The sequence below is a fragment of the Tauraco erythrolophus genome, chromosome 8 (assembly GCF_009769465.1).
Source record: "Tauraco erythrolophus isolate bTauEry1 chromosome 8, bTauEry1.pri, whole genome shotgun sequence".
NCBI lineage: Eukaryota > Metazoa > Chordata > Aves > Musophagiformes > Musophagidae > Tauraco > Tauraco erythrolophus.
Window position 1 is genome coordinate 28,549,492 of NC_141472.1, and position 71,435 is coordinate 28,620,926.

At 40.7% G+C, this 71,435-nt stretch overlaps 2 protein-coding genes across 5 annotated transcripts; both read left to right on the top strand.

The window, feature by feature from the left end:
• The first annotated feature begins 4,164 nt into the window (after nt 1–4,164).
• ERCC3 (ERCC excision repair 3, TFIIH core complex helicase subunit) lies at nt 4,165–28,040 on the top strand. 4 transcript variants are annotated; one of them, XM_086615338.1, is made up of 15 exons: nt 4,165–4,195; nt 4,341–4,546; nt 5,859–6,095; nt 6,758–6,807; nt 8,216–8,351; nt 8,572–8,736; nt 9,786–9,990; nt 11,022–11,336; nt 12,519–12,703; nt 15,837–16,039; nt 19,198–19,294; nt 19,484–19,601; nt 20,759–20,877; nt 26,884–27,036; nt 27,863–28,040. In XM_086615338.1, exons 1-15 carry the CDS (start codon nt 4,177–4,179, stop codon nt 27,995–27,997), a joined length of 2,343 nt encoding a protein of 780 aa, XP_086471464.1. In that variant the 5' UTR covers nt 4,165–4,176; the 3' UTR covers nt 27,998–28,040. The 4 variants fall into 4 exon arrangements, with proteins under 4 accessions (XP_086471464.1, XP_086471466.1, XP_086471467.1 ...); XM_086615339.1 differs by having other exon boundaries at nt 4,177–4,206; nt 4,343–4,546; XM_086615340.1 differs by lacking the exons at nt 26,884–27,036; nt 27,863–28,040 and adding an exon at nt 22,143–22,941.
• A 9,443-nt stretch (nt 28,041–37,483) lies between these two features.
• CYP27C1 (cytochrome P450 family 27 subfamily C member 1) lies at nt 37,484–57,586 on the top strand. The gene is made up of 9 exons (XM_086615898.1): nt 37,484–37,822; nt 42,516–42,706; nt 44,337–44,536; nt 47,126–47,335; nt 49,080–49,243; nt 52,555–52,721; nt 53,503–53,581; nt 54,562–54,765; nt 57,470–57,586. The coding sequence occupies exons 1-9, from the start codon at nt 37,484–37,486 to the stop codon at nt 57,584–57,586; spliced, it is 1,671 nt and encodes a 556-aa protein (XP_086472024.1).
• The last annotated feature ends 13,849 nt before the right edge of the window (nt 57,587–71,435 follow it).

Sequence of the window (71,435 nt, forward strand, 5' to 3'; positions counted from 1 at the left end):
AAGATCCCTGCTCACAACTTCTCGTGTCTTACTAACAAAGGTAGTGTTGTGGAATCGTGAATTATTCTTAATGTTTGAATCCAATGGCTGGGAAATGCCAATGAAAACAATATCATTGCAGGGTTGGTTTGCTTTTCTGTAAATGCTACGATGAAGCTATGCTCTCAAAATACAGAGATCGAGGTTCACAGTGAGAATGTCTATTTTTAAAGGACTGACTTACCTGTTAATGAATTTTATTATTCTGTCTGTTGCACGTGTTAAGTAACAAAAGTTAAGCTACTTCTGGAGTGTGGCTTTAATGGTGTAACAAGCGGGTCTGTTAGAGAGTGACTGGAAGTTTCAGTTGTATTAAAGCAAGTTGTTTGTTTTTAATTCAGGTGATAGAAATATCCATGCAAGGATTTAAAAACGTGTGGATCTAATAGCCGCAAAGCTAAATCTACATAGACTTTTTTTCCTTGACAGTTCAAATATAGTCCTAAAGTTTTAACTTGATTTGCAATTCGATTTGTAACTAAAACAGTCTTTTCAGTACAACAAAATGAAAAGTTATTTGTTTTTTTTTAGCTAGTGCCTTTTTATCTATATGCCTTAATTTTGTTTGTATTTGAACACCATATTGAAATATGTCATACAATTCCATGTCACCAAAGCAGTCTTCGAGTGTTACTCTGCAGCAGACATTTAAATTCAGAATTTTTAAGAAGTCATTTTTGAAGCACTTCCAGAGGGTTTCCTGTGCTCATACAGATTTTGCATTTGCTTTTTGGTGATGGTACACTGATGCGCATACCAGAAAAAGGACTTTTCTGCACTCAGAAATACCGTTAGAGCCAAGATTTAGCTTCCTGGCTCTGGGTGCTGGACTCCGGGTGTGCTGTAGAGACCACAGCAGAGTTCTTAGTGGACTCGAAGTGACAGTCGGTACAGTTGCAAACACAGTACTGCATCGAAAGCTGTTTGCTTTCAGCACCCAGGAATACGATGTGTCTAAGCAAATGAACAGATTCCTCAGTGAAGCTGGCATCACGCCCATGAAATTCTTTCCTGTGCCTTTCAGATAGTCCTAGTCTTGCCCTTGTCTTGACTGAAAGCCTCATAGCACCTGTAGGTACAGCGTAGTACAGTACAGCAAGCCATTCTTTGGGACAGCGTAGAGCAAGCCATTCTTTGGGACAGCGTAGAGCGATGTCTAACTGCAGCTTCAGAGACCTGAGTAAATTGGTCAGATCTACAGTTATAACTGATTTCTTACTTTTTAAATCTTGAAAGTCTTTGTTGCGCATATAGAAAAGCATAATGTGTGTGCTTGAATGTAAGTCCCTGTGGTGTTTCTGGAAAAGCAGAAGTATTACCACCAGTATCATTTCCTCTTGCTGGTAACTTGCTGTCTTGTGTTAATGGCAAGTCTGCAGTGTAAAATCATGTACAATTACCAAAGCTTTTCTGTCCCCATATGCATATAGCCAAAAGTGATGTTTCATGGATTAGTACTGTTACTTATAGATACACATATATCCATCAGTAGGCTATTGCTCACCAAGTAAAGCAGGTACTAGTAAAAAGCGATAAACACTGCCCATATTTGAGAGATTTGGGTGTGTATAGTTGCTGTTTGATGTGCAAAATTCATGCCAGCATTAAAATGAAGAGTTTGCTTTTTCAAAAACTCTTTTTAACTTAATCTTCTTGTTGTCATTCTAAAATTAGTGCATAAGCTTGGTGACTAAACCTGGTGACTTTTGTAGCCAGGTTTGGGCTTCGGGACGTTTAAGGAATGCCATGAAGATGAGTAGATTTGTGACCTGAGTTGCGCTGTGCGCCAGAGTAAGAACATTTCAAAGCTGCTGGGAAGCAGTCCGCTGGACACGAGAGCCACGTGTCACCCGCGGTTACAGGGGTGTCGATGCTGCCTTCAGGAGCCACAAATGCACACTAAAGGGGACAGGCAGGGCAGCTGCCACCCTGGGGCTTCTGAATCAAAATCCTTGATCAGAACCAAAGCAGCTCCTTTCGCGTTTTATTTCCCCTACTTGGCCCACACGGTTTATTTTTCTTTCTGATTAGCGTAACTTAAATACTGCATGGGTGGTGGCCACTGGTGGCTCCTGAATTAGGTGTGAGTTAACGTACAGCTTTGTACCAGGGCCCCATCGCTTGAACTGCTTGATGCTGCAGCTGCCGTGGCTGGGGCGGTGAGCGAGCAGGGCTGCACCAGGGACGCTGCCGGATATCCTGGGCAGAGCCAGTCACCCTGCCCGGCTCCAGCCTCCTGCGGCAGCCAGCCCAGTGGGCCGGGGTCCTGCCTGCTGGCACAGAGCCCCTCGGGCCCCCTCCTGCAGCTCTGGGCTGTGCTAAGCAACCCTTGTGTCTTCTCTAGCAATATATACATGTGCATGTTTGGGTGGCAGATGGGATGAGGGAAATGACATTTCTCATGTGTCAAAGCCCCCATGCTACTGGTCACGCTTCAACTAGCTCTTCGTTTTCATAGACTTTGTTTAAAGGGAGAGGAACTGGATTAAAACACATTAGAATTGTATCTCGTGGTTCAGACCTTACATTGAGTCCACCAATGAGGGTTGGAGGTCAGGGTCTTCTGTCAAGAGATAAGGAAAAGGATGCTCTGACTCCAGAATGGATATTCATGGGAAATATTTCAGAGGTTTTTCATGTCTTTTACCCCAAAACTAGACGATCTCTTTCCCCAGAGGTTACATAATGTGTATTTAAAAACAAGGATTGCATTTTCTTTCCTGAGCAGGCATTAGATTGTTGGTTCCCTAGTGTTGGTTTCTTGTTGATACCAGTAAAAAAGGTGGTGTCATCCTAAAATCAGAACGGTTTATTAAAGCATAGTGTCTGTCATCTCAGACCTCGCAGGAGTCGTATCATGGAATAGCACTGTAAATACGTGGAGGAGACTTAGATGAATCGGAACGTAGGCTTTTAGTTTTCATGAAGCTATGAATAAAAATTTGTAAATTTACTCTTGATCTAATGTACATTTTTATGTAGCCATTAAATTCTCTATTTAATCTATCAGTTTCTCACTGTAAATGTTTTTACTCTCAGTTGAATGCTGGGCACAGTTTGTAATGTATGTACACAAAGGTGTTTTTTTCTATCAACGTTGACTTTTTTGCACATTTTTGGAAATATTTAATTTGTACACTGATTTAATACTCTGACCAATTGTTGATGGGTGTATGAGAATCACGTGTGTGTGCAATGTACTACTGTCTGGATGTATGGGATTTTTTATTACTTTTGAGATGTTGCTACCAGTAACTGCACTGCTGTTGCTGCTTTACATGGAATATCTTGTGTATTAAAAAAAAAAAAAAGATAAAAACAATTTAAAAATTAGCCTATGGTTATCTTGGTTGAGGAACTCAGGAGTTGAGCATTGCTTACTTAGTTCCGTTGGTCTAACAACCTTCCAAAACTTCAAAAACAAAACAAAAAGCAAACGAAACCCCCTTGTAATTGTGTATGCATTGAATGTGTGTGTGTATATATATATCTATCTCCCAATAATCTTATTCCACAATTTCATTTCTACATTTTTATGAACTTGTTTTTTAAGGGTACTATGTTTAGTTAGAATAATTAAATATATAAAAGCTTTGAGAGATGATTTACTAGATAAATATATTTTCAGCTGGCTGATGTTCAAAATATTTTTTTAATTTTTGTTTTTAACCATTCGAAATGTATTTGTATTTCCAAAATCAGACACGAATTGTACTTAGAAATATATTAAAACACTCTGTAGGGACAACAGTGTCATTTCTCTTTTAAGAATTTTGTACTTTACAGCAAGACGGAATGTTGGTCCTGTACCTGAATTTCCACTTGGCTTTTTTTTTTTTTTTTTTAATTTAAAATGTGCTTTGCGGGAGCCTGTATTTGTAATTTACTTTTTTTTAAACCCCAATTTCGATGCCTTCGCCCGCTGGTACGTGGCGCTCTCGGCGCGCGTTGCCCGCGGTACCCGAGGCCGTGCGCTCTCGCCCGCCCGCGCTTCTCCCCTCGGCGGGGGCGGCCCCGGGAACAGAAAATCGATGGCGGCCGGCGTGGCTGCCGCTCGGTGCCTCGTCCCCTCCCGCGCGGCGGAAGTGACGCGCCGGCCGGGCGCAGCCGTGCGGCGAGCGGGCGGGCGCGGCGGCCATGGGCAGGAAGGAGCGGGGTGAGCTGCCGGCGGCGGGGTGCGCGGCGCCGGGCGCCCCGACGGCGCGGGGTCGGGGGGAGCGGGGCGGGCGGGGCCTCTGTGGGGGGCCGCGGGCCCGCGCGGCGGCCGTACCGCCTCCTCACAGCTCCGGCTTTGCTCCCAGAGAAGAAGAAGTCCAAGAAGCGCCATTACGATGACGACGAAGATGATGAAGACGAAGCTCCCGGCAAGGAGTCGCAGGAGGCGGTGCCGTCGGCGGCGGGGAAGCAGGTGGAGGACAGCGGCACCAAAGTGGACGAGTACGGGGCGAAGGACTACCGGCTGCAGATGCCGCTGAAGGCCGACCACTCCTCGCGGCCCCTCTGGGTGGTAGGTGCGGCCGCGCCGCGCCCCGGGGGTCGCTCCCGCGGCGGGGCGGGACGGGGGAGGCGCCCACGCCTCCCGTAGCGTTACAGGTTCCCGGTAACGGCGGTTGGTCACGGAGTGAGGCGCGCCGGGGGGTCGGCCTGGCTGCCGCCTGGCCGCCCCGTGTGGGTGAGGAGCTGTGCGGGGGAAACCGACAGGGACGCGTTTGCTCGTGGGGTTTTCCCGCCGTAAAGAAGCGGAGACTGTGCCGCAGCCCGTCCCGCAGAGGCAGCGCCGCTCCCCGGAGCCAGATGGGGACGCCGAGGGAAAAGGGGTTCGTGCGCGGGCGGAGGGAGCCCGCTCCTGCGGGTGGGCCGGTCCTGGCGGGGCGGGCGAGCGCGGTGCCCGCAGCGCCCGGGGCGGACGGTCGGCTGCGAGCGGCGTGAGGCCGCCCGGGATGGCGCCGGAGTGCGGGAGCCCCTCGGGAGGCCCGGGTGCAGTGCCCCCATCCCGGCGATCTGCTCGCAGGGCCCCTCTCCCCGGGCACCCGTCGCTGTGGGTGCGCGTTGACGGGCCGGGGCAGGGGAGCGCCGGTGCCCTGACCCGGCGCCCTGACCCGGTGCTTGCAGGAGGGACGTAAAACGGCTGTGGGAGTGACCGCGTTGACTGCGGACACAAGCGGGATCTGTTGTGGCAGCGACGCAGCAACAGGGTTTGTATGTTGGAATGAAACAGCCTTGAGACAGGCTGGTCTCGTCGTCTGTAGCTGGTGCTGTTTGTTTTCTTTGCCCTGAAAGGGTGGCCAGGGCACCTCTCCAAGACACAGCCGGAGCTCAAGTGTATGGAGAAGCAGTGGTCGCCCTGCGAGCGTCTGCAGAGCGGCTGTTACCAAATGCTGTGACACACGAGTGCTATCTCTCTCTCTGCTTATTCTGTCTAAAATGAGTGAGGAGTTTTGTTTCAGGGGAACAGGGCTGGAAGCTTGCCTCTGCTCAAGCAACTTGTTTAGCATTAGAAAAGAAGAAAATACCCCAAGATGTCAGTCTGGAAAAGCTTAATCAATCCAGGTGTGGTTTTTTCTTAGTGCCATGGAAGGGACTTGGACAAATGAATGTCTGGACCTTTTCAGACGTCAAAAGTTGTTATGTTTCTGTGTCTCCTTTCTTCCTTTTCTTATAGCTTTGTCGTTAGGGCAGATGCTTTTTTTGAAACCCTGTGATGCATTACTACCTGAAGAGTGGACTGTCTCTATATCATGATGTCTGCTTTATAGGAAATTCCTTCTTGTTATCAGCTAACACTGTTGTGCCTTCAGCATTTCTTTTTGCCTCTATAGGCTCCTGATGGCCATATTTTTCTGGAAGCCTTTTCTCCAGTTTACAAATACGCACAGGATTTCTTGGTTGCCATTGCTGAGCCTGTCTGCAGACCGACCCACATTCATGAGTACAAGCTGACTGCGTACTCGCTGTACGCTGCTGTGAGCGTTGGCTTACAAACCAGCGACATCACAGAGTATTTGCAAAAACTGAGCAAGACTGGTGTCCCAGATGGAATAATTCAGTTTATCAAGGTAAGATTGTTTTATTGGCATTGGAAATATATCTGCTGCTACTAGTGAAAGCTTTTCCTGCTGCCGCTGCTTAATTTATTTGTTTAATCATTCATTCGTTTTACCATCTTATTCTGTTCTGTCCTGTTTCAAGAGAACAGAGGCTTTATCTTATTTTTTGTCTTTTTCTATCGTACATTGCTGCACGCATGCTATTTTCACAATATATCCGGGCTGGTTTATGGTCTTTTTAAAAAAAAAAAAAAAATAATAATAATAATAAAAGAAAAGTGTACCGAAGCATCTGCGTGCACGCTTTTAGCCGGTAGGAGTTGTACATGAGAAAGTTTCCTCAGATGTGCTCTGGAAGGTGACTGAGTGTGGGAAGCAGTCTGGAGTAGCTGGGTGCTGTAAAACACAGCCTACTTTATCCTGCAAGTATGTTCTTGCAGTCTTGGTAGCAGGCAGAAATTGAATATAAAAACTGAACATCTGTGAGTGATCTCTGGCGTGAGATGATGCGTGCATTCTCTGAAAATACCTTTTCAGGTTTGTTCCAGAAGCATAACAACGTTGCAAGTACCATGCTTCCTCACAAAGACCCGCATTGCAGCATTGAGTCCCAAACGTAGAATCAATCGCTCTTTCGCGTGTTCCTAACAACTGCTCTTGTTCCTTTGTAGCTGTGTACTGTCAGCTACGGGAAGGTGAAGCTGGTGCTGAAACATAACAGGTAAGTGGCTTCTTCCTTAACTAGTGTGGCAGAGGAAGTCCTCCAAATGCACAGCTGGGCATGAACGAGTGGTCTCAGTAGCTGTTGAGTCTTACAGCTCCCAGCCGAGTGTAGCATCTCTCGATGCAAGATCGCTTTTTCAGTTGTTGTAAATAAAATACTTTTATTTAATACATTAGTTGGTGAATTCAGTGAGTCTGTTCTGAGCTGGTACTCGTTATTATTACATTTTTAACAGTAGGTTGCGAATTTGATATTCTAGCTTGTTTATTGCTTGAACTTGCAATATATCCTCAAGGTTTTCAGATAACTGTTTCATTTATTCCTTTCTGATTTACGTGAGCCTGGTTAGACAGGTTTTCTACAGCTGTCCTTCAGCCTCCTGTGTTCTGATTTGTAATCTGTTATTCAGGATGGCTGAGCAAATCCACTGGCAGGGAATGTGTGCTTGTGTGAGATCTGCTTGTACCTGGGTTGCTTCTGATATGTCTTAAACACAGAATGTGATGTCAAGAGGGACCTTGAGAAATCAGCTAGTTTAGAGCTGACCCATTTTATCTAAACCTGTCATTCTGCAGTAAGGAGAGGGATGGGAAGGAGACAGCAGAAGTCTGAAGCCTGTGTCTGCACCTTGCCTGTGTTTTCTCGTTCTCTTTTTATTTATTTTTGCAAAGTTCTCTGTTGTCTGGCAGCCATAAATAAGCCCTGGAGCTATAATCTAATGCTTTCTGTGTGCTGCTGCTTTTTTGAACCTGCTGCTTTGGGTAAAATTCTTGCTAGTATCACCAGTAGGTTTTTGTCCTCTTCCTAGATGTTTCTGAAGAAAAAGATTTCTTCCATGCCAGTTCAGACTTAAGTCTTTCGTGGCTCACATTTTAAGTGTGGTCTTCAACCAGCGTCGTTATTGATGAATCTCCAGGGACACAAACGATTTCAGGATCCACTAATTTAAATTTTTAGGTGATTTGTGTTTTGGAGGTTTTGAGTTTTTGTCTTTTGGGCTGTTTTAGTCCTGTGGGCAGGACTTCAGAACACTATATCCAGTGTGTTCACAGACTCATCTCAATTCAGTCTCAAAAAAGATTTACCTGTGTCACGCGTCACAAATAAGACATGTATGTGAGTGTTCTCTCTAGGCAGTTCTGCTGGAATTTTCCCACCCATGTCATTTGAGAGAAAGATCATTTGAGCAACAGATAACTGCAACGTAGATGATGCTTTTGATATGAGGCATCTTTTAAAATTTTTTATTGCCGTAATTTTTTTTTTTTTAAATTACCACCCCCAGGATGGGATACTTGTGAGTGCGTCTGGGATAGCTACAGATTTAAGCATCCATGCTATTTCTCCCGTAAGTTATTCAGTTGATTAGTTCATAAAAATGTTTTTCTTTGTTCTTTAATTTTAGGTATTTTGTGGAAAGTACCCACCCTGATGTTATTCAGCAGCTTCTGCAAGACCACGTTATTAAAGACTGTCGCCTGAGAAATGCTGAGGGTGAAGAAACGGAGCTCATTACGGAGACATTCACGAGTAAATCAGCAGTAGGTTTGGGCATGTTTTAATATGGTGAATTAACTTTAGAGAAACTGTTGTAGTTTGGAGTGGTTATTGTTTGTTTGTCATATCAGCAGTTGCCTTCAGTTCTGTCAGCAATGATCCGTGCCTCCATAACGAGCCCAGACTTGGGGGGCGGCATGAGGCAGGCGGGTGTGTGTGTCTCTAACGAAACCCCTGGTGAAAATTCCTGTCCATCTGTTTCAGATTTCCAAATCCAGTGAGGGTGGCCTTGGTCCGTCAACATCACAGGGAACAGATTCTCAGAATAAGCCAGATGTCCCAGCTGACTTGTTTGAGTTTTATGAACAGATGGACAAAGATGAAGAGGAGGAGGAAGAAACACAAACAGTATCTTTTGAAGTCAAGCAGGTATGAGTATTTTAGTCTCTGCGTTTGTAACTTTGGGAAATGTGTCCAGGACTTTACAATAAGCTTGCATGTTCATTGGAAAGTACTGTGGCTTTGTTTGATGGGGAAGATCACTGGAAGTCATTGACTTTGCCTTCTGAAATCTTGGGATCTTCCTCTTCCATAGAATGGGAGGCAGACTGGGTATTGTTGCTTCCCTGCCCACAAGGCAGAGTGCTCACAGGTTAGAGAAGGGCTCCAGAGTCTAAGGGAGGTTCCCCGTCATGTGCAGCTTAGTGTTGCTTTGTGCAAGACAGGCAAGAATTCAGTGGAGGGCAAATCTGCTGTTGGTTTCAGAGCTTTTTTTTTTCTCCCTGCTTTTTTTTAATGTGTGGGGTTTTTTTCTGTTTTTGATTTGTGATTCATATTTGCGGAAGGAACTCTTGATGGTTCTGATTTTGTAGCTTGAGAAGGGTAGCTGGAAGTTGGAGCACAGTCCTGTCTTGACCATCAGAGAGCTTTTGTAAAATTTCTCAAGTTGTTTTTGGACTTGATGATTCTAATGATGCCTCACTGGGGAAACAGAATTTTTTAAAAAAGATAACTTAGTAGCTGTTTTGTTTATTTTAAAAAACCCAAACCAAGCCAACAACCTCTTGGTGATTGAATCAACCTGTCATTGTGGTGGAATAACTGCAGCAGGGTGTGGAGATTTTCCAGATAACAACTGTGCAGTTTTGGTAGGTCCTTCTGTGTAATACACAGAACCTTTTCTGGCTGTTACAGACTTCTTTGTTGAAGGACTTCAGGGTGTAGTTTAGTCACCGGCAGATAAACAATGCATCGTGTTCTTCAATCTGTCTGAAGAGCCATCTCTAATATCGACTTACTTAAAATGGTTGGCGGGGGTGGGAGTGGTTTTTGGAATAAAGTTTAACTCTTGCAGGCTTCATAAGTATAAAAGATAAATGTAACTTCACATAGTACTATATAATCTGGTTGTTGAGGGGAAAAAAAAGAATAATTCAGATGTGCAGAATTTACCATCTCAGGCTTTGTTTCCTCCTCAGGAGATGATTGAAGAACTTCAGAAGCGTTGTATCCATTTGGAGTACCCCTTGCTGGCAGAATATGATTTCAGAAATGATTCCGTGAATCCCGATATTAATATAGATCTGAAACCTACAGCTGTCCTCAGGCCCTATCAAGAGAAAAGCCTAAGGAAGATGTTTGGAAATGGACGAGCCAGATCTGGTGTTATTGTCTTGCCATGTGGTAAGTTGCTGGGTTGATTTTTAGGGGTTTTGTCCTTTGGGAGTTTTGTTCTTTATTTGCCTGTAGTAAAGCAACTTCCAAATTTGACAGCTGCTTAGATTTCAGACAGTAGTAGGGACTGTTCTGGGTACCAGTAGGCAGAGCCCTGTTGGTTCTTGGTGAGTGGGTGGCACGGCTGTGGTGAGGGGGCCCCGGCTGATAGAGCTGTTGGTGTCTGCTTAACAGTGCGGTCAGTATCCCTGTAGTGACTGAAGAACCGATTTGTGGTCGTGGTAGCTTCAGGTTAACATTTATGCTTTCACTCTTCCCTCTAAGTCAGCTCTGATGATCTTCGAGTGAGACGTAAAGCTGTTGGCGTTGGAATCATTTATCCTTTGGCTGGGAACAGAGAAACTAGGGGGAACTGGGAATAGAAATACGGCATGAAGGGAGGTGCAAGGAAGAAAAGAGCTTGCGCAGACAAGTTCTGGGCAGGGGAGTTTGAGAAAGAAGTGAGGAATGTGCAGACTCAGACAGCCTATGAGAAGCAATGGAAAAGGGAGAGAACAGGAGACTGCACACCAGTGCCCTTGGTATTGGGGGTGGAGGGGACATATGAGAGGTACGATGAGGGCCTGAGAGAGTTTGTAAGGGGTGCTGGAACAAGTGTGAAGGAGGAATGGAAAGATTTAAGGACTTGCTATGTGGGGGAATGAATGTAGCTGACGGGACAGTGGAATAGATCACCTGTAGGGGAAGCTTTCTGTAGCCACTGGGAATTTAACCTGCTTTTGAAATTAAGAAAGCGTTAAAATGATTGCTTGTAACTGGCAAAACCATTGTTTACGATCATTTTCTTGAGAAAATAGATGTCTGGAAAACAAACCAGCTGTTTTTTAGACGTGAATACTGCATTTCTTAAAGACTGTTACAGCAAAGAAACAGTGAAGAATTTGCCCTTACATTGTTTCATTTTCTCTTTTTTGTTTTTCCCTCCTACTCCAGTGATATCTGCGAAGTGACTAATGAACATCACTCTCCTTCCACCGCAGGTGCTGGCAAGTCTCTAGTTGGAGTGACAGCCGCGTGTACTGTCCGCAAGCGGTGTCTGGTCCTTGGTAACTCTGCAGTGTCTGTGGAGCAGTGGAAAGCCCAGTTCAAGATGTGGTCCACCATCGACGACAGTCAGATATGTCGGTTCACTTCCGATGCCAAAGACAAGCCCATCGGCTGTTCTGTTGCTATCAGCACATACTCCATGTTGGGACACACGACAAAAAGGTCCTGGGAAGCAGAAAGAGTAATGGAGTGGCTTAAAAGTCAAGAGTGGGGCCTGATGATACTTGATGAAGTACATACTATCCCTGGTAAGGAAATGGTGTGAAAACCTTTCACGTTACATACACTGTTAATGTTACTCTTCTCTTTAGATGTGATGGGTTTTTGCTGTCTTTCTCATGATTAATACAGTGAGTAAACCCATGGCTTAGGGTTTTGAGACAAGTAAGCTGCCTTGTTCTGCTTGATTTTTCCTTTTTTTTTTTTTGCTGATACTACAGAGTTTAGCTGACCATTAGTTTTCTGAAACCCTTCAAATTAGGCACTGAGTTTTCTGTAACGGCAGTATAAAATACAAGTGCCACCGCCTTCTGCGTAGGTTGATAGAGTGCTCTTAAGATAACCTGAATTACATTTGTATAATTTTGCTGTAGACAAATTTGAACAGGAGAGGAACTCATCTGCCTTCTTTTCTTTTGAGATGTAGTGGCACTGTAGGCCAGCTTTTAATATCTATTTCTACCCAATAAAATATGAGTAACCGTGGTGATTGCTGTCCAGAAATGTTGTATTTGAAATTACTATGTAATTGAGATCTGTACTGTTGGAAAGCAATAATGTAGTATTAAAGCATCTGTGGAATAATCCTGGCTAAAAATACCACCCAGGATTCTGTTAGCTGCTCTGCTTTGTTCTCATGAGTTCATTTGAATATAATTTGGTGTCTACAGAAATTACGGATTTCAAAAGTAGACTTTGATGATAAATTGCCATTTTAGCAAAGTAATATGTTGCTGCCACTGTTCTTTCACTTTTGTTCTTTCTTGATTTCATAAAAATTAAGGTATAGAATCTCCTCTGTGATTTCTAGCAACACTAAAGATGAATAATTCTGCCATATACTAGAAGTGCTGGATGCGGTAGTCAGCCAAGAGTCCTTGTGTCATAGCTCTTTCTGCGAAATACTGTATGACCTAAAACAAGCCGTGTAACCTCGGAGTATATTCATTTTTACTCAGGAAAGAATAAAGCTGCCAGAAGGTTTACTGGGATTTTCAGAGTACCCTGAAGACGTAAACTAAAGCTGCAATCAGTGTGAAGTTTTGCTCTAACACAGATTTGTTAGAAGTGTGTGTGAAATGGGGTGTAGTTTCCCAACACTGGGCTTGCTTTGTGCTCAGGAGTTGATAAAAGTGTTTTTTTAAGTTACAGTATTTGTCTTCTAAATCCATTCAGGAAAGTAAATGGAGAATTTGTCTTGCATTTCTTAGCAAAAATGTTCAGACGTGTGCTCACTATTGTACAAGCTCATTGTAAGCTGGGGCTGACTGCTACCCTGGTCAGAGAAGATGATAAAATTGTTGACCTGAACTTCCTGATCGGACCAAAGCTCTATGAAGCCAACTGGATGGAGCTGCAGAACAGTGGCTACATTGCTAAAGTCCAGTGTGCTGAGGTGATGTTCTGCTTTTTGATACTACTAGTATATATTTAGTATGCTTGTAACTTTTGGTTTTTTAAGGAAGATGTTTAAAGTTGTAAGTACTTAACTGGGAAAAACAGTTGCCCTTAGAACGTTTCATTGACTTTGTAGCTTTGACAGGGCGGTCACTGGTCAGTATGAACCTGTGGCAAATCCAGTTGCCGCTTGTTCTTCAGAGTGACTTCAGCACTCTTTCTCTTTGTGGGGATTGTGGCGCCTGATCAGGTGTCTCCAAGTCAGCGCTTGGGAACATGGACAGTGGTTGTAGTATTGTAGACCTGGTTCCATGCAGCTGACGTTTGTGTTGTCTGACTTTGTATCTTAAGCTCAGTTCTCTGTGGTGGTGGAACATGATGTTATGATGAGCATGACATCAGTGGTGTGCTGGAAGGCGCTTTTTAGAGACTTCCACTGGTAATCCGTAGTGGTTTGAGGAAAATTTGTGTAACTCTCTTAAAACAAAGGATAGTAGAAAGTTTAAAAAACATAAGAAAACTTCTGCTTATTTCAAGCCTGGATGCATGAGGGTGAAAATTGAAAAAATAGGACTGGATCTAACTATTTTTTCCAATAGAATGGTGTGACCTCTGTTCTTTTCAGCATATAGATGAGATAAAAATTTTGGTGTCAGAGAAGTGGAAGCCTTTCACACAGGCACATTAGAACATTAAAGTAACCTTTCTGGGTCAGACTAACGGTCCAGCTTGAAATATTGTCTCTGATAATTGTCAAGGAAGATACTTAGGAAAGAGTATAAAAATAAGGAAAGCATATCTTTTACTTCTCCTGATACTTCTCCAAGCCCTCAGTCGTTTATAAGCTCCACGTGGTTTCTGTGTAACTGTCAGTGGGGCTCTTTTTCATGAACTTGTCCAGACTCCCGTTGAATAGAAGTAAAGTTTTAGCAGCTACAGCGTGCTGTGGTGGAGTTTCATAACTTTACTGTCTCTTGGGTTTTTCCTGGGAGTTTTTTGCTTGCCTTTTTTTTTTTTTTTTCATTGTTTGTGGGGGTTTTTGTTTTAATTTTTGTTGTTGGTTTTTTTTTTTTAATTTTTTAAACCTATCTTGCTAGTTTCATGCACTTCTTCCTAGCTCTGGTACTGGAATAAAAGACACGGATGCAGGTCAACTGTTCTTCTTCTGAACTTTGTGCAAACTGGAAGCTGTAGAAGGAGAAAAACCCGCAACTATTTTTTAAGTAATAGAATGCAAGTGAAGAGCATCTAGAAAATAAATAAGTTGAAGGGAGAGTAACGAGTCTGAAAAATCAAATTTGACTGCTTAGGCACTTTGATTAATTTTGCCTTGGGAGCATAATTCTTCTCAGTCTGTGAACCACCCTTTAGACATTGAAAAGTGAAGCATGGGCCACCTTTGTTCTGAATTATGGGAAAATTCTGCAAGGTTGTATTCTTTAGGCCAAGTTTTGAAATAACGTTCGATGGGACTGGTGAATAACAAGTCTAATACATGCACAACTGCATTGTGAATTTTTTGGATTTTCTTGGCATGTTGTTGAGAAGCAGCATCTTTAATCAACTTGCATTATTCCCCACAGCCAAGAGATCTGGTTTGCTCTTTCAAGTGCGGTTCTTTCCAGGTGGCAAGAGAGGGCAGTGCTGCTGCCTGATAAGGCATGGTCATTGCAGGCACTACTGTTCCACTGCTCTGGAAGAGAGCAAGCAGCACAGTTAAAAAAGTTAAAAGAAGTTTGAAAAAAGAGAACAAGCCTGTTCTTTATTTTCAGATTTTTGTAGTTTGCAAATAATCTCTTTTTCAGCACCGTACTAAGTTTTTGGCTTGTAGTGCACATCTTGCAAAATGTAAAAATAAACAGATCATTGGGGTGAGAAGTAGATTTTATCCATTTCCAAATCCAGAAGATAGTGCAAATATAAATCAAAATCTGTTCAGTTTGCCATGTAGTTAGAGGCATTGAGCAATAGATCCATTGTTTTACTGCAATCAAATGTTCAGTATTCATATCTCATTTTCACTTTGAAATATTCTCTTCTGATTTAAGAATTTTAAATCTTTCGTATAGACAGCATACAAAACCAGTTGTGCCTATTCAGTGCATAAATTCATTGTTAATGTAGCCAAGGGATGAAAAAGCCTCAACTAGCGTTTAACTCACTGGAAAAAATGTTTTGAAACAAAAAAGTAGTTCTTAACAGTACAGAACAATTCAGATTGCTTAAATAAACTCCTGTAAATTGTCACATAGCTTCCTTAGCTGAACAATGGTTACGAAAGAGGCTTTTCTTTACAGTATTCTGTTAGTTTGGACTGTGCAACAGACGTGGGGGAATAACCCATGTAAGGCAGGATGAATGTCTTCTAAATCACATGCACTATAGATGACACTTTCTACAGCATAAAATGATGCTATTTCATTGGCATAAACTTTTAAACTTCATTGTTTCTTCTGTTTTCATACTACAGTAGAAAAAATACCTCAGTAAGCCTAGACTTTTGCAGTACTATGGTATGTATTTACATAACAAAATAATTGCGTAGGGAAACCTGCTGAAAACTCCTAATCAACCCTAGTGTTTTGAAAGTTGTAGGCTCAAATAGTTGTTAAATGAAGGTCACTGTTTTGCAGGTGTATGAAACAAAGGTTGGTAAATTTGTTCTATAATGAAGACTGAATGTATCTCTGAGCTTTCAGAGTATGAATGAAAATTAATTTTTATGGAAAAAGTTTTGACCGCTGTGACAGGGTGATTATACAGTTTGTTCCCTTAATTATTGCTCTGTAAAAAGTAGTAGCATTCAGTAACGTTATTAAGTGTGAAACATAAAGAAAATATCTTCCAGTCATGTTCCAATCCTACTGCCCATTTCTGTCATGGATCTCACTGCCAGAGCATTTTGGGAGGCCAGAATATTAATGTAGTTAAACAGAGTTTGGCAGTGCTGTAGAGTACACCAACCGGTAGCTTTCATTTCAGTACAGAAATTACAGTGTTAAATTTTGTGGCCTGCACTCAACAGAAAGTTATAACGCATCATTATCTCCCCAATATCTTTTCAGTTCCCATGGGAATAAAATAAATAAGTAACAGAGAGTTACATTTGTGTGTATGTTTTTTAATCCTAGGTGTGGTGCCCAATGTCACCTGAATTCTATAGAGAATACGTAGCCATCAAAACAAAGAAACGGATCCTGCTGTACACCATGAACCCAAATAAATTCAGAGCCTGCCAGTTCCTGATTAAGTTTCACGAGCGACGAAATGATAAAATCATCGTATTTGCTGACAATGTGTTTGCACTGAAGGAGTACGCAATCAGACTTGGGAAGTAAGTGTTCACAGCCAACGACAGCACCGTTGTTTTTCCCCTTCCTTGAAAATTGCTTTGTAATCTCGCAGCTTTCAGTAGACTTCAGATATTTCTTGTGTAATACTTTGATTTAACACCAGTCCTCCTATATAAGAAGGGAGCTCAGGAGGATATTTTTTGGGATGGATTTTATTGGCACTGCAACATTATTTTGGTGTAGAAGTGTTTGAAAAGAATCTCTGTTTAGCGCTTGCCTCAGAGGAGTTTTCATCCAAGATTTCTGTGAAAGGCTGTTAGGTATTTCTCCATCCATTTTTTTTATAACTAAAAGCCAGTGGAAAAATGAAGGGCTTTTAAAAATATCACTGGAACTATTTCTTTAACGGACGGTAGCTTCCTCTGTCTCGCTGAGACAAAAGTTTTCAAATAAACACTGTCTGGATCTTTCCAGACCGTTTGGGACCTGGGGCCTTCCACTTCAGGTTCTCAGATGTTCTTAACCTTGTCTGAAAATCTAAGACAAACTTTTTGGAGATCTGTGCATTGCCTAGAACTACTATAATCGTTTCATAAACAAAAGTGTATTGCTCCCGTGAGCTCCTCAGCAACCCTAAATGACTCTAAAATGAGCGTAGTTACAGAAGGTGATACAAATGGAGTTCAACTAGAGGTTAACATCAGTGTGTTTGTAGGGTTCGGGGAGAGTGTTTGCCAGGATCAGGCATAGAGCAGTTATTGGGGAAAACAAGCATAGAAGCTGTCCTCATCCTCTCTTTGACAAGCCCAGATAACGCCTTGCTTGCTGGAAGCTGTGGGGCATTTCGGCTGCGTATGATTTCACGTCTAGGAATTTCAACACCGCTTAGCAAAACCACAAACAAGCCTTACACTTTACAAAATTCATGATCACTTTTGACTGTAATTTAGCAACCACGTTGTGCTGGCTTTCTGTGGCATCAAATAGTAAGCAGAGCTAATGGTGCTGGGTGAATTCCAACACCCGTGGTCTCTTTCATCATTTACTTTAATCTGTCTGGACAGAGATTAGCTGTAATGATGCCTCTGGAATGTCAGGAGCAGCGTTCAGTGCACGACAGAAAAAGCCTTTAGCAAAGGCGATGCTGGGAGGGGGTGCTTGCAAGGAAGCACAGCAGTTGTTAAGTGGGGTATATGCTGTAGAAGCGTGGTGGGAAAACCAGTTAAAGAAATATTTAGGTGTTTGCTTTTCATATTCTTGAGTGAGTTCTCTGTTCCTCACGTTATGTATGGAGCTCCAGGTTATACGACTGTCAGCGTTAGAAAGAAGGGAGGCTTGCAGTGCTGGATAAAGGTGAGGGAGTCTTTATTTTAACCAGAGAATTTTCTATCATAGTTTGCTATGAGCATGCTGAAACAAAGGGAGCTGTTGGTTTGAGTGGGGCAGGAATTCCACGTGAAAGGAGGAGAGGGCAGCCCCGTGGGTATGGTGATAGTGGCTGAGGCCGTCTGCCCGGCCGGTGCTGGCCCACCAGGACAGTTCCCACTGTGCTTCTCACGACCTGGGTCAAGCACGTGGAATGGGTGGGATGGGGAGAATGGAGGGAGAGATGGCCATCACTTGGCTGTCTCGGCCAGCTCCTCCCTTATTCCCCCTTTCCCTTGGTACTGGCAGGAAAAGACCATGCACATGACAGGAATTATTTTGGCTATAATTTTTCAGGCTACAGAATTTAAATTTGATTGGCTAGCTTTTACTCTGTCATGAGTCTATCATCCAGTGTTGCATAGCTCATGTGCAGACTGTTTTTTACTGGTGTTATTTATGTGTTTAAATCACTGTTTCTGAAGGACTATGCCTCTGTGGGTTTGGCAGTTATGTCAATTAGCGGGCAAGGGATCCATCTTTGCAAATCCCTCAAATGTCTTTTTGCAGTGAGGAAAATCGAATAGTAACGGTACTGTTTCAGAGTTGACTCATTTGCTATTCTCTTTTTTTTTAGCTGTGTGTTTCTAAAAATCTGGTTAAATACACTAAATAAAGAATTAGATTACAGGTGACTAGGATTGTTTGGTAAAAGAAAAACTAGAATAAAGTTTGCGGTGAAGAAAGCAAGACAAGCCAACACACAGGGATTAGTTGGTGAGAACAGAAAACCTTAGTGCTGTGCACTGCATGTTTGCGCTCAGCTGCCACCCATGTATGTGCAAGTTAAACGAAACATTCGCGGTTGGTTCCTTGTGTTAGAAGTACTGCATGGAAGTGTGAACAAATAGAAACTGTGGAACTTGATTGCTGTTGTTTGGAGGTGCTTTTTAATGAGCATTTGGAGAAGTAGTGCAGCAGATGAAAAAGCAGTGGCTATGCACTCCTGCATGCTTCTCATTTTTTATGTGGACTTTGCCATTTCTAGCTTTTTCTTTTTTTAAACTCTGCTTAGGTAGGAGGGAAACAGCCAGACTCTAGAGAGAATCTTGGAAAATTCTTAGTAGCCCAAGTCACTCATGAAGTCTGTGAGTGACTGAGAGTTTGCCTGAACCTTCTGGACTGAGATGTTAAACGTTGCAGGTGATGCATTGTCAAGTGTTAGAAAACCATAGGTGAAACGCCACTGTGAGCTGCTTGTGGCCATGGAATGTTTGGGACCTTGTTCTTATTTCAGTAAGTCCAGAAGGTATTAGGAGGGGCAAGAGTTTAGCTTGAAAATCAGAAATAATTTTCCCAGAATGACATCCAACAGCCAGCTTGTGACACTCAGCATGCCATTGATAGAGAAGCCTGGGTTTTGAAGCGTTGAATAGGAAGCAGAGGTTGCAGCTGTCAATGTGCTAACTCAGTAGATTTGAGGGGAAAAAAACTCCTATTTTAACAGCTGCCTTCAGCCTTTCATGTACCCTTAACAAATGTATTCAGTCTGTTCATCTACAGCTTCATTGGTGCACGTAATTGCAAAACATTTGTAACTGTCAGAATTTATTTCTGGCAGACTGGGTTGCTGCGAAGGGTTCCACAGGCAACTGGGTAGCTGCCGTAGAGCCAAACAAGCTAAAAGTAAACTGTAAGCTGTACCAAAATCTGTTTTGTTTTCATATCAATTCAAACGTGTACTGTGCTCCCTGCCATGGTATTTTAGTACCTCAGAAGAAATGATGGAGAAATCTTGAATTGACTTAATTTGCGTGTGTTCTGTTCTTTTCAGACCCTACATATACGGCCCTACTGCACAAGGAGAAAGAATGCAAATTCTACAAAACTTCAAGCACAATCCGAAAATCAACACGATTTTCATCTCCAAGGTGAGTGAGGACATTCAGTGTGGCATTGTACCCATTTTCAGCGTGCACTTTGTTTAAGAGTGAGTTACACGTGCATGTTGTGCGTTGGACATCCTTGTATCGCAGCTCACAGAGGTGTACTTTGCACTGAGTCTTTGTTTATGGTACGTGGAAGTAGGATACTGCTCAGAGGCTGCGTCTCTGTTCCAGGTCGGTGACACATCCTTCGACCTGCCGGAAGCCAATGTTCTGATTCAGATCTCGTCCCATGGTGGATCTCGAAGACAGGAGGCTCAAAGACTGGGACGAGTGCTGAGAGCGAAGAAAGGTAAGTGAGGTAGTTGTTGGGCTCTGGGCCTTGGATCATAGTGTCGTAGAACTGCAGAGAAACTGGGTGTTAATGACACTTCTTTATAGTGTCCTCGGATTATGTTTCAGTCCAAGAGAATATATGCCTCTATACGAGTGAGTGAAGGTGAAGCATTTTCTGGGTCTAGAGCTTTGTGTTGGCAAAACTTCCAAAGGACAAAAAAAGCTGAAGGATAATGAACTTCTTGTTCTTTGGTGGTGCGTTCACTTCTTCCTTCCTTGATAATTTCCTCAACATGGGAAAAACCCATAGTATTATTCTAAAAAGCAAGTGTCTAGAAAGCACATTTTTGATACCGCAGATTACTTTCTTTTAAAAACTGGATTTGGTTTCCAACTGGTTGTGTTTATGCAAAACATAACCAAGAAACTTTTTGTTTAGAAAAATTATTCTTAAAACACTTTCTACTTGCACTAAAGATCTGCATACACTTATTTCATGTGCAGTTTGTGCTTGACACAGATGAGTCTTTATTTGAAAATGCATACAAGACCCATATTAGTGAATTAACAAAGTCGTAGTGAAACCTTGGGTTTTAGAAGAGATCTTTGAGTAATAGGCCTTTGGGGCTGTAAATTTAAAAAAAAAAAAATATGTAGCCTGATGTATTCTGGGCTTCAAATAGCCCTATGAATTCTTAGCTAAGTGTCTTTGTCTTGCCTTTTTTAATGCAAAAACACTGCAAACAGTGGTTGGCATTGACAAAACTTTTCCTTTGTCTTTTTCTATTAAACGTCTTTGACATGTGTTGCAGTCCTTGCTCTTGACTTTTTACTTCTTTACATAATAGGCTTAAAAATAATTTTGTCTTTCACCTTGCCTAGCATAAGAAAGCAGCAGGTTCTTTCAGCACCGGTGTAATTGTGCTAGTCCATATTTCCTTTTCCATCTCTTCCCTTTTCACCCATTCTCAAGTTAGTAAGAACAAGAGTAGGAATTTCCATGCTGTGTACTTTGTTAATCAGTTAATGTAAGGTCGGGTTGCCACTAAACTTTGCAGATTGTTTTTGTGGAGAGACAACTACTTAAACACCTGTTTTCAGTTTTCAGTCCTTTTTTGTTCTTGGTTGCAGTGTTCCAAATCGAACTAGTCACTCAGTGTCTTTGTCTTCTAGGCATGGTTGCAGAGGAATACAACGCCTTTTTTTATTCTCTTGTATCCCAAGACACTCAGGAAATGGCATATTCAACGAAACGACAACGGTTTCTTGTAGATCAAGGTTATAGCTTCAAGGTAACTTGCCCCTTCTGTTTATTACAGTTGTGGCCTAAGAATATAACTTTCATATTCTTTCATGTTAGTATTAGGTCAAATACTTGAGAATTCCAGTTGTGGAATGTCTTAATGAAGGTTTTGCTCGCAAGCAAGAACTGTTCCCGTATTGTTTTATCATCGGTATTACTGTGAGGGTAGATACAAGTAGCTTAGTACAGCTTCTAGAAAGGTAAGTATTGTGACTTCAAACCGAGCGCTCGCTGGGGAGTGATGCAGAACTTCACCTGCATAGTTGGTTTATATTCCTGATCTTCAGTTGTCCATCCGTGCAGGCCTCCTGTAATACGTTATCGAACTGTTTGTGCGTAAAGCATTGTTGGTACGTGTTCATGTCCTAATGGCCAGCAGCAATTCAGACAACTTCCAGAACATCACAAGTCACAAAGAATTTCGAAATAACTCCAGTCTCAGACCAGTATTTCACTATGGAGAGAAAACCTTTGTCCTTGTGGCTAAAGACAGTGTACAACGGGCAGGATTCATCCATCCTACATTCATACATCTGACTCTGGGAATCATGAAGTTAAGTGTCTGAAGTGTCTAGCAACCATTCCAAAACAAATACCTTTCAGGGATCTTTGTCCACACACTAATCTTGTGCACCGTTTCCACGATGCTGTCCAAAGCCCATAGTGGTACAGAAAATCAGCCAGGATGCAGGTATGTTGATACGGTGGGTCTGTGTCAGCAGAAGCTGTTCTGGCTAATGGAGGTCTTCAGACTGTGCTTCCTTAGCCTCCACCAACAGTTTGACCTTCCTCTTGTAATTTTTCTCTGCACAGAATGAAGTATGTCACCAAAATCTCTGCCCTGAATGTTAATTGATTAAGAAATGACAGAGTTTACTGCAGGAAAAGAATTTTACTGCAGAGTAGAAATCTTCCTACCTGCAACTAAAACATACTCCTTAAAATAGAGAACATTTTCAGTGTTGACAATGTAACAGAGCCATGACTTGAAAGTCAGAAGTTTCTCTTTTATAAAGCACTTAATGTTGTCTCGTTCTCCAGATATACTTGAAAATTGATCACCCCTTGTGCTTCAGTTAATTATGTATCTCTGTATGTCATCTTCTTCCAAATATAAAATCTCATTCCACCAAAGCTCCTCTATTTTATAGATTTCATGGTGTATCTCATTTTTCTTTTACTGTGGGCTGCCCCATATGCTCATCTGTTTAGTTGTTAAAGGCAACAGAGTGTCATGATAGCTTTTGCTTTTAGGTGAGCTGTTCCTTTGCAAAACTGGAGTTTACTGCTCTGATTAGAAGCCTTCCCAATAAGAAACGCTGCTGAGAAGAGGCGGCTCCCGTTCCTGCTGTTAGGGAACAAGCTCAAGCTTATGGCGTTGACAGAATCATGCACGGTTTGCACGAGGTGCAAGGGCAAGCAGCCTCCTCTGGGTTGCACTTCAGCCGAGCTATTTCAGAACTTTTCCTTGGGAGGCGTGTGTGCGGCACGGGGCATCCCTGTGGGTAAAACTTCTCTGAGCTGCGGCTATGCTGAAGTAAATAATTGCTCTTATCAGTGGCCCGTTAAAGGGAGCCTTTCGGTCCTTACACCGAAAACAGACATGTCACTGTCTTCTTTACAGGTGAAAACCTTGTTTTGCTTTGCAGTGGATGCATTTTAGAAAAATTGTACATTAGTACCAAGCTGCAACTAATTACAGCAAAGGCATCTTTGTGGCTATAGCCAAGAAGATTAGAGAAATCCCTTTACTTATATTTGAATGCCTTGGAATTTAGAATGAAGGAAGAGGTTAAAATAGAGCGATTTTATTTTGCAAGGAAGACCAAGTCCTAAGAGCTTTGGTGTAATATGGAAAAAAAAGCAGTGCGAGTGGCAGCTGAGGTTCTGGAGCAACATTTTAGCTGACCAGTACTGGAATGTCCTTTATTTGCAGTTTAAGAACAAAATGTTAGAATATCTATTTTCTTCTGTTTGCCAAACTTCAAGCTTTAGTCATAGCTGGCATCAAAGAATAATAGGGCTGGAAGAAACTTTCAAGAAACCATCTATTGTGTTTATAATCATAGAATCATAGAATCATTAGGGCTGGAAGGGACCTTCAAAGGTCATCTAGTCCAACCCCCCTGCAAGGAACAGGGATATCTCCAACTAGATCAGGTTGCTCAGGGCCTCATCCAACCGGGCCTTGAAAGTCTCCAGGGATGGAGCATCCACCACCTCTCTGGGCAACCTGTTCCAGTGTTCTACAACTCTCATGGTAAAAAATTTTTTCCTAATATCCAACCTGAATCTACCTCCCTCTATTTTAAAACCATTACCCCTTGTCCTATCACAACTGGCCCTCCTGAACAGCCTCTCCCCATCTTTCTTGTAGGCCCCCTTGAGGTACTGGAAGACCGCTATAAGGTCACCCCGGAGCCTCCTCTTCTCCAGGCTGAACAGCCCCAACTCTTTCAGCCTGTCCTCACAGGAAAGGTGCTCCAGCCCTCTTATCATCTTCATGGCCCTCCTCTGGACCCTCTCCAACTGGTCCATGTCCTTCTTATGTTGGGGACTCCAGAACTGGACGCAATACTCCAAGTGAGGTCTCACGAGGGCAGAGTAGAGGGGGAGAATCACCTCCCTCGACCTGCTGGCCACGCTCCTCTTGATGCAGCCCAGGACGCGGTTGGCCTTCTGGGCCGCAAGAGCACATTGCCGGCTCATATTGAGCTTCTCGTCCACCAGTACTCCCAAGTCCTTCTCCTCAGGGCTGCTCTCGATCCATTCTCCGCCCAGTCTGTATTTGTGCCTGGGATTGCCACGGCCCAGATGTAGGACCTTGCACTTGGCCTGGTTAAACTTCATGAGGTTGGTACGGGCCCACCTCTCCAGCCTGTTGAGGTCCCTCTGGATGGCATCCCTCCCTTCCAGCGTGTCGACGGCACCACACAGCTTGGTGTCATCAGCGAACTTGCTGAGGGTGCACTCCATGCCTCTGTCCACGTCACCAGAGGGCCGGGCCCAACATGGACCCCTGAGGGACGCCACTCGTGACCGGTCTCCACTCGGACATCGAGCCGTTGACCACTACTCTCTGAGTGCAGCCATTGAGCCAATTCCTTATCCACCGAGTGGTCCATCCATCAAACCCATGCCTCTCTAGTTTAGAGAGAAGAATGTCGTGCGGGACAGTGTCAAAAGCTTTGCACAAGTCCAGGTAGATGACATCCGTTGGTCGACCCTTGTCCACCGATGCTGTCACCCCATCGTAAAAGGCCACCAAGTTGGTCAGGCACGATCTGCCTTTGGTGAAGCCATGTTGGCTGTCACCCACCACCTCCTTGCTCTCCATGTGCCTTAGCATGGTTCCCAGGAGAATCTGCTCCATGACCTTGCCAGGCACAGAGGTGAGGCTGACCGGCCTGTAGTTGCCCGGGTCCTCCTTGTTCCCCTTTTTAAATATGGGGGTTATGTTCTCTCTCTTCCAGTCATCGGGGACCTCACCAGACCGCCACGACTTCTCAAATACAATGGCCAGTGGCTTGGCAACTTCATCCGCCAGTTCCTTCAGGACCTGCGGATGGATCTCATCAGGTCCCATGGACTTGTGCACCTTCAAGTTCCTCAGATGTTCCCGAACCTGCTCTTCAAGTACAGTGGGCGGTGGTTCATCCTCACAGTCCCTGCTAGTTCTTTCCACAGCTTGGGTGGTAAGGCAAGAGGCTTTATCAGTGAAGACAGAAGCAAAAAATTCATTGAGTACCTCAGCCTTCTCTATGTCCCGGGTAACCAGAGCACCAGTATCCTTCCGGAGGGGGCCTACATTCTCTTTGGACTTCCTTTTGTCCCCTACATACCTATAGAAGCATTTCTTATTGCTTTTTATATCCCTTGCCAAATTCAATTCCTTCAGGGCTTTAGCCTTCCTCACTTGATCCCTGGTCACTCGTACAGCTTCTCTGTATTCCTCCCAGGCTATCTGTCTCCGCTTCCACCCTCTATAGGCTAACTTCTTCATTTTCAGTTGGTCCAGGAGCTCCTTGCTCATTTCATTGTTTCTTCATTCCAAGCCAGGATCATGTATGTCATTCCCAGCAGATGTTTGCCTTCTTATTCTTCCAAATACAGAGACTCGACCTCATCTTTAGGTAATTATTTCAGTACTGATGTCCTCTCCTTTGCATTTTTGTTCCTAAATCACTGAAAATTCATTATTCCTTTAAAAGGGTAACTTTTCACTTTTTTTCCTAGGACGTACTTTATTCTCGCCATCTCTCAATACCTCTATTCTCTGCCTTTCATCAGAAAGAGGACTGGAATAATATTTTTTTGCTAAATGACATATTTTGTCTTTGCTTCTTAAATAGGAGCCTTGTCATCACTATTTACTGCTTGGCGTTTACTGCTAGCAGGGTTTTTTTGTTAGCTACCCATCGCTTTGTTATTTACTGCATTGTGTTTCTATTTGGAGGCTGAATGTAGGATATATTAAATTTTAAACCAATAGCAGAAGAACTCACTATGTCAGAGAATTGGGGATAACTTCAGACTTGGCATCTTTTGAACAGCTTGAAAAAATGATGATGCAGTGGGAATTCTTTCTGTTCTTTGAGTCACGTTAGCAGTGTTCTGCAACCACATCTGGAAGCAGGCTAAGGCAATTTAAAATTGTTTTTCTTGACTCCTTTTTCTGTATTTTTGAGATTATCGTAGCACATGCCCTTTTAAATTAGAAAGAAGGGAGACCATAATGTTCCTTTAGCCATGTAGGACAGGTTGCTTCCCTGAAGGGATTCTTAAAGCCAGGACATTTCTCACAAAGACATCCATTTTCAAATCAGAAATTGCCAGACAACAGCGCACAGCACTGATGGCTCGCTCCGGTGTTTCGCTACCCTGTTTTTCAAGAAGTGTACTGTGCATGTAATATGGGTCTGTTTTGCCTTAAGCTGTATTTATGGTTTTGTCTCTGTGATCAGATCCAGCCCAGGCTACTGCGGTGATTAGTTTCAAATTGTATCGACTCGAGATTAGCTGAAAAGGGAAGACGAGGAGGGGAAACACTACATAACCAAGGGAAATGGCTGAATTAGAATGTCTTTCTCAAAACTGCTTCAAGTTGAAAACAGTGAGAAAACAGAGATTCTCATGTGTAAACACGTGTTTACCAGAATGCGTTTAACTGCAGGAACAATTCTTGTGAAATGTTCAGGATACCTCTAATAAAGCAAGCTGCCTATTGTAAGGGTTTGTAACCGGAGCTGGAGAGCTTTTCAGTTCTTCAGAAGAGAAGGTTTTTCAGCTAATGGAGTGTATGGCACTGTATCGCCAGTAGATGGCACGTGCCCTGCATCCATGGTTATCAAACGAGTTACTAGGAAGTGCACAACCACCAGACCATCTTGTATCCAAGTACGCAGATGTTGAAAGAGGCCTTTCGCTTTGCTGCTGGTGCTTTGCTGCAGGTTGCTGCACTGTCTCTCAACAGCTGATCATACATCTCAGTTTGTTAGGGGTGCTTTTCCCATATTCTTCAAGGGGTGTTTTTCCCATGTTCTTCACTGTTTATTGCTAAAATTCTCAGTGTCTGGAAAGCTAGTGGGTTATTTTTGTTAAATATAAATACTAGTTCTTAAACTAGCCAAATCTAGAGCCCACAGCATGAAGCTGACCATGCAGTAAGTTGAATATGCATCTGAGCTCTATGTGCCTTGGTCAGGCTCTTTGTCAGCTGATATGGACAGCGTTTGGCTGACATCTTCTGCCCAGAGGTTCGTATTTTGTATTTCCAGCTAGATTAGAACAAAGGATGTGTGTGTGTATGTGTACACCATTCAGCAAGGTTTTATATGTATCTGTGCTATCCGTAGTGTTAAGCTGTTCAGAGCATTGTTATAAGTTGAAGGCAGTTCCAACAGGATATGGAATCAGAAATCCTTGTCTTGGTTTTGAATAGCTAACACGGAGGAGGAGGAGGAGCCCTCACCTTGTACTGTGCTCGGCTTCTTAGGTAATAACAAAGCTTGCAGGCATGGAAGAAGAAGAACTTTCATTTTCATCCAAAGAAGAACAGCAGCAGCTTCTCCAGAAAGTCCTGCAAGCTTCTGACCTGGATGCTGAGGAGGAAGTGGTCGCTGGAGAATATGGCTCAAAATCAGCTCAGGTAATGAAGAATGCTTGGAAAAGGATGACCACAAATCTCACAGAACTGGACCATTCGATTTGAATTCTAAATATGATGCCATCATTGATGCACTAGATTCTTTGTCAAACATTGGAGAACAGATTTATTTTTTTAAGCTGTATAGCTATTTGAGTAATTTGCTTGTTGGGCACTAGAAAGAAGTTAGACATGGAATTCATATCCTTCTCCATCATATTTGAGGGAGAAGATGACAGGTCTATTGTTACAGATGTTGAAGTAAATCTAAGTCACAAGCAATGAAAATATTTTCAGACGTTTTTAAGATACATGCGTGTCACAGCACGTACTCTTTTGTGGTGGCAGTCCTTGGATCATGCCCTGGTTTCCTCACGGCCAGAGGGCAGAAGCACAAGGGCCACTTTCATTCATTTTCAAGAGAAGTACTATGATTGTAGGTGGGAGTTTGATGTTTTCAGCAACAGATACAAGAAAAACAAATAGCCTGAAACATTTATTGATACATAAGTTGAAATCAAGTTACAATATGGTAATCAATTTTTTAGGCTTAATTTTTAGCTAAATGGCATTGTGCTGAAATGCGTTAGGAATTCCCACTCTAAGGTATCTTTCTGTATTAAACCTTAAATACGTTTGTATACTTACAGTGAGTGGCAGACAGTGACTTCCTTTGTAGATGTTCTTAAGGAAAAAAAAACTTGGAAGGCTTTTTGGCATGAAGACCACTAAACGAACAGTGCTGCCCAGTAGCCAGTGGGCATCAGTGGGTTAGAGCTGATCTATTTGATCACACACTAATCACATGTTTTTCTTTCCGTACTTGCAGGTGTCACGTCGTACAGGCACAATGAGCTCCATGTCAGGAGCAGATGATACAGTTTACATGGAATACCACTCTTCACGGAGCAAGGCATCTGCAAATAAACACATCCATCCACTATTTAAACGCTTCCGGAAGTGATATCCTTCGTGTGTGCGTTTTGTTAAAACTCTGAATCCATGTACCTGTTTCCATGATTAAAAAGACAGAGCTGAAATTCCTGACAGATCCTTTAAAACACTTTTTTAATATGCATCTATTTAGCCACATGTTTACTTAGCAATATATGTGTTTTCATGGGTGAATGTGAAAGGGAAAAAGGAACTAAATCTTACCATGGGAAAGATATTATCCAGTGACTGGATCCTGGTTATACCTGTCTGGTTTTCAGGGTAATTAATAGAATTTATTTTTGTCAGCTGAAGACCCCTTTTTCAGAAGAATTCTGAAAAGGTTTTGTAAATGAAGTTTGTACTGATGTTTGAAATATTATTTATCTGATTATCATGTTTGCGCAACAAAGTACTGTTTTTTAAAATGCCTAAATAAAAAATCATTCATTGAGCTGAACAAATCCTGATAGGAGCACTTTACATCATCTTTTTAAACTGGGAGATAATTTATACTTAGGACTTAATCTATCCTAAAATTCTCACAAATTGGAAATATTTTGATGTTTGAAGACAAGGAGAAAGAGGAACTCTGTCTGCAAAGTAAGCTCAAGGAAAGCATTAGTAAATACAGATAAATTCTGTGCTCCCTTTTCCTCATTTTTCTTGCTACTGTTGAGCAGTTGCTGGAATAAAAGCTGTTTCCCTTGTCATTTGTGTTCTATTTATTAACTATACAATAAAACCATCATGACTGCTGAACAGTGTGATGTCACTACAGAAGTTATTATTGAGTCAGAAAGCGTTTCGACTTGTCATAAGGTGAGTTGGAAGCAGAGCTGTGAAGGAAAGCGTCCTCAGTTTGGGCGCTTTTCTTAACAACGACCACAGTACGTTCCTGGAAGATTTGAGCAGAGGTGGTGTAATGTTGTAACAGTTATGCTGCTTGGTATTGTATTATGAGGTGGGGTTTTTTGCTGAGAGTTTGTAAAGCTTTTGGAACAACCTGTAAAATAACATTGACCTTGATCTGTTGCTTCAAAATAGGTCGGTGGAAATCTTTACCACGCTGGAAGGAGTACGTAGGGTAGAGCTGTCCTGATTATATGACAAACGTGCTTCAGAAAAGTATTTACTCTGTTTCTTATTAGCATAAATTCCCAAATTGAGAATGCAGAAATATTGGAAGCATAATTCAGAGCACATGGTGCTTGTTTTCGATCTCTACCGGAGTCGGGTAATTTTGAAAATGGAACTGATCTTGTTCAGTTTAAACTTTGCTTGGTCTCTGAGCCCTATCCGTCACGCGTGGTTCTTCTCTTGTTCTGAGTCTTCTGCCTTGCAAACTGGGGCCTGCCACCACAGTGCTCGAGTGGCTGATGTGGAAGAGATTAATGTGCGGTATTCTGGTGCTGATTTCCTCCACCCAGTTTTAAAGAGTTATTTGCTTCTAATAGTAGCTTGGACCAGCTCTTGTGACAACAATTAGTGGAAAAACAATGATTTAGTGTAATGGGAGAGTTCTGTGACAATGGGATAGCTGAACAAGCCAGCCAGCGTCCCTCTGCGTAATTCTCTCTAACACACTTCATGAATTGCTTTAGAACTGTTCTCTACTCTTCATAAACTTGAAAAAAAAAATACTAAATGTGGAAATGGCTTAATAGTAATACCGATTTTTTATAATTGTGTGGCTGGATTTAGGACAGCACTCTAGTTGTCATGTAGTAAATCTTGGCTATGATGACTAATGATCTTACTCTTCTAAGTAATGGGTCTGTGTGGATGCGGGATTTTCAGCATCAAGTAAAGCATAATAACTGTACGGGGCAAGAATGACTCCATGCTTCAGCAGTAGCGTGTTGGTATTCAGACTTTAGATTTAATTACTTTGATGTGATTACTGCAGTAATTACTGCCTGCTGTTGCTCCAGAGTGTAGCTTTGAGTGGCAGACTGGTCTGTGTTTACGCACTATTAAACAGTTGCTGCTGTGCATGGTAGCGTTCGTACTGGAATACGGTCAGTCAGTTCTGCTTCCCAGACAGGGGTGAGTCACTGAGAAACACTGCTGTTCACGGAGCCTTTGCCGAACTGGCCTCTCACTACTCCAGCAGTGCTCAGAGGTGCTCCCGCAGTCCAGCAGTGCTCCTCACCCAATGGTCAGGATAGACTGCTCTGGAATTAGTCTGTAATCCCAGCCCTCTGAATTGTCTTGTTCAGCCGTAAAACTCAGCGCTGTATTTTGCCAGGCGGGTGTCTGAAGCAGGAATGCTTCACCGTGACCAGACAGCACATGGTGGGCTCTCGCTGCTGTGTGGCCTGAGTCCAGAGAATCTCGGACCCAGCTCTTCTGGGGTGCAGGCAGGTCCTCACATGCTTTATCAGGTGCTCTCGTTGGCCAGTGCTTCTCTTGCACAAATGGATAGCGAGATCCCTTGCCAAGTAGACTGCAGAAACAACATGGCTGAGAGCCCCATGTCTGCCTTGAAAATGGTGCCCATGAAAATCCTGCTTTCTGCCGTCACGCTGCTGTACACACACCCTTCTGAGATGCTGCGTTTATCCCTACGGGAGTATGCGTGCACAACACTGCGTGTTCCCCGGCAGCAGCGAGGTGCAGTAGAGTTCATGGATCCAGATGACTCACTAATGAACAGCGATACCTAGGTGATTACCCAGAAAGGATTTGCTTGCTCTAGGGCTCTCACTAAACTGGGGGCAAAATAACAGATGAGTGTGGCAAAACTGTTTCAGACCATGAGTGATGGCAGAGGCAGGTGAACTTTGGGGTAAGTACATTATTTCTTGGAAGTCTGTCGACAGAGGAGATGTGATTTTCTTGGATGCAATTCTGGTTTCCTTGCTGAAATAAAAGCTTTTACTCTGCTTGCTGGCCACCTCCTTAGTTAGGCTGAATTCCATCCTGAGGAAACTTAATCTTGAAGAACTGTCATTTTTTAATAATTCGTTTCTGTGTGTTTGTGGTAGGCTACAATATTGAAACGTGTGTCAATGTGCTCTTCATCCTCACGGCAGCAAACCAGCAAGTGTCTGTCTGTGAAGGGATTAATGCCTGAAGAATGTTGTTGTCATTAAGATGGCCTTCTAGACTAAAAGGGCACAGTGACATCAGGGTAGCGATTTCAGCAGCGTTACAGCTCAGCAAAGCACTAACCTACACCCAGTTTCTGTTTCTGTGGTTCTTTCTGCCCTCCCGATGGTCGTAATTTCTAGTAGCGCCTTACACTTTTCTAGTGTGATTACAAATTTGGAGCTTCAAGGCAAGTTGTTCTGAGGACACCTTCATGTGGTGCACCATAAGATTCTAAACCTGCTACAGAAAGTCTACAAATAGAGCTGAATTCTTTGTTTGTTGCAGTCGATTCATGGGGTTTTTGTTAAGCACTGAACAGCAAATGGTGCGCAGTGCTATCAACACCTGGGACTGGCTAGCTTGCTCTGATGTAAATATCTTCTTTTTGTACCATATTCAGTTAGAATTTTAATTGTTGTCGTAGATAAAACCAAAGATTGAGAGAAGCAGTTTTCATTTTTCTTTTAAACTAAGGCTGCTTCAATAGTAAATTACCTATAAATTCTGTTCTCACCCCATAGCCTGTTAAGTTCAAATTTGTCCCCTTTTCAGGAAGAAGCATGGGAATTTAGAAAGTATTTAAAATTCTGAAGAAGTAACTTAAATCAAAAATATCTTTCGGAAGATAGGTTTGAGGACAGTCAAAAGGTGAAAACCGTGACTAACTCTATGGCTTTTTCAGTGAAGAGATGTTTCAAAATACACTGAAAATTTTTGCTCACGTTTCTGACATTTCAAAGCTTCTTCAGTTTTTCTTCCTGGCAAATCTACTGAAAAGCCTATCTGTACAGCATTAGCTGAAGTTGTTACTTGGGCAAAGTTAAATGCTTCTGATCAAATCTCTTTTACTCCCATCAATTATACTTGTAGATGCATTAGCTCTTTAAACACTTGTGTAAAACATACAGTACAATATTTATGACATTGTATATCATAAAATAATGTTCAAATAATTATAAGCCAGATACAACCAAGACAGTTAAAAAGTGAGAATAATTCTAAGACGACGGAATTCCTGGTAAGATGATAATGTAATCATCCACTCTGAATACCAATGTTATTAGGACACAAAGAAAGCTTCATCTGAACTTTGTCAGAGTTCATACAAAGAGGAGGGCAAGTTTAAATTGGATTTAGATATAACAACGTGAAGGTAACAAGCTACAATTAATAAAACCCCACTAGGGGGTCTAGCCTGAGAGAATAGTGCAACTGCGGATTTGGAGGCAAATTATTGTCCAAAAATAACACATAATCTAAATTATCAATAGTCAAGTTTAGCTTATACTGTGATCCTATTACATACCAAAAGTTAACCAAAACTGAAGCACTTCTACCGCGAAGAGGCATGTGCTCCAACTTGTTTGAAATAACAGAAGTTCAAACCGACTAGTTACATAAAACAGTTTTTCAGACCCCACAGACTGACAGGGCAGGACAAACGTCGTTGTTTAAACTTAAAGAAGTGTGAGTGTGTTTGCAAGTCACTCTTAAGACGTCTGATAAATACACATGGTGGAAGATGGTAGAAGTCAGAGAAAATACTTATCTTCCAAGTGACAAAAGTGTGTTTTGATTGGCCAGTGCCGATGGCGTAACTTGTCCCTTCCTTACAGTTTGGTAAGTTTAAGTGGATTGGAAGGAGGTTTTAGATAGTGGCTGCTACAATCACCATTATTCCTGGGAGTTCTGTGTCAATACTATGGGACAGCTGGTATCTGACACAAGTCTGTGGTCTTATGTGGGAGGAAAATGGGATCAGGCAATGCCAATCACTCCACAGTTCAGGTTATACCCGAAACCTTTCACTATATAAAACCCTCTGCTGCTCTCAAACATTTGTTGTTTTTTTCCTTTGCTCTTCCTTTCTCTTTTTCAAGTCTACGGTAGGAAACTGTTGTTTCAGCTTCATCTGTCTCTTGTAGCATAAATTGGGGGGTTTACTCATAACGTTTATTATTTAACACACTGCAGTTTGCGTGTTTGACCTGCAGCTCAGATCCTGCGGTGGTAAGGATGCTAAGTGTGCCAGTAAAGCAGCAGCCTTAGCGGCGCACACGTACTTTAATAGCTCTCATTTGAATGTCAAACTGAACCACACGATTATGATCTCGCACAGCAGAGAGAAGCAAATAGTTTAATTACACACTCCATGTTGTGGTATTCCACGTGTATTCATTGACATTCACAAATATTCCCTTCCTGTGTTTGACTATTTAACCACCATACAGTTTGGTTATTGTTGTCTGAAGTTTTCTTTTTCTATAGTTTACCTAGAAAAACCAACTTGTATCTGCACTGAGGGATTACGGTAGTATTACAGGTAATTATTGTATAGTAGTGTTGTAGTAGTGTTTCTATTAGTTGGTCTGCATTTGCACTCCATCTAACAAACCTCCTAGAAATATCTATTATTATATATATTTTTTTAAGCATTAAAACAGTGTTATTTGATAACCTGTTTTGCGACCCTTCTCTTATCCATTATTCACTTACGACAAACTACAGCCAGTGGGCCTAAAAGGCCTCTATATCCTCAGACCTACTGCTGGTCCACCACCTGCACGACATAAAAATTATGTTTCTGTGGATGTCAATCCACTCATATCTCCTTTTGTACAGGGAAGGAGCTCTTTATACAGATTTGTAGAACAGCATCCTTGTTCCCCTTTAAATCATTCTTCTATTATGTCCTGTAACCTACTCTGGAAATTTTTCAGGTTGGGGTGCTTTTGGTTTTGGTTGTAAAACGCCGATGGCTCTTTCTAATAAAAATGCAAGATGGTGAGTAGTAACGGAAGTGTCTTAGAGGCGCTCCCTGGTTAGGACTCTTTTCTCAAATGGCACATACATTCCAATGTTTCTTTAAAAGCAGATAGTAAGTATAAAATCTTATTCAGTTCGTTATGTACTTCGAGGTTTTCCTGTAATTTTTGTTTTTCTTTTTTTACATTAATAAATATTTGCATGTGAATAACGGGAGAAACTTCCTTAGGCTTTCCATTGTTGAGTGCTATCTTAAAAAACAACAAAGCTTATCTAGACAAAAGAGAGAGCATCAGATTTGTCAGGAGACTTAGCACAACGGATAGCTAGAATTTTTTCCTGAAATTGGCTTTACTGTGATTTTATAAGCTGCACATATAAACCTGGTAGCTGGTAATCACAGAATGTTTGACTAATACTGAAGATTTGCTGAGGATTGCGAGTAGTGAGATCAGAAGCTCTGCAGCTGTTTACATGCCACACCAGGTGAGCTAGTAAACAGATAATTTATATAAACATATACAGGTAGCCGTTACATTGGAGAACTCGTTAGTGAGCGAGTTCACGAACAACTCAGCAAGGTAGAAATTACGTAATGAATCCTCCTCCGGAAACACTACAGATGTGAAGGAGCATAGCTGCCTTGGCTGCAGTTAAAGACAAGACAGCTCCACCTTATAACACTGAACTCAGACTACAGCACTCTCTCTGTCCTGGGTTGCTGCCCTTCACACTGCACACAAGTTTTGTGGTTTAGTGTCTGCTGAGTGAGTGGCACACGGATGATCAGTGCTGCCTTCAGCTCCCTGTTTCACTGAAATTGCATGTTCTCTGAGTGTTTACCTGTTTATTTTAAATGGGATCTGTGTTTTAGACCATTTTTGTGCAAACAAACAACAAAAATCTCACAGTAAGCAAACTGCCCAGAAGACTGGATCAAAGCAGAGTTATACAACACAGTTCCTATGCTGGGACTACTGCCACCTCCAGAAATTCCTCAGAGGGAAAACAGGTACTGTTCTAGTGAAGTACTTAGAAAACAAAACTTCTGAAACTTTTTTTCAAGTAGCTTGGCTAGAAACACTCTCTCTTACAATGATTTTAATGGAAAAGAGGTAATGGTAGAAAAGAGTAAATGTCCAAATATGGAATTAACTGCAAAAATGAACAACCAGAGAAAGCTACTGCTGGTTGCAAAACTGTAACCTTAGCAGCATAATATATCTGAGTTTATCTCAAGAGCATATTAATAGCAGCAGATGCTTTACACTATCTTAATGGTGTATTACTTTGAAATAATTAAAAAAATACCTACCATACTGATAGCTGCGAGCAGCAGTTTTTAGGAAGGGTGCATGTATTTCCTCCATCAATCTAGAAGTCACAATATGAATATAATCTTTAAAGCTGGAGAACTACTGCATGAATTTGAAAAAAAAAATCAAAGTATTAGTACTGAGATTAAGAATTTACTTTTTTCAATTCTGATATAACCTTTAATATGTATAGCTAAGGGATTTTATTGGTGCTCATTACAAAGTGAATTCCTGTTCTTTCCATTCTATTTGTTGACTTACAATCTGAGGAAATCTGTTGTTCAATACCTGTAGATTTTTGTGGTTAATGTTCGTAGAAGATGGCAAATGTAATTTAGTGCAGATAATTGAGGTAGTTTGGATTGTTCTTCGCATGTTCTAGGACTTGTGTCCATCTTTCCTGTCAAATAAACAAATGTTCTGTATTTAAATTCTCCTGCCGTCATCTCATAGTGCATCTACTTGCTCTGGGCGATATTCTTTGTTCTTCTTGTCCTCCACTGTCCCTAAAGGAGATGTGGAATTAGCCTTTCATTTACTTATGATGATAAACTTGTTCTGAATTTCACACTTACCATCTGGTTGTAATATTTTTCCCCATAAGTATTTTATTTTCTGAGTAACCGTGTTTCTCAACGCATCTTTAGATAAATATTAAAGAAATACTGTAGCTACACCATGTAGAAATGAAGGAGGAAAAGGGAAACTCCAGGTAACCTAGACTGTGATATACCCAGAGGTACCAGACATGTTTCTCAAACCTGTTCTTACAAAGTTGAGTGATAGCAATTACATAATCTCCTGAGATACCTTGGCCATCTGAAATATGTAAGAGGTATCCCAAAAATATCTGAGATAGCAAGGCTACCTGAAAATCTAACCAAGAAATCTGTAGCTGCAAACTAAGCCCCTTATCCTCTGTCTTCTCTCTCTGACCTGCATCTTTTTTTTTTTAACAAAAGATGTACACATCTGTAGGCTGTTGTCATGCTCCTGGTATTCATCTTTCCCAGATGAAATAGTTCTCTCAACTTCCTCCTTATGTCATTTTTTAAAAACTTCTGTTTGGTTTTGTTGTTGTTGTTGCTGTTCTCTGGACCCTCTCAAGTTTGATGCAGCTGATTTTAAAGACGTTATTTTAACTTAAATCAATATGTACTTTATAGATTTTTTAAGACTATCTACCATCTGCCTTTTTTCCTGTACTATTTACTGCTGTATCTACAAAGACATGTCTAACTTAAGAGGTAGATTTATTTCGGTGGAGTTATCAGTGGTAAAATTAAGCAGGTACACAAATCTTAATTGGATTGTGGCCTCAAAAATATAAATGTAGAAAAATAAACAGAAGGAAAACAAACAAACTTTGAAGCTCACTAGACTTACTTTTCCAGCAGTTTATTAATAACTAAGTTCTGGAAATGTGGATCTTCTTGAGACTTTCCTCTCTCCTCAAGTTTTACCTGAACTTCTGATTCAGTTAAAACCAAGGTTGTTTGTCTCTTCCGCATAATTTCTGAAACTAATCAACATTTTACAGATTATCACTAACACCTTCAGAATTATACAGAAATAGATATGAAGACTGCACAAACACTTTTGAAATTGTGCAAAACGAACTGATATACAAGTTGGAGCTCGAGTTCTCTGTCTGTGATTCTATGTCCATGCAGCCGAATTGAGGAAAAACTATGGTGGAACACTATACAGTTACAGGGCACTGGTTATTTTCTACAGAAGTTGACACAAGCTGCTTATGGAGTATATCCAGTCCAAAAGATAAATCATTCTACAATACAAATAACATCCCTGGATATTGTGATTTACGTCAATGTTTGTAAGGTCACTGTGTAAAACCATTGCCGTTTGTATGTGGATGCAGAAATGTTTTCCATGTATGCTACAGGATGACAAACGGGAGTAAGAAAACTTCTCGCAGAAAATGCAGTGTTTTCGGACATATGTCAATGAATTAGCGCCACAGAAAAAAATAGCCCTAAACTCACCTTTTTAATGAAGGAGAGAGATGGGATAATTCTTGTATGAGCTTTTTGCCAAACCGATGGGCGAAAGAGAGGAAAAACTAAACTTGGCTGTATTCTTAATGGGCAAATGTATCTGATTTGAATTATACAAAATAATAGGTTCGTTCTATGCAAGTCGCATCCCAGACCCACCCCCCTTTTCCAGCCCCAGGGGAGGGAGCGTTAAATAATGGTCTGTGTAAACTGATGCTCATGCAGTAAGAGTTTGGGGGAGTTAGAGCGGGCAGTGAAGAAAGAGCAACCGGATAAAAAGCAGCTGCAGGAGCAAAGTGGACCTTTCTGAAACTAACAGGCATGTCTTTCTTCACGAGAGTTTTGACAATGAAATGCAAGCAGACGCTGGAAGCCGAGAGGACTTCCTTCTACCACGCGGTTTTTGCCAGCGGGTTTCACCAGCTGCCCAGGCTTTCCAGCAGCCAGTCCCTGGAGGTGCAGAGCAGCCCCCCGGCCGCGGCGGCGGACAAAGGCGAGGGGTCGGCGGCGGCGCCGGGGGGAGCCGGGGCGCTGCTGGGGCCCCCCCCGCGCCGGCTGGGCAGGGTGAAGAGCCTGCGCGAGATGCCGGGACCCAACACCCTCTGCAACCTCTACGAGTTCTTCTGGAAGGACGGCTTCGGCCGCATCCATGAAATCCAGGTACAGCTCGCTCGGCTGTTTCAGGTTTCGTTCACGCCGGGATTGCTTAAACCTTCCCTTCTCTCCGCTGGCGAAGCCTCGCTCCATCACCGGGCTGCCGGCACCGCGGCGAGCCAGCGCCGCGCCGCGTTCCCGCGGTTACGAAAGCCGCGATTCAGCGGATCCCCCGTTCCATCTCCGTCTCCTCCAGCGCTCGGAGGTTTTAGCATTCCTGTTTCGGTGAGGAGCCCGCGAGCACGCGGCTTGCGAGCCCTTGATTCTGTTTGAATTCCTTGAGTCTGTTTCCGCACCTCACCCTGCCGGTACCCTGCTCCCGAGTTCCCCCTTTCCCTGGGAAGCGGGGTGACTGCCCCGCTCTTTGCGTATCTGGAACTTTTAGGTAGGTGCCTTAGACAAAAGAAAAGCAATTCCCATCTTTTTGAACTGGGTTGTTTCACAAACTTGCAGAGGACTTATTTTTGGCGGGCAGGGCTGGGAAATACGGGCTTTCCGCGAGCCCCGGACCGCAGCACCGCCCTGGAGGTGAGGCCGCGGCGGCACCGCGGGCTCCTTCCACCGGGGCCGCCCCAGCCCCGCCGCCGCTGGAGGCGCTGCCGCCAGGGCGCCGTGCGGGGGACTCCCGCCGCTCTCCTTCCTCCAGCCCAGCCCGGCGCTCCTGTCGCGGCCAGAGACCATTTTGTCTCCGCAGCCCTCGCCGCCATAGCCTGGCCTCCCCTTGCAGAAACGCACGTCGCCCTGATCGGTGCCCCGAGGGGCGGCAGGTCCGCCCGGCCCCGCTGCAGCCCGCGCGGGCGGGCCCCCGGCGGCCGCCCCGCTCCCTCCCCTCAGCAGGGGGCGGGCGGTTTGAAACCTCCCCGGGGGGGAGCGAGGGGGGCAGCGGCGGCGGCCGGCGCTGCGCTGCGCTGCCCGCCCGGGGCCGGCCGCCGGCGCTGCCGCCCCCTGCCCCGGCGGCCTCGGGCGGGCGGCGCGGGGGACGGGAGGGGAGGGGAGGGAGGGGAGGGGAGCGGCGGGCGGCGGGAAGCGGGGCTGATGGCGGCGGGAGGGTGAGAGGAGGGAGGGCGGAGAGCGGCTGCTGTCACCTGGCGCGGGTGCGCGGCGGGACGAGAGGCGGTAAAATCAATCTGAACGCGGGTCGGGGCTGAGAACGGTCCGCGGTGGTCGGGGCGCTCGGTCCCAGCCGGTGGCGGCGGGTGAGGCACGAGAACCTGTGCCCGGGCAGCAGGAGCTGGGTGAACGAGTGTCCCTGCTCTCTGCAGGGTTTCTTGGATGCTGGCGCGGGCAGCTGTCTTACCGTGAGGCTGCCTCTCTCCAAAGATGAATTTTTTCAGTTGCTTGGCCAAACGTGGGTTTCAATCCTAAAAAGTCACAGTGAGTCTCCTGGAGCCTCTTCCCCATGAAGTCCGAGTGATTCTAAAGTGAGCACTTGTGTTCGAGGGGGTAAAGCAGTGGTTTTCACCCTTTCGCGGTTGTGGATCCCTAACGCTTTCCACCGGCAGTGCAGATCTCTTTGGGAGTACCTCGAAAGTGGTATTTATAATTTTGCTCTTCTTGTTGACCTTTCCCAGATCACTAGGAAGAGATTCACAGACAACACCAAGAGGTTCACTGCCTGAAAATCACTGAAATAACAAAAAAAAAAAAAAAAAAAAAGAGGGAATTAAAAGCAGAAAAGGAAAGCAAACAGAACAAGACAGAACTTTAAATGTTTTGAGGATCCAATCTTGAAAGTTAGTGTTTACAAAGGGCCTAAAAACACCAAAATGAGGCAGGAAACAACAACAAAAAAAAATATCACACACCTAGCTTTGTTGTATTTACTATCAAGATTTCTAAAAAGAAGTGTTAGGCTCCTCAGCCTATGCTGGTTTTGATGGCAGCCAAACTAGATTGCTGATGATGAATTGCCCAACTTAATTGCTTGTTAACCAAGACACATGCAGATGAAACTTTATGATAGCTAAAGCTTTTTGTTGCATTATTTGTCTTTTTTTTTTCCTCTACCTCTGTGGTGGTGCGCAGAATTTGAGAGGAGTTTCCGATAGTACATAACACTAAAAAAATACCACCACTGAATTCAAGCTTTCACTGTTCTTCCACTGTCAAAACAATGAAAATTATTCAAATATGAAAAGGAATAGTGGACAACCGAAATGGTATATGCTTTTCGCTACCACTAGCTGATACAGAAATTTTCTTCTTTAAGGAATGTTATTCATAGAAAGGAAAGCAGGAGGAAGGATAAGGAGTTGTTGTAGCATGACGCTAGTTTTTATTCTGTTTAGAGTCTCAAGAATCACTTTTTGAATCATGGGTGCCCAGTTTGCATACACACTGGATTCAGATCGGCATTAACTGGATTAATAACAGTCTGTTAAATTTAACAATACAGTGAACATCAGGAATGAATTAATCTGGAACCCGCTGGTAACCAGCACAGCTACTTAAACGATGTCCTTCGGTGCACACAAATATTCGTACGCTATATGCAGAAGGGGTGGGGAAGCCAAGCACTTTTTCACAAAGGAGGTTCTGTTCTCAGTAACATGATTCCAGCTAGTCCTGGCCAAGGCAGTAATGCCTACAGCAATTATGACAAAGGGAAAGTATTTTTAATTTGACGAGGTTATGTCTCTCTTGTCTCATCAGTGCTATGCAAGTATGAAAAAAAGAAAGGTGAGGGGGGAGGGTTTGGATGCTGGCAGTTTGAATTTATGATGTGTGAAAGAATGTCTGGTGTGAGAGTGGTATGTGAGATGTGGAAGTGCAGTATTTTTCAGGTTTGGAACACGGGAAAGAAAACCTATGTTGTCATAGAAAATACAGCAGGGAAATTCTGGGTATTTCTTTGAACATGAAGCTGATACACTGAACATCATTCTGTTGAAAGCAAGAGATGTTCAAATACCTTGTCCTTGTCTGTTTCTGGTTTGAAACTAATGTTTCATTTATTTGATTGAATGGCTTGACACTTGATTTATTTTCTGTTGAAGTTTATCCTCCCATGTCAACCTCACCATCAGTGGAAAAAACAAGCTGTTCCATAAATAGCAAAATTTGTTGAACCTGTTTTGCTGTGACTGGTGGCCTGTATCCCCCTCACCCCACTGCCTTTTCCTTGCAGCACTTATCTCCCAACTCCTGCTTCCCTTTAAAGACTTATGCTCTCACGTCTCTCCAAGTTCAGTTTCAATATCCCTAAAATGTCTCCGGCACAAATGATACTTTGGGTTTTGGGAGTGCTTGTTCGGGTATTGGTCTGCATGTGGTGTTTGGTTAGCAGCAGACCAAGCAGAAATGATAACAGCTGAGTTCCTACTGCAGCATTTCCCTCATCGGGGTGACTAATACGTGTGCCTCATTTGAATCCAGATGCTGATTTTTGAAAACGTTGAGAATATCATTGCAAAAGACCTTTAACTCTCTGTTAAACTTGACTGAAATTGACCATTGTGTTCCAAAGTACTTGGTACCATATGCTGAAGAGTGATTCATGTGTCCTAAACTTACCTGTTGGCAATTAAACAATTCATCTCTGTAACCAAGACTGATTAAAAAAATATTTCTCCTAAGTTAATCTTGGGTCAACACTAGTGTATTTGTAAATATAAATCAAACATCTTTGATGTATAACAAACATAAGTCTGCAAGCAGATGTCTTTAGGTTAGATGCAGGTAATGTGTCAAAGCTAAACTTTGGTCAGTTTAACTTGTATTGTTACTTTAACCTGAAATAAAGGCTTTAAAATTTGAACCTTTCTTAAACCTAAAGTCCTAATAACATCCTTTTAACAACTCCTTTGCAGTTTGGGTTTTCTTTCCCCCCCTAAAATGATGACGTACCTCTACTCCGAGTGAATTGGGTGTTTCATTTCAGGATTGTGTCAGAATGAAATTTGTTTGAAATAATCAGTAAGATTTCATGGGACAGTGACAGCGCAATCTTACTGGAAAACTTTTGGGTTTATTTTCAAACATAATTTAAGGTTTTCCAGTCACCTTTCTTAATTGCCTGTTGCTTGCCTCCAGCTTGAATCATACAACTTGTGGATCAGCCACTAAATAAACCTCACTGCAGGAGTGAGACCTCAACTTTTCCTCCCTTTTGCAGAATTAACGTATGTCATTCTGAAGTTCCCTGCTAATGAAGCTGTCCCAAAATGCAGGTTCTCACTAGGCTGCTGTGCTATCACTGTCCTTGGTTAGGTGTGGGAAACTTATAAGTAGTTTTTTTGTAAAGAATAAAATGGTAGAGTAAGTCTTTATTTATGAAAGACCTTGAAAGTGTATTATTATATCTTTGTATTGCACTGTTAATTTCACCCTATTTACCTCTGTTTTTCATTTTTCCAGGCATTCTTTCTAACCTGTTTGATCTGAAGAGATGTGTTTTTAAGTGCCCCAAGTCCTTTCATCTTAGTATTTGGTTTCACTCACGCTTTGCACCTTAGAGCTTTGGGTCTTTTCGGTCAGACATCCTGAATGGTGTGACCTCCCTGTTTGCCTTGTGGATATTTCGCAGTAATGCTTACCTGCTTTCTCCTGACACTTCAAGCTGTTCCCTGACTGGAAGGCTGGGGATCATGTTCTAGATGTGATAGATTGATTCGCTGTATGACAAATTGTCAATTTCCTTTTGTGTTATTTTTCCGTAGTAATGCTTTACTTCTGTTTCTCTTTGTTGGTGATACTGTAGCAAAAACACACTCAGGAATACGGGAAGATCTTCAAGTCTCACTTTGGTCCCCAGTTTGTTGTATCCATTGCAGATCGAGATATGGTTGCTCAAGTCCTCCGGGCAGAAGGTAGAGCACCACAAAGAGCTAACATGGAATCCTGGCAGGAATACAGAGACTTACGAGGGAGAGCCACGGGACTTATTTCTGCGTAAGTGTTGTTACTCCTTCGTTTTCTAAGTTTTCTTGTAAAAGTTTAGTGACTTTCTGAAGGGCTACACAGATCATCTGGGAATTCAGGCTTTTCTGTGTAGGGAAATTTGTATGTCTAGTGGGGGGAAGAGGGCAGGAATTTATGGTGAATTTTCTGTTCTGCTGTGAATTTTCAAAGGGATGGCTGTGATGCGTAGTTTAAATATGGAGTAAGCTACCTTGCATAAAAAAATTCTTGGAGAATATGTATCAACTAGAGATGTCTGAGTTGACTCACCTTGATGCAATATTGCAGAATAGGGCTTACTAACTTTGGAACAGCACTGCACAAATGTGGTTTTATTGCTTCAGATCTAGACTGTTGCATGCAGTTGTTAGCATGCTGCGTGGACTTGTTGGCGCAGGTTGGCTTTAACTTCATGGTTCACCAAAGTGCCCCCGCGGTAGATTAAAGCAGAGAAGTCACTGCGTGGTAAATTCACCCTGTGGCACATCCCCATGCAGACATTTTTGTAGGTGGCTGAGTTATCTGCCTTTAAAGCTTGCATAAACTGGCAGTGCTTGTGGGTGTGGTCAATTGCCACCGGGAACTACTCACAGTCCCCACTGACATAGGATGTTTATTTAGAGGGAAACTAATTTCCTGAGTCATAGACAGTCTGTTTCTTTCATGGTGGCAAAAGGCGTTATGTATTCCACTGCAGACTCAAATCTTAAGCTGCAGTTCGGAGTCAAACTGACAGTTCCTTGATATTTCGTGAAATGAGACCTCAAATCAAGTGACAGTCAGCAAATGCCTGTTCAAGAGATTAAATTCTTTTGCTGGCCAATAAGTTTCTGTACCTTGCAGCAGCATTGCTCCAGTTGAAAGAATTTAATGGGAAATACTTACATAGCAATTTAAAATAAACGCGTAAAAGACAATTGCCTGTCTTCATGAGGAATGGAAAGATATCTCTGGAACCACTGTTCCCAAATACTCTACTCATATGAAGCAGGCAGATGCTACAATTCAGATTTTTAGTCTTCAGCACAAAGATTTCAATACATAGCTCAGCTAAAGGAGAATCTACCTGTAAATTGTTTCTCCATAGCTAGGTCTGCTGTCCTATTACTTTGTAGGTTTAGAATTGGGGTAACCGAAAGTGATGTATAAGTGATGGTGTTTATGGTACTAGCTCAAATCATTGGTTTCTCAGATCTGGGTGTGATAATTAAGCACCCATTCTAGGTAAACACAATTTTGCAGAGTCTCCATTCAAATATTTATTTAAAGTAGTTTTAATACAAAAACTTTGCAAATTTCTTGTGCAAGCTACTACTAAAATACTAATATAGAGACACTTGTCAAATTCAGAACACTGAGTGAACAAGTTCTGTCACTCAGACCAGAGGTTGACTTACAGGTGCACATACATGTTGCAACAGTGAAATTTAGTGAGGATGTGCTATAAATACGAAATAGAAATGTAGGAGCATAATACCAAATACACCTTATCATTATTTTCATTCCACCACTTGCTTTCATTTGAGATGAAAAAATCATAAACGGTTTCATTGTAGAGCACTTACCCAGGTAATGATTGTTAAGGAAATTGTGTATAGATATTATTAATAATTTCTTCTAGGGAGGGGGAACAATGGCTAAAAATGAGAAATGTACTGAAGCAAAAAATTCTGAAGCCCCAAGATGTGGCTGTTTACTCTGAAGGAGTCAATGAAGTTATCACAGACTTAATTAAAAGAATCCACACTCTCAGAAGTCAAGAGGATGATGGAGAAACAGTAACCAATGTTAACAACCTTTTCTTCAAGTATTCCATGGAAGGTAAGTCCAGGCTGTATGACATCTGTAAAGAAAATGGAGGTGAAGCAGTGTGCTTATGGCCAGGCATTTTTGTCAAAAGACTAATTTGTGACTAATGACCCATTGTGATTCATCGGAAAACGGGAGGTTGGTACTTTGCATTCATGTGTCTTCCTACTTAGTGCAGTAGGTATCAGAATTCCTTTATAGAGTCCAAAGAGATGATAGCTTGAATTAAGGGACAATTCCTGTGGAAATGCTGGTATATAGGTAAACTGTGCAATCAAGGCCTGAGCAGTTTCAGTACTCCATATTTCTGTATTAATTTTTTAACAATAAGGGTGTTGACCTTGTAACAGTGTGACTTCTAAGACGTGTTAATTTAACAACATACTGGCCAAATTCCGGGTGAGAAATCACTGTGTGATGTATCTAAATTCTGTTCATAGCTTAACGTGGGGAAAGATATTGCTTTCCCCTGCCTACACGTGCCAGCTGTGGGATTGTTATGCTTGCCTTACAATCATCTGCCCCTGGCTACCGTTAAGGAGGGAACGCTAAATGGAGCTCCAGCCTGAGCTAGTACAGCATTTGCTGTGTTCTTACAGAAATCTGATGGTGATTCACGTTTCATGCATTCTTTTAACTGACTGTGTAGAACCTGACCTTGTTATATTTGGTGCCTTTTATAAACATTGGTACTCTTTGCTGACAGACAGCTGAATAATTTGAGATTTGCAAGAACTTCCAAACTGCTCACCTATGAAGATGCTGTGTCAAATGCCTGGCTGGCTGTTTGGTAAACTAACCCGAGTCTGTTCTACATTAATAATGCCTAAAAAATGGCATTCAACTAAGAGTTACCAATTTTATGGAATTTTAAACGCTGAGCTTACAGATTCACTTTAACTGATAGGTTAGTTTAAATTCTTCACATTCTTTTAGCTTTTCATTTATAACTTGTGCCTGGCACGCACTTATTTCCTGTAGGAATTGCAGTTTTAATTAACTTACACTGTCAACTGTTTGGGGAACCAATGTGTAAGATTTTTTTGAAGAGACCATGTAAAGAGAAAAAAAATGCATAAGAACTAGCAGCTGTTAAAAAAGACATGAGAGAAATAAAAGGCACAGAAAAATATCTCCCCAGGGAGGAAAATTAGGGAAGGAAGAGTAAATTGAAAATAACCAGATTTTAAAATTATTTTTCTCAATAAAGAAGAAATATGAAACAAAGAACAGGGAAAAAAAGTTCCTTATAAATAGCTATATATATACACTTGGAAATTTATGGAAAGTTTGATGGAGGGCAAGATCAAGGTTAAACATCACATCTATTGTTCCTGTTTTTAATAGGAGAAACAGAGAAAAAAAGAGACTAGAGTGTTAGTAGACCAGTTACTCTAATTATCTAGTTAACAGTTATTCTAATATTTCCTGGAAAGATGTGGACAAACTGTTAACTAATTAATTTAAAAGCACAACATTTATTTTAAAACGTTTAATTTGATGCAAAAGGCTTTGACAAATTATCTAAACGCCTTTTCAAGTTACCTACTTGCCCCACTGGATTCTAGAAAAGTCATTAAATAAGATTATTTTGATAAGAGAAATGCTTTTTGTACTATACTATGAGATATTTTCATAAATAAACTGGGTAATATGATCTAGATTTTGCAAGCTGGGACGAAAAGTTGCTAGAAACCTGTGTTCAGAAAGTAACTAAAAATGGTTTGATGTCAAACTGATAGAACATTTTAACTAACTCCAGTAGGTCACTTTCTGACTGAGTTCTGTCTAATACTAAATAATTCGGGTATGTTTATAAATACTGAGCTGAGAGGTTGCAGAGACACCAGTGGATGGGTAAGAATTGACTTGATAAATGGAAGAAATAGTCCAGAGTTGAGAAAAAGAATAATAATTTAATAAAAATATATATAAAGTACTGTTCTTTGCAGAGGAGGTGGGAAGTGGTATTTCTAGTAGGAATCACTGCAATACAGCAGGCAACACATCCAGGGAAATTACAGCAAGCCGGGAACAAGAGAGGAGTCAGTATTGTCACTTGCAACAGTGTCGCACACTTGCTGTTTTTCCAGGCCACGTGGAACACACTGTGTGCAGTGGAATCAGTGGCTGGAGCGCAAGCTCTCTCTATCCATTTATGCCCGTTCATTGTTCATTCACTCCCAGCTTACGGCAAAGAAGGGCACAGCCACCGCTAGAAACTCCTGTGTTATCCTCTGTTGTCACAGAAATGCCTGTGGACTGGCACGTCCCTGTGTGTCCAGAGGCCAGCGTGGCAGGCTCTGCCTTTATGGGGCAACGGGAAACACAGCAGGAGCGCTGGAGGGCTGCTCTGCTTCTGGAGGAATTCCTGGCTGTCTCCTCCCGCTGAGCATTGTTGGCATAGCAGCCGCTGTCTCCCTACAATGTTTAGCTGGGATTGTCTACTGCATTTTGAAATTCTGTTTTATCTGCTCCCAAATGCAGTAATAACGACACGGTTTTGGAAGGTAGTTCCATTATGTTCGCATTATAATTCCTTAAATTATCAATATGTATATATGCATGTGTTTAGCAAATTCTTTGATTTCGTATGTGCAGGTGTGGCAACTATTCTGTATGAATGCCGGTTGGGCTGCCTGGAAAACAACGTCCCACAGCAGACTCTTGAATATATTGAGGCTCTGGAGTTGATGTTTAGTATGTTTAAGACCACTATGTATGCAGGTGCTATTCCCAAATGGCTTCGTCCACTTATTCCAAAACCCTGGAGAGAGTTCTGCAGATCCTGGGATGGACTCTTCAAATTTAGTAAGACTTAGTAGTAGAAAAGTTCAGCTGTGTTTCTGCAGGTTCTGTGTGTGTTTGAACAGGACTTGCTGCATTTCTCTTCTAAAATTATAAGACGACATTGTGGTAGAATTAAGTTTCCTATTAAACTCAGACTGGCCAAGGGAAACGTTTTAAAAAATACCTACTGAAACAGAATTTTACCAGTACACTTTAAATATTCCCGTATTTTATACTGCTGTTTCTTTACCTGTCTTCATCTTTTTCAGCACCCAGTCCTCACTCCAGATCTGAGTTCTTTGCCAAGTCTTTATCTTGAGCCACTCAAATTTTAATGAGGGTGGTTTTGTTGACTTCAGCAAGTTTTCAGTCAAGCACTCTGACAAATAATCACCACTAACACTGACTAGAAAGTTAAAAAATGAGACTCAAGCAATTAATTAAACTCTTTGTGACACTTATATATACACATACAAGTATATAAGGTGACATAGAAGTACACTGCTGTACTACAATATGTTTTTTTGTGAATAAAGCATTCCAGGCTACTTTATCAATCAGCTTTCATGTAAGTAAAAGGAAGGAGTTGTCTTTTCAATATATTGTTTTTCATATTCTGGAGTGTTTAAAAAACCTTGAACCCTTTTTCCCTCTCTCATGTCAGAAAGCTGCATGCATTTTTTAATTTATTTTGTTAGCACTATTTGTCTAGATAGTCTGTGTACATCACCTTGAAAGTAAACTCTTTAATTTCTTACCTTTTAATATGCCTAATATGCTTAATTTTTAATATGTGTTGATCTGTACATACAGTAGGCATTAGGGAATCCATTTAATGCTGATACAGGTGTGTTTTCTGTGAAACACATGCATTTTTACACTGCCACTTTTAAATTATTTCCCATGATAAAGCACTCTTGTTCCCTTTTGTGGCTTAAAAACAACAGCAGACTTCAGCTTTATCCTAACAGCAGTTGAAAAACTGTTCTTGAGGAATTTGTTCTGTTTGAAACTTGTTATGCTCTTTCTTTGTTTAATCCCTTTGTGAAAAAGGAATTAAATTGTGAGAATCACTGTATGTGATGTGTGTGTTTGTGTAGGTTGCATAAAGGAACATGTTGGTTCTAGTTTTTTTTTTTATAAGCTCATTCTGTAAGGCATTAACTCTATGAAGAGTTTTCCTCTTTTTAAAGCCCTCGTTTCACTGAAGATGCAGTTTGTAGTCACTAAAGTATAAATGGGACTGTGGGTGAAATAGCTCAAAATGTCATTCATTGAAGCTTTTCAATTTTTATGATTACCTGATGCTCCTCAATTTTGTCTTCAGTGTGATTAAGTTCTGTGGCTTTGACCTTCTGGTTGCTGCTAATATCTCGTAGCAGCCACTGTGTGCTGACTTGTAGCATGCTCTGCAGAGTTCACCACTTCTTGCAGAGTCATCAGAAAACAAGCCAGGTGGGCGTAAAAACTTCACCTTGAGCTTCCTTCACTCCCAGTCAGAAACCATGGTCTCTTATGTCCTTTCCTTGTGCTCAGCATTCTCATGCTGTGAGCTACCAACGTTCCTGTCAGCTCTGTCTTTCCTTACCGTGAGTACCCAGGGACCTCCACCACCACTCTATGATGTTTTCCCTGAGAAAATAGATTCAGATATTTTGTCTTTTTATGGCTATGCAGTGTAGTCTAAGGGGAGAATGTCATTACTGAATGGCACCAGCAGAAAAAATAAAAATAGAGGCTCAGCAGTTTTTTTTGAATCCCAAAGGTCAAATCCATGTTGACAACAAATTGAAGGCTATTCAGTCTCAGCTGGACCAAGAAGAAGAAGTGAATGGTGGGCTACTCACATGCCTCCTAGTGAGTAAGGAGCTCACTCTGGAAGAGATCTATGCCAATATGACTGAAATGCTTCTGGCAGGAGTGGACACAGTAAGCTCGTTATCATTTTTCTTGTGCACAATTGTTTTTGTAAACCAGTACCATTTGCAGCTATATTCAGGGGCAGTCATGTTTCTAAGGAAACAATTTCTGATGCTTTTAAGTCATTACATCTTTAAAATCACAGAAAATACTTTTAGCACTGTGTAATCTCTCTAGTAGAATGAAGTCAGTGTTCTGTTCTAGCTGTGGCTTACAGGAACTCATCATTTAGGAGTCAGTTCCACAGTCTATTAAACAGATAAAATAGCAATTGTCTTTACATTCGGCTTGAATTTCATACGTTTTCTTTTCCTAGTTTGAATATCAGGTTGGTATTTGTGCTTCTTTAGGTAGACCACGATAGAAAAGGCTGCTCAAAATCAGTGTGAAAAATTGACCAATAAACTCATCTGTAGAATTTGGTAAAGGATTTTTACATATGGCTGATTAAATCGACTGGGACACACACTATAGATCAGATACCTGGTTTGTGCTGAAGTCCATGAGGAGCGTTAGGCCAGCACTGATGTAGGTAAGGCGTAAGTTCACCCCCCATGCTTGTGCTGGCAGCAAACAGTCAGTCCGAGGCAAAGAGCTGTTGATAGGGCTCAGCGTTAACGGGACTCGTGTATGAGGTGTGTTAACGTCGAGTGAAGCATTTTGAGAGGCCGTCTTTCCTTATTCTTCTGATTTGTCGTCTAGAGCATTCGAAGAAACATTAAGGTCATGTATATATCTTACTCTCCTTTCACTCCTGTGATGTAAAATCAGTGTAGCTTTGATCGGTAGTATTGACTGTAGCATGACAATCAGAAGAATAGGAAAAGGTAAAAATGAGTTATTGTATATACAATGTATGTGGAGTGATTCAGAATAGCAATGAAAACTATTATTGTAAATGAGCAATTTTTAAAAAAAATTATATGTATTTGATGAAGAAAGTGCTATGTAGGACTGTGCTTAATAGTCTTACAGTGGAAAAGATTAAAATAAGTACAACAGTAAAGTAGACTTAAAGTAAAAAAAACCCTCTCTGGATAATTGAATTCAGACTTTTTTTATTTCAGAAAGCTTGTAAGGTTTCTAAAGAAAACAAAAAAGCCCCAAACAGTAATACTTTTGAATTCTAAAATAAGGAGCATATGTAAAGCTTATTTATGTGCTGCAGATTATTCCATTGGTTAAATATCCCAAGGGCTTATGAGTTTGGAGAGCTTTTTGATGTTTGGTTCTTAAGTAAAGCACAGTTATTCATCCCATTCATTTTCTAATCTTTCAGACCCTTAATTTTCCATTTTTAGTGTGTGAGAGAGTTTTCATTAAACTAAAAAGACAGTGTTCAAGTTCATGTTGACGAGACTCTCTTCTTCGGTTTGACTCAGCTTTCTCAGCTGGCAACAATCGTTTTGTGAGAAGACGGTACTTCTGATTCCCTCAGTTTCAAGTACAAGACAGAAATTGAGGGAACCTTTTTTCTCCTGCTGCCGTCACTTCAGATCTCATTTTATCATAGAAAATGAAAGAGGTTTAGAGGATTATAAAAGCTTTCAACAAAATTGCTAAGGTAGTTTTTGGCTACAAAGCGTTTTGGCTGTCCCTGGAACAGTGCTAATTTTTAAGAGGTTATGAAGGAGCTGGGAACCTGGGAAGAAACAGTGTTTATATCAAAGAAGTTCTGTACACAGCTGGCACAGTTGCCAGCTCCTCTGAGCTCTGAGAGGAGTAGGGCAGGGCTACACTTTAGCAAGGGACAGCCACTCAATATCACCAGAAGACAAAAAAGAAACGTTCTGAGGATGATACTTCTGGCATTACACCCGTTTGAAGTCAAGACATAAAAGGTCACGGCCATGATGAATTTGTATTCTAAATTGATCTTACCCATACATTGTTTATAACCTTAAGCTTTCTTGTGCCGATGAGTGAGAAGCTGAAAATAAAACTGTTTTCTGCCCAGAAAGTGAAACTGGTTGCCTGTATTCGTTATACAGGTTTGAAAAAACAAGTTTAAAAACAATTCAAGAAAATTAAGGTAGAGGTTACAATTTTTCTCTCTCAAATGCTGTAAAATACTAAGAACAATACAGATATGGAACAGAATGATTACATTGTCACTTTCTTGGCCATACTTACTCAGGAACACTGAAAATACATTTTTCATGGTAAACTTTCTGTCTTCAGCCATGGTTGTGAAGGAAACGGGCTCAAGGAAGGCCATTTGCTTGACTTTAATGTCCTAGGTGCAGCTGATAGTAGAAGCAAAATGTCCTGAGTCTGTCTAGTAGTCGAACTGGATAGTCCCTGAAATCCAGATAGCCTAAACACAGGGACTCATGGTTAAATGAATGGTAAATATTGGGACACGAAAGCTTGAAAAGTTGAAATACTCTTAGTTCCATGTTGGCACAGATGGAGTGAGTTCATGCTCTAAGTGTATCCTAAACCACAAACGTGCATTGAAGTGCAATTTTTCCAGCTGAGGTGAAAGAGGATTAGATGACGGGCTCCTTTAAATCATCTTGCTCTCAAAGTTGAACTGGCTTCTGCCTTGTGTTCTGTTTCTTCCTTCATACAGAGATTTTAAAGTTGTTTTTCACACGGTACCTCTTTTCTGGAGCCTTTAAGATTATTAGAACAATTACTTATGGGGTGTGTGTGGTATTTTAACATTGTGGGGCCACTTTAAATGTATAAAGTCCTCTTCAAGCTTCCTTAAGAAAGCTTTCAATGGGATGCTGAATGTCAGTCAAGGGGGAATTTTTAAGAGGTAGAAAGTGCCAATCGTGGTGTAGCATTGTTTACCGAAGGATAAAGCGTAGTCTTAGCAGTGATAATATCAATTCTGTTGCGTGGATGCTATGAGGAGACTACTATGTGCTTAAAAGGGGTTGGTAATATTCTGAGTAGTGTTCTCTAATCTTGTTTCCTGTGAAATGTTTTTGTTGGGAAGAAAGGTGAAATACATATTGAAAACTAACGGTTAACTTTATACATTGCTGTTTAGAGTATTTATGTTTCAGAATCCTTTCTGCAGTTTTGTTTGCATTTGGCTTTTCTGTTTCTTTTTAATATTTCACTGGGAAAAATATCAGCATGGTTTGTTTTGGTATGTGAGGGATTTTTAGATGGAAAAGGGATGAAAGAGGGAATGGTGAAGTCTGACAACAACCCATTGACTCCAGATGTGAATCATTGCCAGTCTGTTTTGTAACTTTAAACATACAAAACACAGTTGAAAACTGGTTGTTTTTCTTGGCTTGAAATTATTTTTAATCTAATCTTGTTGGACTTGATGATGATGGTTGTGGTTTCTTCCTTAGACTTCTTTTACACTGTCCTGGGCAACACACTTGTTGGCAAAGCACCCTGATGTTCAACAACGTGTTTATGAGGAAATAGCCAATAAGCTGGGGAAAGACGAAGTTCCTGTTGCGCAGGATGTCCCCAAATTGCCTTTGATTAGAGCTGTGCTGAAAGAAACCTTGAGGTAAGTAGCAGACAACTGCATTAATTAAAAAAATTTATTCTGTGTAGTTGTAATAAATTTTGAGTCCATGCTAACATTTATATTTAGTTGTTGTTACTGCTATTGGCTGTTTCTGCTTTTATTTATTGCAGCAGTATTGAAATATGATCGTTTATATAATGTTTAATGTTTTTAAGTATAGTAGAAGTACTATCACACATGTAGCACGTGTCTGTTAAGGTAGGTAATTGAAAGCTTGTTTTTTTTGCTTTATAAGTATTAGTCTGTGTGACGGACTGTAACAACCTCCTTCCCCCCACGGTACTGCAAGGTGGTACTTTGCAGTGCCACTACAATCATTTTAAGCTTCTTGACTTAAATTGAAGGCATGTGACATGCTTTTTTTTTGTATGTTTATACCAAATGTTCATAGTGAGGTGAGGGGAGTAAGAGGATTTTAGAGAACGCATCAACAAGGCTTTTTCAGCTCCCAGTAGTGCTAAAATGTCTCCAGCTTGACCAATTGATTGCATGTTTGTACATGTGTAAAAGCAAATAAATATATAGACCAAATAGCTCAACCTCCAGTTACTAGTAGATAACTTTTCTCAGTTATTAATTGTGTTCTCACAGATGATTCAAGGTCTTTGAATCTCCAAGGTGTTCTGTGCTTCTGAAAAACCTTCTTGCTGTGAATGCATATTGCATTCATGTTACATATTTGTGAATGCAAATTGGAATCTAAACTTTTAAAGTTGTGCTAGTTATTCCTGGTGAACTTCTCATAAACATTTGTCTCTAGGTTATATCCAGTATTGCCAGGAAATGGAAGAGTGACCCAAAAAGACTTGATTATTGGAGGATACTTGATACCTAAAGGGGTAGGTTCTACTCCAGTCCTCTGCAGGGAGCACAGTTTAATTTTTGTGTATGAAATGTGATCTGTTACAACATATATACAACATTGATTTAGTGGGATTTCACCAAGCTAGAGTGTTAAGAGGACAGTATTTCAATAATATCCATTTACATGACAAAAATTGATTTTATAATTGACTTGTTGCTGAGTTTTTTTGAGATTTGGTTCCTCGCCCACTAATCAAATTTATCATCATGACTTGTTCTTAATATTCTTGAGGGTGGAGTCTATTAATAACATCTCTATACAATGTTACGATTTGATTAAAAAAGCATGAATTTAATTATTCTTGCAGTATTCTAATTCTTTGTCTGTTAATTCCTTTTGTAGAAAGAGTTTAATTTCCTTTTTGAGTTATGAGTCTTTCCTTCATGCTATTCAACGATTGCACAGAGATCATGGTAGAACTGTATGGCGCTCTTTTAAATGACACTTATGTGTTAGAGCAAAGCAATTTTAAAATAGTCAGAATTCTTAATTCTTAGTATACTTATTTAAATATTATTCCACACACATCCCTTCCTCACTCCAATTTATTTGGAAACATCATCACATCAATTATTGCTGTTTTTTTTCCTGCAATGTTGGGGGTTTTTTCCCTTCCCATCCTCCATTTTTTCCTTTTCTGTTGTCTTGTATCTCTCTTCTCCCTTTCTCTCATACTATCTTCTTGAGACAATTCCCAATACTTGTGACTTTTGTTCCCACCTGCTTCGTCACTGTTTCTTCTCTAATATATCCAGCAACATTGAAAAAAAATGAAGATTATTTCATTTTACCAGTTGAGGAAGGGTTCTGATTTTCTAGGTATCATTTTTTCTTCTAAAATTATGCAGAGATAGTGAATTTTTATCACCTAATATTGCAGCAGTTACAAATGTTTATTTTATTTTGTTATGTGTCTTGAAGTTAGCTAAATATAAATATCATTTATTTCCTCAGACACAGCTGGCACTCTGTCATTATAGTACTTCATACAGTGAAGAAAATTTCTCAATGGCAAACGAGTTCCGACCGGAGCGCTGGCTGAGGAAAGATAATTTGGACAGAGTAGACAATTTTGGTTCCATCCCCTTTGGTTATGGTGTTCGAAGTTGTATAGGAAAAAGAATCGCAGAGCTGGAAATTCATCTTGCACTGATTCAGGTTAGAACTATGTGATCACATTACAAGAGAAAAATATATTGGTTTGATTCTTTCTATGTATTCCATTCCTGGATACCTCACAGTGCACAAAAACTTTGTTTTGGAGTGTTGTCTAGCATAGTCATCCTGCAAAGGCTTAAAAAATTGAAAATAGTCATGCTTGAACTGCAGCATACACATTGCAGAGTTAAAATTCTTTATAGTACAAATGGAGTATAACTAAAGGTAAGACTGTTAAGGAAATACATGAATTTAGTACCGAAGGTTTTTGTAAGCAAATTGGAAGTCTTTCTTAATGTATATTAGAATGGGTACCTGCTCAGTTTCAGCATTTTAGTTACGAAGAATTCTGTACTTACAAAGACGAAAAATAGGGTTTTTTATCCTTGTACTGACCATGGTGTTGTGACAAATAGTAAAATTTTCTATGTTCTGTCGTTTTCTGTCCCTTCTTATTCTTTGTCCTAACTTTATTATAATTTTAGATATACCTAATTTATAGTTATATGAGGAGTTAGTACATATTGATTTTTTGTTTTTTTTTTTTCCATTGCTTTGTATCATAAAGAAAGCTTTCCCAACAGCTGTTACATTTTTTTATCAGTTACAAGACAACCTTTAACTCAAATACTGAGATCAGATTGTGCAATCAAAACTCAAAGATTTGGAAACTATTTTTAGTTACTCTAACTATAAAAATATTTAGACTTATTAAACGTATTCAAAGCAAAGCTTGATTGAATTTGCATTAGAATTTCCTTAAGTAAACTCCTAGAGCAATCTCTGAACGATTAGCATCTGTCTTTTGGAACTCAGACTGAGATAGCTCTCAGGGGGCTGGATAAAACAAACATACTGCATCTTTTTGAAAAGGAGATCAAGGAAGTAATAGAGAGCCTGCTTTTGTTTTCTGGAAAGAAACTAGAACAAAATAGCACACAACCTATTTACAAGCATCTAGAGGATATTTTCGTGAGTTGAAAACAGAAACACATGAAGCATGGAGCTCATCAAAGAGAAATTATTTCAGACCAGTCTGATTTCTTTCTTTGACTTAGTCACTTACCTAATGTGGTGGATATAAAATTATGTATTCTGACTTCAGGAGGTATCTTCGAATGTCCTATACATTCTTCTCACAATTTAATTAATAAAATATGTTCCAGATGGAAGTACCTATAAAATGCACGAACCGTTGGTTGGAAAAAAAGAAAGAGTTGGAGGCATTAGCTGTCAAATATTTGCTGTTGAACTGGGAAAACATTTAATTAAAATTCCGTAAGAATCTGTCCTGCATTTGATTTAGGTCGGTATTTTCATTAACAGTGTAAATGATGGATTAGATCATACTTTTAGAGTTTGCGTAGGATACCAAGCTGATGTGAATTAAGTTAAAATCAGAGGATGTAAATACAGAATTACAAAAAAATGGAGAAATGTTCTAGAATCAACATAAAATTGTTCGCTAAGGAAGTTGCAAGTTTCTGCTCTTAAGAAAAAATCAAATGCATAAATACAAATTGCTGACCCACTGGCTGGGTAATTAGTCCTGTAGAAACAGACTGGAGGGCTATAGGAAAAAATCAGTCAACAATAACGACCCTAATTCCGACAAGGCAGTGTAAGTCTCGGGTACATGAGCAGCATTAACAGGCATGTTGTATGTCGGAAAGAGGAGCCAAATGACGCGGTCTTACCGAACACTAGCGAATCCTCAGCTGGACAATGATAGGCAACAGGCCCTGTGCGCTGCATTTCAAGGACAATTTAGTCAAATCGAATGAAATTCAGAAGATGGAGAGAATATCAAGAATAAGAAGTTTGAAAAAGAGAAGAATGAGATGAAAATTCAATCAAACATCTAACAGTGAAAAGGTAGTTATGTATAGGAAAATAGTGCATTGTTCATCGTGCCTAATAGGGGAAGGATAAGAGAAGATTGCTTAGTTTATAGAAAAAAGTGTTTGAGATTTAATATTAGGAAAAGTTAAGGATGTTGCAGTCTTTTCTTCTTGAAAGTTTAAAAATAGATGGCTGAGGTATTCTGTGTTCAACTTCAAAAAAGGAGAGCTAGATCTCTTGAAGTTTGTTTTAGCCCCCAGTTTCTGTGATTTATGTTCACAACTGATTCTCGCAGTTTAAGTGTATGGCAATAGAGGTTTAATGTATAGAGAACCTGTGTGATTGAATTCTAGTGAATTCTGTTCAGGAGAGGTTCTCATATTTGACTTCTTGAATTATGATTCTTTCACTTGACGCACTGGACAGTTGCTGCCTCATGTTTGTTTTGTTTCCTTCTACTGAGGAAGAGAAATGTGTGCGATGGGATTGAGACTCTTACTGTTTCGTTTTATAATTGATTTGTATTAAAGGACGTGAAATCAAAAACACATAGAGAGGAAGCCGATGAGGTTTGAAAGGGACCTTAGTTTCCTTGACAGCTCAGACTGTTTAATCTAGTTCTGTGGAAATTCTTCGGAAAGTACTGGGTCAGTCCTCCCTCAATCAGAGGAGGAAGATTTTAAACTATAATCTTCACCTTGTAACAACTATCTTTTCTTTCATATGTGGGAATCGTATCGCTTAGACTCCATAGAACAGAATTTTTTTTTTATCACAATCTGTTTTATGTCCTCTTTTCCAAAGTCTGATCTTCATCTGTTATTTTGCAGCTTTTCTAATCCCGTCCTGTTTATCTTCACAGTTGCTTCAGAATTTCGAGATCAAAATTTCTCCAAAAACTGAACCAGTTCATGCCAAAACCCATGGACTTTTAACTCCTGGAAACTCCATCAATGTGAGATTTTCTGACAGAAAGTGAGACTCAAACATCTTGGAAATACTTGTGTGATTTTCCTGGGAACAGACTTGCATCTTATGGATGTTTAATCATGCTTGTTCTCTGATTTGTGTTGTTTGGCAAAATGATCAAGTATTATGTCCTGCGTTAGTTCTAGCAGTACATAAGAGAAATTACCTCTCCTATAATAGATAATTACACATATGAATATATATATTAAAAAATTCCTTCTTGCACTGGGAATCTCCTTCTACCAGGAAAGATTTCTAGTAATAAGAACACATGCATTGGAAAAAAAAAAAAAAAAAAATTAAATTCAGACATGCTGGTGTCATTCAGTGGTTTTGTTACACTGCTTTGTCGTGAAAGTCAACTACTCAGTGAGTCTATTTGAGAGCAAGAGGATTACTATATAATATATGAAAATTAGCTGCATTTATGAGTTTGTGTTTTCCTGTTTCTTGTTCTCCAGTGTTTTTTAAAAGTTTCCACCTAACATTGAAATTATGAGATCATTTTTCTCTTGCCTATAAAAACATTTACTCTGTGTATTAAAAAATTAATATGGTAATATGAAAAGTAAGGACAGAAAAAATACAATTTATGTCACTTTGTTTAGACTCGAAATACAGAACAATTAAAAATGTATCCAAACATAATCCTTATAAAATGTTTCTATATAGTTTTTTTAAAAAATTAAACATCTTAAAAATTTAAATGTCACATTGTAGAGTTATGACCCCAGACATTGTCCTCATCACCAAAGCATAAGCTGAGTGGAATAGCACAAGCCACTTTCACTGTTCTAGTTAATACTGTGTCAAAATCAAATGTAAATCATAAAAATGACGTAATGTTACATTTTTATCATTTAATTAAAATATTACTATTAACTGTCTTCACAGTTCTTCAACAGTAAGAACTGGAAACTTCTCGTTATAACATGCTGAACCCATACCCAGGTGCACAGTTGCCTTCTGTAGGATGGAATTGTGACTACTAAAGTATTTGGAGATTTCTTGCTATCTAGTGTCTAATACAAAGAGTGGACACCTGAAAGGGTTTTTTTAATTATTATTTTATTTTTCTTATGACAACTAGCATAAAAGTCCCTCTTACATGATACTTTAGATAACTTTAGTATCACTGCACTAACCTTACGTTCTCATTTTTGAAAGAAACCCTATACCTTGGGTCCACATTATGCCTTGAACAACATTCAAACCTGCATATCCTAGTATGAAATTAGCTGGGTAATTACGTGTAGTTAATTGTTTACATGTCAGGATCTGACTGTTGTTTGTGAGGTAGTTTACGTACTGATAATCGTAAACTTTTCAGCCATACGCAGAGTTAGAGAAAGGTTGTGCAACTCAGTTTTTAAAACGACAACATTTTTCTTTGATCATCTAGCTGTAAGCAGTCAGACAGAGGTTACAAATTAAATAACACACTGTAGTTTTAATGGTGTGCATGAAATTCCACGTAACTATCTGCTGCAGTCACACTGTTGTAGTATTTTTGTAGTGCCTTTTCAAAGTCTTGACAAAAGAAAAACGAAAATCTCCTTTGTATGGATCTCATATACAAAGTAATAAAACTAAACAAAATTGCTCTGACCAGTGAGAAAATGAAATGTTTACATGATGACTTTAAAATGTTAATCCTGTATTGAGCATATATATGTACTATAAGAAAAACAGGTAATCTGTGAAGGGTTTTTTCCTTGAATGAGCTTGCCTTCTGATGATGTTTTCCAGGGCTTCATATTTTTTCCTTTTTTTTTTTCCCCGTTGTTATTTCCAATTGTCCCCATCTTAAGTAGAATGAAGAGAGCTGCATTTGCCAGAGCCAGCTGACATCCCAAAGGAGATGTTTTGCAAAGGTCTGTTTAAAAGTCCGTGGCTTGAGTGTTTGACCCCATAACTCTTCCTGGTTTTGTTGACTTGGGGACCAAAGAGCCCAAGCCCTGAATCCAAATTTGTATTCTGCATGGTACCCTCCTTTTGCGTTGTCATAGCGTCGTTAGAAACACCAGCCATTGCTGTGTGGCAGTATATTTGTGACTTGGTACCGGTCCCTAAGTGGTAGATCCCTGTCGAAGAGGGAAGAGGCATTCTAAAATGCTCTTTAAAGCATTTGAATCTTTTCATGAAAACAGAAAGCCTGTGATTTGTTTTAATAGAGCATCTATCCATGTAAGTTGTCTTTTATACATAATTAAATATTTATACAGAATTTACAAGTCCTGGTTCTTATTTTAACTGCTATTTGTAATTGTGTTTTTCTTTGGCATCCTAAAGTTTTTAACTTGTTGGTTAGGACTGGAAGATTCACTGTTATGTGGGAAAATACAAGTTCAGCTAGAAAAGATGGGGATTCATACAAGAATTTAAGGTGTATAATGACCTGGCTGAAAGAGAGATAATATTATGAGTACTGTCATTCTGGAGGAAAGTTACTGGCAAAGTTACCCAAGAAATATCCTAGGACTGATTCTAATGTGATGTTTTGATTAATGATAATTGCTTAATACATAGAAGAGTCTTAATAATATAAAGGGTGGAGGCATAAAGTATAAAAAATCTCCAAACAAAACCCAGAATGTGATAGAGATGGGATGGAATTTAACTGCAAAAGACCTGTATATAGGGAATAAAAAGAATTTATTTGAGGAGCTCAGCAGCTGAAAATGAAATGAACAGAGAAAGACCTAGGTAATCACAGACGACTAGAAATTGCAAGTGTGTTGGAATAATGAAAAATACAGCCTAGAATGTATGAGACAAAGTATCTCCAATAGAAATTGAGGAAGAATAGCTGAGACTGGATCTTATGTGCTGTGTATAGTGTGATTATGTGTTCAAGAGAGGTGGAATTTGATTTGAACAGTTAAGGTGACTACTAAGCTTATCAGGTTAATAAAGTCTCTGTGAGTGGAGAAAAGGTTATACTACAATACTTTTTGCTCAGCCTGCCTGTGGTTTAGACAGACCACAAGCTTGCAGATCAAGCCGTGGCACATCTGGAAGCTATGTAACCATAGGCTTAGGGGAACTTGTCTCTTCGTACACAAAACTGTGCTGACATGATTACGCTCCTTCCAGTTGGATTAGATAGCAGGTAGTGGGAACGTGGATGTCTGCAAGAGACTAAATGTATCCTCAAAAACATTTATGTAGTTAGTCTAGAAAAGTGAATATTGAGAGAGGAGAGAAATGTTCTCTTCCAATACCTTCAAGGTAAGGTGTTTACTCCTTAAGGTAAAGGGCAATGCCTGCCCAAAACGGGTATTGCCAGCTGGCAATAAATAAACTAGTGTAGAAAGTTTTGAGCCATCAGGAGAATGAGAGTTTAGAATAAATTTACTACAATAAATGGTGAAGATAAAAAAAAAAAATAATCCCCAACCAGCCATGAAACCTTGGAGCACGGAGAAAATTCCATGAAGTGATTGTTTAACTAGAAATACTGTATTTGATCAATCTGTTCTCTGTTTTTTCTCACTCTGTTGTAGGTACGTAGGCATGGAAGGAACCTATGAGGTCAATGGTGAAGTAGTCACAACTTCAGCAAAATTATGTGCCAGTGGTGAATGAAACTTATGAGCTCCTTAAATGCCCCCGCATTGATGTGGTTGTGAAGATGGAGAGTAGCATGCCTGGCAGCTGTGAACACGAGAGAAGTAGGCACCGGGGTCATGTTTGGAGCTAGAAACAGAAGAGTTGTGATGTCATGAACAGGACTGGGGCAGGGGAGAGTAGGAGGGCCTCAAAGAGTGAAGGCTTTGGGGCTATACCAAATAGAAGCATACATGAGATGAAAGTCAAGGGACTGGAGACGTGAGCTGTGGACTGCATGTAGGATGGGGGAGGACTAGAGAAATGGGATGAGGCAAGAACAGCCTGGGCACCTGATGTGCGTGCTGTTTGCACCATATACCAAAAAAGAAGAAAAATCCACTACTGGTTTTGATCATTGGGTTTTTTCCTTCTTATGTTACATTGTCACACAACGTAACTTTTAAAAAATGCTATCGTATAATTACTAAAGATTTACATCTTTAGTAATGCCAAATGGTCCCTGTGCGTGCCCAGAGAAAGAATCTGAAGCGATATTGAGGGTGATGAGGCACTGGAACAGGTTGCCCAGAGATGTTGTAGATGCCCCATCCCTGGAAGTGTTCAAGGGCAGGTTGGATGAGGCCTTGAGCAACCTGATCTAGGGGAGGGTGTCTCTGCCCATGGCAGGGGGGTTGGAACTAGATGACCTTTGAGGTCTCTTCCAACCTAAACCCTTCTATGATTCTACGTAACAAATCACTAATTCTCGGTGTTCCAGAACAACTTTAGTTTGCACAGGCAGGCTTCCATGGAGACAAATGCATTGAAGGGTTTTTCACCTCCTGAAGTGTCGATACAGGATTTACAGGGCCATGTGAAAAGCAGTTGCTAAGATGATTTAAATGCTGCCAAGTTATAATCAGAGAGCCGTACAGCTCCTTAGGCCGGATGTAAATACATATGCCCGTGCCATCGCCATCAAAGACAAGTCTAACTGATGTTACACACCGGACCCTTCTGATTTTTGCAAGGTGATGATTTATGTCATGGACTGTATATATTGAAGCAAGATAAACTATCGTTCACTGGGACGTGTGTTGGAAAATATTAGGAAATACGTCCAAAGCTGTTGGATATTTCTTATTTACATGTAGGTTCTCATCTAAATTTTACACCAGCAGTAGTAAATTATAAAGTTAGATGGAAAGGTGTGAGTAATAAGTATTGTAATACTTGATCATTTAAAAAATATATATTTTTATACCTCTCTATATATGTATACACACATGCACAAAAAAATTATCCTCAGTGATTAATACACACATATATCTTTTTCCGTTTCAAAGAAAATAAGTAAATGTATACCCAGAGCTTGGAAATATGATTTATTCATGCTCGTGCTGAATTTTAAAAAGCGCAAACAAACAAACAAAAACCAAGACATGTAGATGTTATGTGGGTATTTAAAAAATAATTTCTTCTGAGAGTTTTGCCTATGATTTCCAAAGTAATTTTCTCCAAGGAAACCACTGAAAATACTACACTGTGGTTTTGGTACCACTAGGTGGTGCTGCCTTTATAGAATTCCTGAGTAAAGTCCGTGATTATGTATTCAGGAAAAAAAGATACGTGCACATATGTATGTATAGGTAAAAGCATATATACTACCTATCGCTTCTTAAAGCTAGAGGATTTTTGTTACACTTGTTTGACAAGGACTCTTAGCTCTTGTACGGGTGAATGTGCTCAATTTGTGTTCACCTTTCGCAGGTGCTTTCTTAAAACGGGAATTTGCATGTAATACGTAGTAGAGTATGTCCAAAGTTTCAGGCTGGCCTCGTTAGAGGAAATCCAGCCTTTGCAGCCCCGTATGCCTTCCGCTGAGATTTATCTTTAACGGTTTGTTAATCATTGGGCCTCGACAGTCTACCTGTTATCATGCAAAATTCAAAATAAAGACAGTTCCGACTCTGAAGGGATCACGGTCTAGATGAGATAAGAGTAAAGCAGACAGGAAATAATCGAGGGGGGTATTGTGGGGGTTTCAGGCACCATTGTAAATTTCAGTCCTGCGTTGGAGTAAACAGCAGATGTTTTCACGCCATTTAAAGAGTATTTTACCCATCCTGGCAATGTTCGAAGCATGCTGTTTGCTGCCAAGTGTTTATCTAGTTGGGAAACAGTTAATTGAAGTGCAAACTCACTGAGGCAGCCCGCTTTACTCAGATAAACGGCAGGCTACAGTCTGGGATTTTGGAAGGAAATGGCGAAACAACTGCAAGAGACTGTTTGCCGCGGTTAAGTTAAAGAATAAGATCCGCGTTCACCGTTTCATTGTTTTAAATCAGTCAAATGTAGAACTGGCGTTTAAACCAGAAGCTGAAAGGTGCGAGCAGGTTGTTCGGATTGAATTGTTTCTATATTTTTGAGAGGGAAAAAACAGAAAAAATTGGAAGTACGAATGAAACATTTTTCTTAAAGGCAAAAAGTTGTGCGCTTTCCCCTCTGCAGGACATGAGCTATGAAACTACCCAACTTTGTTCAAGTTAACCATCATTTTTTCAGAAAGCAAGTTGCTCAGGCAATTTCAAGAAACCAGTAAGCAATAGGAGCTCTTTAGGTTACATTTAATGCAGGTTAAATTTCTTTGTCTGCAAACTGCAGATCAGGATTGGCGTTCAGGTTGCCGCTTGCCAGCTGAACTGCAGAAAGTTTGTGGGTGCTCTTAGTCCCTGACAAATACAAAATAATGCAAGTAACCTGCAATAAAGAATACTTAAGCAAAGTCGTATCGTCATGAGCCAGGAGTATGCACATAGGCAATTACCAAACCGGCCTGATATGCATTATCTTAATCATTTGTCTGAATATTTCATATTTTCCATATGTCATGAAGCATTTATGGGAGACTTGTACAGTTTAAAGTGCATGCTGGGACACAAACAGGGAAAGGTACAATACTTTGAGAGAAAGTGTTTCATACAATATATACATTAAAAAAAAACCTCAAACCATATAAAAGCAAGTAACTGTTACAAGTGGCCTGAAAAATAGCATCACCTGATGTCTTCTCAATAGCACATGTTGGTGTTCTTAAAATTACATAGAATACCAACATACAAAGGCCATTTTTTGGAAGTGTTTTATGGGAAACATCAAAGAACTGTAGACGAGAACGTGACTAACATGCTGAAAGAACTATGATGGAGAAAAGTGTAATACATCAGCGTTGACACATCCACAATTACAGCAATCTAGTCTCAAAAAAGAAATCCGTTTATTTAGGATAAAAGAAATTGTTACCTGGAAAATCTAGGATGTACAATTAAGTAAAACATCTATAATGCACATTAAAGATGCTTATTTATGGAAGAAATCTTTGACCTAGGTCTAGGGGAAACTGATAAGAAGGGATGCTTAAGAACTTTCCTCAAATAAATTCTTAGGTAATATCGTAAGATTTCAGCCGTGTTTACATTAGCAGCTAGGTTCTTTTCGGTGATTGGTTGTCAGCTGTTTGTTTTTCTAACTGGATTAGTGCTTACCTTGGTTTACAATTGCAGGTGTAGACAAAGAGAAGATTAAGAAACATTCAGACAACTCTCTTACTCTCAGTAGCTCAGCTTGTGAAGGTCTTTGTCTTCTTTATGCAGATAGGGATAGCCACTTGAATTTGCATGAAGATTCCCAAATACTACAGATAGTCTCATCCCAGATAGAAAAGGAAGCATTAACTCTAGATGATTAGAGAATCAAAAAGGTATGTGGGGAATTAGTTTCAGGCCTCTGGAAGGGCTTGATTAAAAATCTCCATCTAATATACCACTGAAAAGGCAATCAATATTTCACTATCACGTTTATAAATGCTTATTTTATCTTATTGCCACAAATTCATAGATAATAAATGCGTAGTAATCGTGATAACTCTATCAAACACCAGTTATTTTCAGATGAAGTTGTATGAAACAGCATACAATTCTTTTCACACAGAACATAAGCACTGAATTCATCTAAGAAATTATAATTTACTGATTGCTGGCCAGCTTAGTTTAGCAATATAAATAGGTATCAGTTCCAGGAAGTGTGGGCAGCCATTTGACTCACTTCTGTCTTACCGTGTGTTTTAAAGGTGGTTACAAAACATCCCAGCTGCTGCAGATTTCTGAGACACTAATCTCAGCTGGCAAGGCTTTCTGTTTGACATCATGACACAGTTGATCGATTGATCACCTTCTCACCAGCTAAGGCTGTGTGCGGGGAAGGGCTATGTTTATCCATTTGTTGGCTATATGAGATTAAGTTGATGCAGGAAGGATCTAATTCAGCCATGCTACTCTACCAAATCAAATGTCTGTAATGTTTGTGTGTTTGCAAGTCCGTAGATTTTAGGTCAACAGTGAACAGTTTCAGTATGGGGAGTTCCACTTTCTGCATCTTCTGATCTTGACTGATAAGGCATTATTGGCCAATTTTACAGGAGAAATTAATGTTTTAATTTTTCATGACACTGGACCACATTGGAATACAAGAGTAGTACTTGTAATTACTGCAATAAAGTTAATGTATAATTTCATATTTTGTACATTTATAACTATTTTTTTATGTTGGCTTTCCATCACTTAACACTATGAGAGACGGAGAGAGCAAATGAAATTTATGCAATTATTTGGCCAGAAAAGAATTATAAATAACACACTATTCTCATTCTACTGGCACAGAAAATAGTGGTCTATTAATGAATTTCTGCCATGAGAAGCAATAAAATATCAATTGTTCGATTCAGGTAAAATTAAAATGAATTAAATTACAGAAAAATGTATGGCGGATGGGGAATAATGTTATGCTTCTCAGAAAATGGGTTAGGTCAGGGTCCTAAGGCTTTTCCACTGTACTGGTTACTTCTCAGTAGAGAAAATCTTTCCTAGGCCTTTGCTTCACTTTTATGACTAGTATTTCAACTGCATAATGTTAGAAAAAAAGTTAGGAGAGAAGAGTTCATTATTTTTTGGAAGTCTTTAAGATAGTGCAACAAGTAGAAGCACCCTTCAATTCTTTATTGGTTATCAACATGTACTTGGCATCTAAGGTTTGGAAGTCTCATGTTGGACAATTTGACTGGAAGAGTGATGTTTAGCCACAGGACCAGGGAACAATGAGAATCCATTATTTATTTCTTAAGGATTTGTAAAGAAGAACTAAGGCAAGGAAACCTATCGTGTCATGGGTTAGTATTTTTATGGAGTACTTTTTAAGAGGGTGGCAAATCAAAAAGGGTAAGAACTGCTAGGTAGAAGATATTTTCCGTGGTTGGTTTCTGTGATTCTGACTGGTGTTTTCAGTGAATAGTGATTTTGTAACGAAGAGGCCAAAAGAAACAGATATCAAACACAACAATGATTCAGTTTCTTCTTTGTGATCAGCTGCACATTCATATGGGATGGAGAAGAACCTCTAATCGCAAGAGAATAGGGACTAGTACTTGTGTTCAAAGAACTGTCTCTACCCTTCCATATCAACGAGCAGGAGGAGCAGGAGCCCGTGAAATATTTTTTTAAAAAAGAGCATAGCCAATCTGATTAGCTTTATCAAAACATGTCTAGGGCATGGTTCCATCCCACATGGTATAAAACCAAAAATGGTGTGTATTTATATTTTTTTTTCTAATATTTATATAAGAAGATAACGACTTGTTTGCTGTGAGTTTCGTTGATACGATAATTAATTAAATATCTCCAAGAAACATTTCATTAACGGTGAGGTCAAGCCTTCTTGTTCTCCTCTCCCTAAAACTAGCTTCCTACATAGAATAGGAATACGTAATTTCAGTAGGAAAGACTTGTGTGGTTTCTAGGATCATCACACCCCTACGAGACTATGAGTAGATGTAGTATTGGTAGGATTTGGAACTGACTCATACCTAATTGTTGCTCTGTTTAGGGAATGTAGGATTGCTTGCCTTGCTAAATGTTTACCATATAAGTCTCGGTAAACCTGGAGGATGTTGGCATGCTGGGAAGGGATTTTTTTTTTTTTTTTTTTTTTTAAATCTAGGATGTCAGAAGATCTGTCAGCTTACATACATCCAGAGGATAATGCTCTGCAAGATTATTCTTATCCAGGCAGTTTGCTTTGTCTTGTGGTGATGGAGCTCACTAGTGTTATGTAGACCAAAAATACTGTTGTTTTCTAATAGTTATCTTTTGGGTTTCTGTTTGCTACCAGTTTCTGGAAGCTAAATATGGGTCGCTACAGTATGAAGTGGCTTATTTTCTCATATCTATTTGTGGGTATGAAGTCTACTATTGCTCACAGTAGTGTGACAAGAGTATCAGAGCTATAAGTAAGCTAATGACCTCAGTGAAGCAGGAGTAGATGAAGAACAGTCTCTTCCAAATCCCCAGAGCTAGAATATAGAAGAACCACATCCTTTGGATTTGGAAAGATCAGATCATAACCATGATTTTAATTCCTTTTTGTTTGTTTGTTTGGTTATAAGACATTCAAAATTTCTAAAATCACAACACTGGTCTAAATTATATCTGGGGAAAAAAAAACGTAAATGCAAAAGCCATACAGACAGATAGAGAAATTAGATGAGTTTATGATTTTGCCTTTTTTTTTTTAACAACAGATTTTTTTGATGTTTATTTGAAATAAAATATTTGCAATAAGCAGTTTGTCTTTCATTCCTCCCTTCACACTTAAGATGAAATTACTGGATGGAAAAATGTCTTTTTGAGAAAGGGGAGGGGAATGCTAGCAGTAGCTGGAAATTGTAGCTTGTTTTCGTAGGTTTAGGTTCCCATTTGAAGCAAGAATTTATCTGACATATTTTCATGAAGATTCTTTTGTTCTTCAAAGTTATCAGATGGTGACAGGGAATGGAAATATCAAAGCCTTCCCTTCATGGAATGCGCAGTTGCTCTATTCGAGTATTTCTGGCTATTTTCAGTTTGTTATTTAGACTAAAATGTGTATGTGAGCATTGCAACCCATGAAACTTTCTTCCTTTATAGGGACTGGTCTTTGGGAAGCTTAACAAACTTCCAACTAGTCCAACTCTTTCTCTCTGGCTAAAGTGTTAGAGGCTCAAACTTCTAGCATAGATGTATTCAGGTTTAGTTCACACATTCAGCCCATGTTTGTCCATAAGAAGTTTGATCTGGTTTATCAGAATTAGCTGGTTAAATGAGGTTAGTCTGGCATCATGCACTCGTTTTGGACTAGGTAGCTTCAGTTGTGTGAAACAACTGCCTGGATACAGAGATGTGAGACTGCCTCCTCCTTTTGTGCTGCTCTTTCTTGACTTCCTCATCACTGTACTGTTTTTTGTCAAGGTTTTGCCAAATATCAAACCAGGTGATGCTGATTTTAGCCAAGTTCCCTTGTCACTCTTAGGTAGGAAATAGATCCTCACTCCTTTTAAACTGCCAGGGTTGTACCTGCAGTAGCTATAAGAAGTCTGCATGACAGGATATGAATGGGGAGAACAAAGCCATACAGTAAAGGGACCAGTGTCTCACATGTGCAAGGGAAGGGGTTTACTGCTCCTATTCAACACAGTAGGAGCAGTGCGGGGAAGAGTAGCAAGTTCTCTGGTTGTTTTCCAAGCAGCACATTTTTGCAATACAGAAACTAAATTTATATTTACCTTCACCTTCATATCCAAGAGAGAAGAATCACATCTCGTGTCTTCCCTTAGCTTATGACTCAATGTCACTATCATCAAAGTATGCAGGGAAAGAAATGACCATGAACACCTTAAAATAAATGAAAATGTTGAAGCAATGGCTTAATTCTCCCTGCCCTTCTTTGTTTTTGAGTTTTTGGGGTTCAGATTTTGATAGTATCTTCTTATCTGGAAAACTATTCATGTGATTTGAAAAGGTGGGGCTTTGAGACAACATCCTGTATTGCAAAATTCCTAGTAAGAAGACGTTGAGATGCTGCAACAATTCCAGACTTGTTCTTTGGCTTTCAGAGTAAAGTAATAGAAATAGAATGCATTTCCATCACTTGTACGGTGACATATTAAGAAAAAGTTTCACAATTTAAGGTGTTTGGTTGGTTTATCTGGTAGAGTTGCCTTGTTTCAAAATAGAGTTTGGAAACAAACCAGAAATTTAGCTTGACATTTATGTTTACTCCTTCTAGCATGCTGATGACCCTGATATCTGTATACACAAGGCTGTGACTCATTAAACCGTTGAGGACGCTTACTTTAAGACTCTGTAAATGTTTTTTTGCTAACTTTGGCATGGACACTTCAAGATTGAGCATTGAATGACATGTAAAAAAGTCACATAATCTGTGAAGAGAAATATAGCTATTCCAACTAGGTGACCCTTATTTCTAAGTCTCTATAATATTCCATTGTCAGTCATGGGTCAAACATTTGTCTACGAATAAAAGAAAACTGATAATTTACCAAAGTTGGAAAAGGTAAGTATCTATCTGCAGCAATTGAGTACTGTATTTAGAATTTAGGTAAAAATCGAGGTTGGAATAGCATAGAGCTGTTCACATTAAAAACCATTTTGATGGGATTGTCTGCTCTTTTCCTTCAGAATGGCTTGTGCTTCATTCCTGATTTTCTAAGGAAGTTGAGGGTTACAGGGTTGGTGGATAAGGGAAGAGCAACTAACATCATCTACCCAGGCTTTTGCAGAATATTTGACACTGTCTTACACAACATCCTTGTCTCTAAATTGGAGAGTTATGGATTTGATGGATGGATCATTCAGTGGAAAAGGAATTGGCTGGATGGTCGCACTCAGAGAGTTGCAGTCAATGGCTCGATGTCCAAGTGGATACCAGTGATGGATGTGTGACATTCCTCAGGGGTCAGTATCGGGGCTGGTGTTGTTTAACATCTTTGTCGGCAAAATGGACAGTGGGGTCGAGTGCACCCTCAGCAAGTTTGCTGACGACACCAAGCTGTGTGGTGTTGTGGACACGCTGGAGGGAAGGGATGCCATCCAGAGAGACCTTGACAGGCTTGAAAGGTGGACCTGTGAGAACCTCATGAAGTTCAACAAGGCCAAGTGCAAGGTCATGGATCCTGCACATGGATCAGGGAAATCCCAAGCACAAATTCCGGCTGGTCAGAGAATGGATTGAGAGCCGCCTGGAGGAGAAGGACTTGGGGGTGTTGGTTGATGAGAAGCTCAACATGAGCCGGCAATGTGTGCTGGCAGCCCAGAAAGCCAACCGTATTCTGGGCTGCATCCAAAGAAGCGTGGCCAGCAGGTCAAGGGAGGTGATTCTGCCCTCTACTCTGCTTTTGTGAGACTCCACCTGGAGCACTGCATTCAGCTCTGGCATGCCCAACATAAGAAGGACATGGAGCTGCTGGAACAAGTCCAGAGGAGGGCCATGAACATGATCTGAGAGCTGGAGCACCTCTCCTGTGAGACAGGCTGAGAGAGTTGGGGTTGTTCAACCTCGAGAAGAGCAGGCTCCGGGAAGACCTTCTAGCAGCCTTACAGTACCTAAAGGGAGCCTACAGGAAAGCTGGAGAGGGACTTTTGACAAGGGCATGTAGTGACAGAACAAGGGGCAACGGCTTTAAACTGAAAGAGGGGAGATTTTGATTAGCTATAAGGAAGAACTTCATTATGAGGGCAATGAAACACTGGAAGAGGTTGCCCAGTGAAGTTGTAGATGCCCCATCCCTGGAAGTGTTCAAGGCCAGGTTGGATGAGGCTTTGAGCAACTTGATCTAGTGGAAGGTGTCCCTCTCTGCCCCTGGCAGACGTTTGGAGCTAGATGACCTTTGAGGTGCCTTCCAACTCAAACCATTCTTTGATTCTATGATATGAGACAAAGTTTTAATGTAATTTTATTTCCTGCCTCTCTCCCTTTCTGAGACAGTGAGTCTTTCTGAACTAGACTGGTAGAGCTTTGGAGCCTTTCCTGTCCTGTGGTAGTAGGTATTTTTTTGTGTTTGGGACAGGAGAAGAATCACTTAAGTATCATCTTCTGTTTCTAATATCAAGATAGTGAAGAGATTAAACAGACGTTGCGAGTTTGATGTGGGAGATGTGGGAGAGAAGATCTTCTGGACACTATGTTTAAATCATTGTTGTTTCATCTGGCTTTTGTTTTAAGGGACAAAGTCAGTGAGGTTTTATCTATGATTTTTATGGCAGAAACTTCCTAATCCTTCCCACCACCTTTCTGTGGGAGAACAAAGGGAGAGTTTGCATGAGAATACAGTCAGTGAGAAGGGAACGCTAAGGGAAACTAGGTAATGGTGAAGCTGATGTCTGAATTACCCTTGGTAATGCTATCAGGTTAAACGGAAA

Bases quoted from the DNA above. Each gene is read 5' to 3' on its own strand.
- ERCC3 (XM_086615339.1), top strand. From the start codon at position 4,177: ATGGGCAGGAAGGAGCGGGGTGAGCTGCCG. The intron at 20,878-26,883 runs GTAACTTGCCCC...TCGGCTTCTTAG, and splicing joins ATCAAGGTTATAGCTTCAAG to GTAATAACAAAGCTTGCAGG. The intron at 27,037-27,862 runs GTAATGAAGAAT...CCGTACTTGCAG, and splicing joins ATGGCTCAAAATCAGCTCAG to GTGTCACGTCGTACAGGCAC.
- CYP27C1 (XM_086615898.1), top strand. From the start codon at position 37,484: ATGTCTTTCTTCACGAGAGTTTTGACAATGAAATGCAAGCAGACGCTG. The intron at 42,707-44,336 runs GTAAGTGTTGTT...AATTTCTTCTAG, and splicing joins GCCACGGGACTTATTTCTGC to GGAGGGGGAACAATGGCTAA. The intron at 44,537-47,125 runs GTAAGTCCAGGC...TCGTATGTGCAG, and splicing joins CTTCAAGTATTCCATGGAAG to GTGTGGCAACTATTCTGTAT.